The following is a 70431-nucleotide window of genomic DNA, read 5'->3' as shown; positions in this document are numbered from 1 at the left end:
GTAGTCACCCAGGAATAGATTTCACCTCTCTGAAGCAGGTACCGTTCAACTACAGAGATGAGTTTTTAATTTGCTTCTTAAGAACTTGGTTTGAGTTGTGCTTACAGAATTGCCAGGTGACTTTGAGATGGGCTGTAGCTTTCATTGTTTCCTCCCTTTCTCCCTTGGGAATTCCCGTGGGTATGGGCAGGTCGCTTTCTTTGGGAGTGGGCATTAACAGAAAATCCATTGTTGGTGTCATTGGCTTATAGCATGGTCTAGGGGCCCTTAACTGGGATACCAGGTTATGTCACAGATGGGATGCCCTGCTACTAGACCAAAGATCCTCCGTGAAGTGCCCATGGCATGATGGTGCCTGCTGATGGGTTGCTTGGTGCCCATTTGTTTTTTCAACAAAGCATGTCCTATACATAGCAAAAAGCCAACCTTGCTTTCCTCCACCACATCATAGCAAGAGATGCTTCAGAGAAGCCCAAGAAGCATCATCTTTGTGTCTGCAGGGAGCACCCATTCAGAAACCTCTGCCTCCACTGCAGGAAAGATGCTTGGCTTGCAGCCTCCCAACATTTTTTGGTTAGCCCTAACATCCCATAGCAGCCATTTTGTGATGGCGCACCACTCCCCGTTCTAAGAAATCCAGAAGTGCCTGCAAGCTCAACAAGGTTACTGTTGCACTGTGCTGAAAAGGCACTGCTTGCGTTGGGAGATGTTGTAGTGATACAGTCATCATGGCTTTTCTGGTGGAGTTGCTGACTGGAGCTCTGGCTTCATCTCAGATCATTTCTGTAAGTCATGGACTGTGGTTCATGATGACAGCGTGCAGTGCAGTGCCTTGCACTTGAGGCCCTGACTTCTCTCGGCTTCCCTTTTAGACACTGATACACGGCAGAGTTTTGCCCTTTTCAGAAGTTCTAAAAAAATAGTTACAGAGGGTTTAACAAGAAGCAAGTCCTGGTCTTCTATGTCTTCTATGGAATCCTTATGTTTCTTATTTGAAAAGGTTGTGCGTGACTTCAGCAGAGACCTTCAGTTTCATTTTCACTTGCTAGTGTGGCATTAATGGCCTGTGGCTGAGTCCTGAACCAGGAGATCCCCTCCCCTTGAAACCTCACTTTGGCAGTGAACTTGTTTCAGGGGAGAGGGAGATCAGACACTTAACCCTTTTCCTGTAACATCTCTGCTATTGGCTTGCAATGCCCCCACCCCCCTCTCCAAACCCAGAAGTGAGTTCAGCTGCAGAAGATTTGTGGCATGGAATTGCCGGGGACAATTAATGGCTGCAGGAGGTGGAAGAAATATTGACCTGCTCTACTGGGGGTGGGTGGAGATTGCTGAGATAATCATATGGAAGTATTCTGAACTCTCCCATGCTGGGCAAATGGAAAAGAAAGTTTTTATTGTCCAAGCCATTTAACATTTGATTTTTTTTAAACCCTTCTCTCAGTTTCCCAAATGGGGCCATTTTTGAACTATGCTTTTTTAAAGCAACCTTGAGGGGCAGCTGGATGAGCCCAGTGTTTGCCTTTGCTTGCATGTGAGAAGTGGCCATGAGCTGGCATTGTGATGCCTAAACTATGCATGCCCACCCACCCTGCCCCCAGGAAGGTGCCTTGCTTGCTAGCCAGATGGCTGCCTGGCTGTGAAAACCTCTGGGTTGTAATTCTCTGCCTGAGATTCCAAGCTGTCTTGAGCCTTAGGTGCAGATTCTCGAAAGCTTATGCTACAATAAAATTGGTTAGTCTTAAAGGTGCTACTGGACTCTTTTTGATTGAGCCTTAGGAAGTGGGATCCCCTACTTGCCGACTTTATCAGGTCATAAATGTTGCCCAACCCTGAATCTTTGAAGACAGTGCATTACCTATCTGACATTTTAAAATTGCCTGTTGCCAGCTTGTCTGTAACCATCTATCGAGAAAGAGCATTTTCTGCAATTAAAATCTTGACTTTCACAGCGGATACCCCATTTAAGTTCAAGACTTACTGGAGGCGGTGTAATTTGACTGGTTGAGTAGCGAATGTACCAGGGCCAGGCGGCAGCCAATTAGACTTGTACTACAGAGCTGCTGGACTAGGGCCCCTTCTCTCTATTTGGATCATGGGAGCTCAGGGACACGTGTAGTTAGCTGGGTTGACAGTAAAACTTGTCCCATCATTGTGGCCATTTCAGTCTGCTTGTAAACTCAGGCATGCTTTATTCTGCTGGGGTCCCAGATATAAAGGAAAGACCTTCTTCAGATGGTTGTGGGTGAGGACAAGGAGGGAGATGACTCTGGACCGCTTAGTCATTATCCCCTTTCGGAAGTCCCCTGGGTGCCTTTGGGCCCGTCAGTCTTCCTTCCTCTCTCTCGGTCTAACCTACTCCACAATGTTCTTGTGAGGATGAAAATGGAGGAGGGGAGAAAAGAAATGTTGTAAACCACAAAAACCCCGATCGTAAATATCTAAATAAATAAGTGAACTTTGTGGGACTGGTGTGAACCCAGGGTGTTGGATCCCAAGCAATTTGGCAAAGGGCCAGATTGGACTCGCGGTCAATTCATGCTGTGCCTGTAAAGATGCACCCATCCCAGAAAGAGGGGCCCAAGGGATCGGATTTTAAAGGCAAAAGGGGCCGGATGGCAATGAATTCAAGACCCTCCCCACATCCGCCACTTGCTTCTGGCCCTTTTGCCCCACTTGACCTTTTGACCCTAGAGGTGCTCCTGGCTGAGAGAAGTGCTGGGGAAGAGGAGGGTGCTGGGAGATTGATCTCAGGAAGGGAGAAGAGGGTTCACCTCTGCTCCCATTTGCTTTTAAAATGGGATGTCCAGTACCTTCTTTCTGTGGGACATTGGAGCAGTTCTACAGGTTAAGCCCTGAGGCTACTATTATCATAGCTACATCAGGTGAAAAATTTCTCTTCTGTGATGCAGGGGGTTCAGAGCTGCATCTTGTGTGTGCAGGAGACCACTGGGAGCTTGAATTCCTTCTTAAAGAGCAAGCTGCCAGTCCTCAGGGACGATGCTCTCCCATCTACACAACACTCAGAGGGGCCTGCCAATGCCTCCACTTGTTCTGGAGGAGCCACGGCTTTTGCAAGTGATTTCTGAACTTGGGGCCTCCAGACACATTTTGTTGTTCAACCGTATGCTTTCCCCTTCACTTACTTGGATCTTGTGCGGTTCTCTGTCCTGCCACCTCTCTGCTCCTTGCCAAAGAGGTCAGCTCTGAAAAAAAAAATTAGGGACACAAAGTTTGTTTAAACAAATGGTGCAAGCATCAAAACAGTCATGGATGCTCTAGAGCAGTGTGCAGGCATGAAGTTTTGAGTTGGGGTTTTTGTGTGTGTTGTGTGTAACAACATGTAAACGGGCTTGCTTTATGTGTTGCAGGCCTTAAAGATTGTTGGATCTTATCATGTCGGCTGGTTCCACCCCACAGAGCTTGTCCCTGCCCTGAGCAGCACTGTAATTATTTAGCAGCTTGGCTGGTTACTGTGTCCACAGAGAATTGGCCTTTTCTACCCGGAGGGAAGCCTACACTGTTACAGGGAAGGGTCTATTGTACATGCGAAGCTCTCTAAGGCCATGGTCTTTACAAGTATCTGGGACCTTCTGGAATGATTCCACAGGAATTGTTGGATACAATGCTCCCTGACATTGAGGACTTGCAGGGCTTTGTTGACATTCCTGGCATCCAGGCTGGGATCTCCCTGTTATTGCCTGGATTGTGGCTCTGTGTACCATTTCTTTCCTTCTGAAACAAAAGAAGGAATGAGTGTCCATTGCAGGGTCAGCTGTTCTGGGCCATTTCCAGATGGCTTACCTGAAGCCGCTCCATGCCGCAATGTTGTGGATCGTGCCGGGGAAAAGGCGAAATATTGCGTTTTCTCGCACGAGTTTTGCGCAACATCGTGCAAAACTCGCGCGAGAAAATGCAATATTTCGTGTTTTCCCCGGCACGATCCACAACATTGCGGCATGGAGCAGCTTCAGGTAAGCCATCTGGAAACGGCCCAGGTCTCTGCATTTGAGGGAAGAGAACTTCCAAATGGACACAGTTGGAGGCAAACACTTTAATATATTTTAAAGTATTTATATCCCTGCCTTTCCGCCAAGCATCCTGGGTCCCCATACAGATAGTTCTTATTATTTTTTCGGAAAAACTTCAAAACAAGTAGGCAGTATCTTTTGATGGCTAAGAAGTAAGAAGTCAAGGATGGAAGTAACCTATGACAGAGTTTCAGCATGTCTCAACCTTGGGGTGAGCCCAGTTTCCTTTCAGCTTCTTGAATGAAATTATAGACATGCATGGCAGAAAATGAGACACATGCTCAGTGATCTATTTTGCTCACCCTGTACAACTGTCTTTTTGGAACTCAACCCTAGAGAGAAAAAATGCATTTGGACTGAGCTCAGTGAGTGCACTTCCAGAGCAGAACCCCTGCTTGCTACGTGTTACACCTCCACCTTTACAGCTCTGCTCCACAGAGATGCCCAGGCCGTCTGCTGAGACCAAATCCTCTAAATCAGAAACTCTCTCTCTCTCTCTCTCTCTCTCTCTCTCTCTCTCTCTCTCTCTCTCTCTCTCTCTCTCTCTCTCTCTCTTGCAGTGTACTTATTCTGCACTTACACAAATGCATGTACTCCTCTGTATTGCCTGAGAGAGGTGGCACTGCACCTGTGGGAGGTTGGAGGTCCAAGCACAGAAATCCTACTTGCTGAGTATTAACAGCCCTACTCTTTCCTCTGCAGTTTCTGAGTCATCACCAGTTATTGTCTGCAATTTCTATAAATTATGCTTTTAATATATATATATATATATATATATATATATATATATATATATATATATATATATATATATATATATATTAAAAGCATAATTTATTAGGATCACTGATTGTATGCATATGTGGCTAACCTTTGGAGGGGCACAACATATATCCATCCCTATTGAATTGTTGTGGGACAATTGGTACCTTTCTTCATATTCTGAGTGCCAAAACTGGTTTTTCCTAGAGCTGAAGTCTGCACTGAACGTGGTATATGTTCAACTCCACAAACCTTCCCAAGGGAAGAATTTGGGGCAGGAGTGTGGAGGTAAAGGCTGCTTCTGCCCTGCTTTCTGCCTCTTGCTCATCTCCTGACCTCATTGCAAAAGAACAAATGGAAAAGAGGGCAAATTCCAAGTTGATCAAAAGAGAGACTTTGCACTTGGCCCGAGCTTTTGCTGTCACGGGATGTTGGAGGTGTTGAGAATTCACAGAGGGCTGAGGCTGGCCTAGTTAGAACGCAGCCTGGCCAGGTTTTCCCTTCTGGCCCCCACTAAGCTTCTTTCTGATGGGCAGGCCGTGGTGTGACCCAGCATGGCCTGCTGTGGGGGTTGAGCCAGCCTTTCCTCCAAGCAGTGCTATTGTAGTTCGTAGCTTCCTCTTGCCCTGTGCTCCCCTCCCCAAAGCTGCCTTTCAAGTCCAGATTTCCTCTTTTTGTGGCATGCAAATTTGCATATATCTCCCCACCTCCAAATCCAGCCCCCCAGCCTTGTTTCTATGTCGCTCTTCCATTGGGGACTTGGCCAGCTGCCTTTTTGGCTTGACAGAGGGGTACTGATGGTGCCTGGTAACCACAGTGGGTTCCAGCCAGACCAGGGTTGTGCAAAGCACCCTGTGCCCCTCCCAGCCTCGGGCAGGTCAGGGAGATCAGGACAAGCAAGCAAAATCCACTCCCTTGGCTTGGCTGCCCTCCAAGCTCAGTAGCCTCATTGAGCTGCAGCTGGCTCTTGCCCTGCCAGTCTCTGAGGCAGAGGAGAGAGGATTTTTGGGCTGACTCGGCTTCTTTCCCCCAACATCACCACTCACTGCTGGACTTGCTGAGAGCTGCAAGCCAGCCTTTTCCTTGGTTTGTATGCTGGTGCTCAACACTGCCAGCCTTACCCTTGGTTTGTATGCTGGTGCTCAAGACTGGCAGCCTTACCCTTGGTTTGTATGCTGGTGCTCAAGACTACTGTTGCAAGCAGCACGGAATTCACTTGAATCCTCAGCATTTTGCAGCTTTAACTTGAAATTACACTTTTTACCATTTTGTGAAGGCTTGTAGTAGCATCTACAAGCAACTAGCTTGTAGTAGCATCTACTGTGCTGTAGGCTCTGTGGGTCTACTGAATAGCAAGGACTAGGGAGGGCTGTCAACAGGGATGATAAAAACAAACCAATTACTTTAAAAAGTTCTCTATATGTGTGTGTTATGTGCACACATATGAGCAAGTTTCTAGCACTCCAGAACCTGTGTCCATGTAAGGTATCATATACAATCCTATTAGAGCTCTGCTTCTTTTCCATAGTCCAACAGCCCGATTGTGTGCACAGCCAGAGATTATGCCCTATCCTCTGATACTGTAAGTGGCTAATACTGGGACAGGTCCCTTAAACTGTACCCTGCATCACTGATATCCTTGATAGGTACTGCATTCTAAATGTCTGGTTGATCCTTCTGTGTTCCAAAGTTGGGTGCAGTCACTTCTGTTTCTCTAGAGCTCATCCATGTTGAGTCTGCTTTCTTTCCCCCCCTACATCTACAAAATTCTCAACAATTCCCCCCCACACACACACACATCCCTGCCTTCATCTTGGCCCCATTTTCTCTGCCAGTTAACTTCTCAAGCTTTCACATCTCCACTGAACTCCCTGTCCCACCAACAAGAGAATCTGACACCCCAGCTAACAGGTTGTACAGATAAGGATTTGAGGCTGGAAGGAGCACTGTCCTGTCCTGTTGCTGACCCTGTGGTGCAATCCTGTTTGGCGAGGGAGAGTGTCCTTGCTGTGGGTTTGTGGGGGGGGGGGGGCAAAAAACAGTGTCTCTGCTTAAAGGGCAAGGCAGGTTTTTCAGTGATCAAATCAGAATTCCAGTTTTTGAGGTGCAGCCTGGTTCTCGAGTCCTTGGCTGTACCCATTTAGGAATACAGGACTTGGGGCTTCATTACCCATATGGGGAGGATTGTGCCAGCCTCTGCTCAATGCTGAGGGTTTACTAGGAACAGTACGCTCCTTTCGCTGGCATAGGACTGATTGACATACTTGAGAACAGCACCTTGCAAGTGTGCTGAATTTCTGCAAACTGCCTCAGATTGCAGGAGAAGCAAGGTGTTGTGTGCTGGAAACCTTCTTTTATTCTCTGCTATAGGTGTCTCTCTTTCTTTGCCTCATCACTCCTTGCTCCTGGAATCTTAAAAATACCGAAGAATTGGGATGCTTGAAGCTTGTAACATTTGTAATATGGAGGAGCAGGGTGTATTGTAATGGTACAAATGTACAGATCTGTGACAGAAATGTGAAAGGGTAGAGATTTTGTGGCAGGGAAGGGAAAAGGAATCCCTATTTAAAGTTAAATGTTTTAACATTCGCTCCCCAACTGGGTACTACATCCATTTGTTTGGTGTTACCATTCGCTCCCTTTGGCATGACTAGAAATACTAGTCAGTGTGGCTTATAGTGTCCCTTAATGTGCATCTGGTTTGGGATTTGCAGGTGAGATCATACGTTACTGAGCTGCCCTCTTGTCATCTCATTCCTCCAGTGCAGGAAGATTAAGTAGCACTTTTGTGTGTGTGTGTGTGTGTGTGTGTGTGTGTGTTGGAGGGGGCCAATTTCATGATTCTTTGGCTGCAAATTGGCTACTTTTAATATGTCATTTCCCACTTGAGGAAACTCAAGCCAGGCTCCTCAGCAGGGCCAGTTCCTGCAAAGAAATGGGCCCCTGCTTCTTTAAGAGTAGGCTGGCTTCCCTGTGGAGCTAGGAGGCAAAGCGGGTGACATGCTTGGAAGGTCACAGCTGCGAGCTGGGAGGGTGTGAATGTGGGGGAGATTGTGGGAGGTTCTCGAGCACGGTGTCGCTGTGCTGTGCTGTACAGGAACTGACTTCGATGCAGGGATGCTCTGCTTGGCATGAAACATGAAGGGCCCTGCAGAGGGACCTTCTGTTCCCAGCAGTTTCCCCAGGTTTAAAATCTTTTAAGTAGTGTAGCTTAGAGACATTCTTATAAGGGGATGGCTCACTGGTGGGTGGGGGGATTCCACTTTCAGGTATGCCAGTCTGATAGAGGGAACGTGGAACACCTTCCCATACCCAGGATGATCCTGTATATATGGTTTGCTGGCAGTGTCAAGGCACAAAGGTGATTTGTTGTAGGGTGTGGCTTTGTGACTCATCTCCTCCCTTGCCCCCATGGTTGGCATGGTTCATTCATTTGTTACGTTGGCTACTGCCAGGGGGTGGGGAGTCGGGGGCAACACAAGCATCACGTAAAGACCAGCATCACATAGTGTGATGGGACTAGTTCTTATAGATGCCCTGGTTTCATGGTGGGAAAACTGATGAGTTAGTCCTAGAAACTTGCCTAGAGTGCTGTGCTGGCTACTGGCTCTAAAGATTCTCTCCAGCTGCTGCCTCTCCACAACTTAAATGACCTCTGCATGTGCAAAAAGGGGCCTGAAGGGTGCTGAGCGTGGGCTCAGCTCCAGAACTTACTCAGTGCCAGGGCTCAACTGCCCTGGAACATTTGTAACAAGATCTTTAATGTGTTTCTGTTTTGTCTGCTCTGAGTGGGCACCATCAGGTCCTTCCTAGCACCCTTTTCCAGACGTGGGTGCTTCTGACTTGCAGGACTGGTCCACGATTGGACCCCACCCCCCAAAACCTGGTCCTCCAGCTTTGTTCATTATCACCAGTGCAGCAGCAGCAGAAGGAAAACTGGATTGAATGCCTTCTTCCCACAAATACAAGTAATTCATTCTGCCTGCTAGTTTGTGGCCCAGGCCCAGCCATCTGCATTTTGTAATGGTTGTTAGAGCTGGGGAGGGGACTGTGATCTCTTGTTGGTTGGGGTTCTCTGAGCATATGCAGAACACCATTACCTTTCCCTTGTCACTGAACTGCCAGCGCTTCCTGGCTAGTTTCATCTGCCAACCACTGTCCTTCACGAGGTAACAAGTTAAAGCTTATGTTTCTTTGAATGCTTGCTCTTCTCTGGCTGCCCTGGACTACTGGCCCTTGCTCTGACCATGTAATTTTACCCTGTGCTCTTATTTTTCTAAGGCTGCCCTCTGTCACTGCCCACTGATGATAGTGATGCAAGGTTGGCTTCCTCCTCCCCTCTAGGTGTGCCCTCTGTGCCTTAGTTGTGCTGCATGCAGCTGCTGCCACAAAGCAAAACCTGCCTCCCCCCCAGGAACTCTGGCCTCACTAGCAGATCGCTTTCAGGCATGAATATTTCAGGCAGGAGGGCAATGCCAGAGCAGGCCGCATGGGTTATGCTGTATACCTGCCATAGGAATCAAAAGGAGGTGAATATACCTGCGACTCACCAGTTTCTACTTTTTGTTTGATCAGAGTATGTGAACGCTCTGCAGAAGAAGCTGAGTTTTCTCTGACAATGCCCACACAGTGTTTGTTTCAATCAGGCACTTGAAATGGTTATAACGAATGTTCAGCAATGAAGGTGCGCTTTTTGTGTGTGCATGAACATGACTCCCATCCATGTTTTGACCATCACCCCCAGCCCTTACTAGCTCTGTGGCTCCTCTTCATTGCAAAGTTTGCCTGTCTGTCTCTCTTGTCACACAACCTTCAGTTTTCCAATTCAACAGCACAATTGTAGCTGCATGAAGAGCTGAGAGCCTCATTCCTCTTCGTACCAGGTTTGTGCAATCCAAACAAGTCTATTTTTTCCCCAGCAAGTATAAAGGGATGGCCACTTGACCTCTTCAAAGAGGCACAGTGGAGGGTCAGGTTCTAAGCCTTTATGATTTGTCTGCAACACCATCAATTCTGCCCCTCTTCAGCTCCAGCTATTGTTTCTCTGCATTGCAGGAGGGTAGCTGGGTACCTGCTGGCTCCCCTGCTGAGCCCAGCATCAGTGTGGCTTACAGCAGGTCCTTGGCAGCTGGGTGCCCTGTTACATTGCAGCCTCTCAAGGCCTGTAATTTATTCTAATTGGTCATTGTGCAGTCTCTGCTAAGGACGATGTGCCAGGCGTGGTGATAGCTGCATTGCACTGGCACCTGGATATGTGGAGCCACCTGGGCAGCTTCTGAGCATTCTCTGCTGACTTGCTACTTTACATTCTGGTTGCCCCCTGACCCTGCAAATGCCTGGCATGAGCAAAGAATATCGCTTTAGTCATGGAATGCTGGTTGCTCTGTGCTTGTAACGGCCTTGCACAGTAGGGAACTGGGCATCTTCCTACAGCAGGGATCCCTAACTCCTTTTTGAGCCTGTGGGCAACTTTGGGATTTTGAGAGTGGGTGGTGAGCACCACCTGAAAATGGCTGCTACAGGAGTGGAGCCAGACCCCAAATGGCTGCTGCAGGAAGTAGAGCCAAAAAGAATGCTTCCCTTCTCGCACTTCCTGGAAAAAAGGAAAGCCTGAAGGGGGAATGGAACCACACACACTGACGAAGGAAAGCTCAGACACTTACCAGCTCAGACACTTATTGCATCCATGGAAAACCTGCTCATTTGAACAAGGGCAGCCAACAACAAGCTCTGCCTCACAATGACCCCACCCACATAGCAAGTGCCAGGGGAGGTACTGGCAGGTATCGTGGAACACACGGGTGCCATGTAGGGGAACCCTACAGTCCTAGATTTGCTTGCTTTGAGGACCAAAGGAGCCAGAGCATAAACCAAATGCATCAGTTGCAGAGTGCTACTTGGATGGTACAAACTTGTTTCATCACTGTTTATTTTAATTATTTATTTACTTTGTTTATATCCTGCCTTTCTCCCCAATGGGAACCCAAACTGACTTATGCAATTGCCTCTTCTCTATTTTATCCTCACCACAACCTTGTAATGTAGGTTAGGCTGTGCCACTATACCACACTGGCTCACTATACCACTAGCTGCTATACCACACTGGCTCACTATTGACCTGGGAGTAGGAGCACCTGTCACCTGATGACAAGCCAGGTACTTGTTACTGTCCCCCAATGCTGAGACAAGGGCCATTTCCACACGGCTTACCTTTTGCCGGAACACAGCATCTTCATGTGCGAAATCATGCCAGGAAGACACTGTTATCGCATGATTTCGCGCGAGAACACGCTGTGTTCCGGCAAAAGGGTAAGCCGTTTGGAAACTGCCAAGGTTGCTGCCAAGAGCACCCCTTTTGCTTTGCTGATCTGTTGTAGGGTGGAGAAGAAGAGACATTGGGATGGAAGAGACCTAAGCAGGGATTTATATATATTTCAAAGGCAGATGGGAGCCTCCTTTGTAGAGCATCAAGCTACAGTGCTCTTTCCTTGAAAGGGATGGAGGCTGCTGACTGTCCGGTGACCTGGCATGTGCCTCTTTAACGTCTTGTCTCTTTGGGGCTGAAACCAATTCATCTCCTCAGGTGCTTGCTTTGGAAAACAGAGTGGTTTCAGCTGTGAATTCATCTTATCTTTTCCTCATGTTGCTTTATTTATTAAAACATTTCACCATTTTACCTTGCTTTTTTGGCACTCCCACATAATGAATTACATTCCCATAAACATATGCTAAAGTGGATAGTTAAAAAGCAACTGAGAACAATCTTTCTTAAACATTGCATAAAAATGCACACCCGCCATTTCTAAATTTTGCTGCCTGAACAGCCTCGTGAATGCCTTTCTGAACAGAAAAGTCTCCACTGTCAGCCTAAAAACTGTGAAGGAAGGTGGCATAAAGTTTCTGAGAGGGCATTTTATGATCTTTGTGCCTGCACCAGAAAGGCCATATGATATAGACTGCCACCCAGGGCTTTTTTTCTGGGAAAAGAGGTGGTGGAACTCAGTGGGTTGCCCTCAGAGAAAGTGGTCACGTGGCTGGTGGCCCCGCCCCCTGATCTCCAGACAGAGGGGAGTTTAGATTGCTCCGCGCCGCTCAGTGGTGCGGAGGTCATTCTAAACTCTCCTCTGTCTGGAGATCAGGGGGCGGGGCCACCAGCCATGTGACCATTTTCAAGAGGTTCCAGAACTCTGTTCCCCTGCGTTCCCCCTGAAAAAAAGCCCTGCTGCCACCAGTTAGAGTCTAGTGGTGCATGTAGTTTGGTTTCACTAAAATGGCCTCAGTGTCTGGATAGGCTCAGGCGGAAGAAGCCAGTCCTTCAGACAGTGTGGGCCAAACTCTTTGGGGCTGTAGGGGTGAAAACAAGCCATTTGAATTGGGCCCTGAAGTGAATTAGTAACCCTTTAGGATCATTTTCTGGCCCTGTTTATCCCCACCTCTTTCTTCTTCTTTGTTGTTTGCCCTTAAAGTAGTTTATTCTGTGAAATCCTTGGTGCAGAGACCCTGTACTCCATAAAGTTTCATGCACATATAAATAATAGTGATAATGAAACTGGGTAAAGTCTGATGTAAGATGATCCCAGTGGTTAATCCATTACAATAACTGTGAAATCATGAATTTGGACTAATAGGAGTTTCTGAGAACTTTCTATGTTACCTACTTTTGCAGTATCATCTGCAACAGCGGACTTGGGGGAGTGGCTTATGTTTTCCCATTATGGCTGCCTTATTTAGGGACAACTTGGTGCCTAGCAACTGGCCCTGTCTGGCTGTCTGGGGGTGGGAGTGGGCGGTGGGGTTTACAACAGTCCAGTAGATGCTCAGCTGTGAGGGGAGGATGCTGGAGCATTTGGGCCACCCAGGAAGAGGCTAGGGAGTGAAAGGGAAGGGATTCCAGCCAGCCTGCTGGGAAAAGGCTGAGACTGAAGGATGCTCTTGTGAGGCGTCCAGGCTGTGCTTCTGCCTGAAGAAGGCCTGGTGCCCTTCCTTCTCCTCTGTTCTTGCCTGCCCTTATTATATACACACGCAGTGAGGATGGGAAGCTGATCACCTATAGTGGAAAAGTTGCTGGTATTTCTGTGAGAGAACTGGTATTCTCTCATCTAGCCGGTGTGCCTGGTGCAGATTTGTTACCTGTATCGTACATTTAACATACCTCTGCCCTACTGATTTCCCACTAAAGCCTTGCCTTAGAGCTCCCATCCCCTGCCTAGGGCTTGCTTGTAATGGAACCCCCATGTACAGAAGCACTATATCAGGGATGACCATTGCCTTCATACCCTACTTGTGAGTTTCTCAGAACCATCAGCTGGAAACAGAATGCTGGATTAGCTGGGCCAGGGTCTGATCCAGCAAAACAATGCCTATAGTTGAACAGTGGGATGACATAAATGAGCCTGCAAGCTGTATGTTGCAGTTTCCACATACAGTGCTCCCAGGTGGTCTTTATTGCTTATGGGCTAATACAAAGCTTGGAAGTTCTCATGAAGATGCCATATATTGAGTCAGCCCATTGGTCCACGAACACTTATATTTTCTACTCACGGTGGCATCGGCTCTCCAGGGTCTTAGGCGGAGGTCTTTTGTGTCCCTTACTACATGATCCTTTTAACTGAAGATACCAGGGATTGAACCTAGATGCAAAGCAGATGCTGTACCTTTGAGCCAGAGCCCCTCCCTGTTCTAGAAACTTTGTCTCTTATTAATCAGCCTTTTACTAATAGTGCTTCTGCATCCTCATTGTCCGTACTAGCTGCTGTATGTACGACCAGTGAAGATATCCTGGGAAAAGCTGGCAGCCCTACCCATAAATACGTAGAGAGCCATGGTGGACATAGCTCTTTTGCAGACCTATGCAAGGTCTTCCCTTTAAGGTCTCAGCCTTCAGGGGGGATGAACAGTTGAGATCAGCACCACTTAGTTGCTTACTGTGTCAACTAAATCCAGCAAAAGGATCAGTCTTTCTGATGTTGCCCTTTTCTTCCACCATCAGACTTGTGCAGTTTCCTCCCTCCCTTCTTCATAGATTGCATTGCCAGCTGGAAGGCTCTGCCCACACAGCCAGCCACGTGCCATGCACTGTTCCAGCCCTCTAGTGCAAGGCCTGGCATGCCTTGGCAGCCCTGGGTAGCACGCCCAACCTGGATCAGCAGCAGGCTGGGTGGAGTACATCTCCGTGATTTTCCACTCTTGGCAGGGACTGGGTACAGGGTTATGGAGAGGTTGCAGGGCGGTAGGTGGTGCCACGCTTCATGCTTTCCTCCTGCTTAAGTTGCCCTCTGGAGCTTGGGCTCACATCTTCTCACAACCTGTTGGGGAGTAGGTGTGGAAACAGAGCAGGGCTGTTGGCATGATAGGGAGCAGCATGAATTTTGAAGAACTGATAGCAAACTCCACTCTCCTACTACCTGATGGTGTGGGTTGGGGGCATGTCACTGGAAAGAAGTGTGGTTGGCATTGCAGCCTGATGTCTCCAGTGACAGGGGAAGTAGGTGATAGTTTTAAATAGCATTGGGTGGCCGAGGATTGCACTGAGTGGGACTCAAGAGCCTGTATACATGCCTGATTCATAAGCCCTATGCCATCTTCTGCTGGCACAGCAGCTTCCATTTAATGCTGCATGTGAAATCTTCTGTTGTTCAGTTGGCATTACCAATCTGCCTCTACAGTGTGCAAACCAGGAGTATTCTTCCTAAATTTCCTCTTGTTCCTGGACAGTAGCGGAAAAGAGAAGGGTAAGGCAGAGCTATTCCCCCTGAGAAGTTACATAGCAGGATCTAGTTTTACTTTAAAATTCATGACCTGCATTTTGGAACTATGCTGACCATATAGGCTCACAGTGACCACACTTTTCTTCTCTGGTATCGAAGTACTTAAATGGATGAATGGCATTATGAGGTTTGTGGGGTGCAGACTGGCTGTTGTGGCTTTTACCCTGTAAGGTTCTGGAAATGAGTTGCTCTTAGATTCAGTAACCCATCTCCATTGTCCTCTTATGTGCAGCTGTCTGTTTGAGGATGCCGTGCAAGTTTCTTCTGGATTCTCCCTCCCTATGTAGCTGTTTAAGACTTCTTTAAAGGGGAGCGCTTCTTGGACCAAGATGAGGAATGGGGTGGAAAATACGGGATGAGGCTAGAGTTTTGCCTATGCATTCCCTATATTCCACCATGGCAACTTTTCTTATCTGAACAGGGCCATCTGCAAGTACCACCCTTCACATGGGCAAAAGCAACAGCTATATATGGACATTCTCTGTGGTAGTTTCCACCTTATAAAACGACCTACCTGAAGAAGTTAGGAAAGCTCCCAGTCTCCTGGCCTTCTGTAAATGATGCAAAACTGAATTGTTCAAGCAGGATTTTTTCTCAGATGGGAGGGCTGTACTGTAAGAAAGTGGCCTCAAGAGAGCCATCAGTAAAGGGATAGGGAACCCATCAGTAAAGGAATATGGCAGAACCAAAGACTTCACTACTATTGCTGTAAACAATAAAGGACGATAGTCTACTACTATTGCTGTAAACAGTGAGAGACCATTGACTTCACTACTATTGCTATAAGTATGCTCTTACTGGGTAGATCCTATGTTGTTTACTATATTAGTCATGGAATTTGTCTATGCTCTGTTTCAGCACTGTTAAATCTTTCTGTTCTTTCATTCTTTCTTTTTAAATCTTGCAAATTGTATGAATATATCTATTACATGTATATTGAAATGTCGTGATAGTGATTGTACTGACTCACACTATGTAAGCCACCTTGAGTCTCAGTGAGAAAGGTGGACTATAATAACGTAAATAAAAATATATAATTAAAATTCTTATGAATGCTCCCTTATCTTCAATCACTGATCCATCTCCTCTGGCTGGCAGCAGCTGTCCAGGGTCTCAGAAAGATCTTCCCTGCCACCTGAGATGACAGGAACTAAAATCCAGGACCTTTAGTGTGCAAGACCTGTGTTCTCAGACGTAGCCACAGCCTTTCCTGCTTCATTACTCCTAGCTGGTGTGTGACAAACAGCAACAGCACCATTTTTTAGGTTGTTGGACAAAGCAACAGAAGTTTCAGGACACATCACCATCTCTGTTCTAATCTAGAGGGCGATGGTGAAGGTTGTGGCTGGAGGTGGGTGTGGGTGGATAGGGTTGGGCTGCGTGGAAGCGGCTGGTTACACTCAGCTGCTTTGCCACCCACACCCTCTCCTGTAACCTGGTTTACAAACCAAGGGGTGGGGGATTTTCCAGTCTATCCAGTGAGATTTTTTGGAGGCACAAGAGCCTGGGGGAGGGGTGGGGTAGAAGAGCATCACTGAGGTACCAGCATATACGAGGCAGACTATGCAAAGAATAAATATAACGCCCTTATCTGAAAACCTGTTCTAAAACTAAACTGTTTGGAAATTATCAAATGTAATCATTTGAAAATGTAATGTAAAAAACACCTGATGTTGGGTAGCTATGTACTTATAAAAGTCAAAGGAACAGCCAGGAGCTTCTCTAGCAACTCTGTGTCTTAGGTTTGTGGACTTCTGGTCCCACCCACCCCCCTTCAAGGCATGGCTGCTTACCATGTAGGGGTACCTTTTAGTTCCGATGATCCCCATTATTTCTGTGGAACATTCAGCCTCAAATTGCTACCCAGTTCTGGGGAAAAAGCAATTGCTGCACTGCTACACAAGTGTAGGATGCATTCTGCAGCTGCTTTGTTAGGAAACGTGTCCTGCAGTTGCCTAGCAACTGTGACTCCCTCCCTTTGCCCTGCCCCCACAGTGTTGGCAAAATGAGAGTCAAATGCAAAAGGGAGAGAGGAGGGCTGGGAAATGCCCCCCTCCAATATGGGGATTCCACCGAGGCAAGGGAGCAAGCACAGAACAAGAGGGCCAAGACCAAAACTGTGTTGTTGTGTGCTTTATTGCTCCCCCCCAACATGTTCTGTGAATTGCCTAATGATGACTCCCCACATATGCAAAAGCAACTGCATGGTCAGTTAGAAAGGAATTACAATGGTTATAGGGTGATGGGCAGCAACAGTGGGATGCAAAGCCCTCTCCCTTCAGGGGCTGGATTTGCATAGTGACCCTTCCTGCCTGCCTTACCCATAGTTCTCTAGAGCCCTCACTAACTCATGTTGCTCCCTTTCTCAAAACATCCTCATTCTGTAAGATGTCAAAACGCCTCCTCGGAGTCCATTTTAGAAGTCACAAATAGAGCTGAGCTCTGTGAAGCATTCGCACATGTGTGTTGCCCAAGGCTGACTCTACACTCAGTGCTTCCCACCCCCACCCTGATTCCTTATGCAGTTTGTATATTGCCTAGAAACCTTCATGCCTGTTTTTCCAGCTCACTTTCCATGAACCACCCCCCAAACCCTTTTTGCCAGCTTTGAATCTCATATGGCTTCATGCATTAGTGTGTCTTGCAGGGAGGAGGAGTTGGTGGCTTCTTTCCCATATGATCACCTTTCTTACCCCTTCTGCATCTCCTGCTGGGCCATGGGTCCCAGCTGGCTAAACAGAAGGGGCAGCCATGGCTGGGCTGGCTATCGGTTCCATGTTCCTGTGGGATGGGAACTTGGGCAGGCAGCCAAAGAGGCTGCTTAAGGCAGAGGGGAGGGAGGTTAGGGGAGGGAGAGATTGTGTGAGCATGTTGGGGGCGCTTCTTGAGCAGTGTGACTGGGCTGATGGCCTCTTTATGTGGGTCATATTGGCCTGTCCCTGGTGCCAACTCTTCTACTGTCTTTATCAAAGAGACTAGTTATTTCTGTCCTTTGGGTGACGCCTGGACCACATTGCAAGGGCATGCAATTGTGTGTACAGTCTCTCCCCCCCCCCTTCCCATGTGAAACCTTGAGAGGAAGAAGGGATATATGAGAAAGCTGTCTAGTAGAGTCATTCCCTGCTGAGGCCTTTCTGCCTGCTTCAAAGGCTTAGTTGCTTCCTAAGAGAGTGGCTGAGATCTCAATGCAAATTGCTATTGGCCTGAGATTTTCTGGGGCAGGTTGCCTCCAAACGTGTTGTCTGTCTGCCAGAAGGGCAAAGGCGCTTTCCTTCTGCTGGTGGAAACTAGCTTTGCTCGTGCTCCAGCAACTGACCCCAGCTCAGCTGGGATCCGGCCTAGTACCAGCTCAGTTGGGTGTATGCAGTTGCCAAGGCAACCGAGCAAGCAGTTGCCTTGCCCCTGGCCCCTCCCCTGCTCTCTGCCTTGAAATAGCATCTGTGCCTGACAGCATCTTCGCTTGCTGGCAGAGGAGGGCGAGGCTGAGTTGGGGCCGGGAGGAAATTCCTGCAGGAGGTGTGGACGTGAAAGAGCCTGGGTGTGCTCCCTCTCTGCAGCTCTCATTAAAACAGCAAAAAAGGCTCCGGGTATCTACTGCTCCCAGCTGTGCCGGAGAGCAGAGTTGAGGCCAGGAGGGGAGTCGCACAGCAGGCTTCCCAGGGTGGGAGGATGGCGTGTGGGCGCCGCCCTCTCTTCCATGAGTGCGGGATGGGGCTCTTGCCAAGGAGAGGGAAGGGACTTGCCGCAGGCCTTGGTGGGGCTCAGCGGCCCAGTCCCCTGGGTGGGGCGGTTCCTGCCCAACAGTCTGATTACCAGACTGTATCCAATTAATTCCTTGCCGTTTGCAAGCATTTCTAAAGAGTACACCCTCTCAAAACCAGTCACATTTCTCCCAGAGTTAAAGGTGAGCAGCCCTGACTGCGTGGGGGGCTCTTTGTCTCTGGGGCAAGAGCCGAGTCCTCAACTCTAACAGGATTGCCAGCTCTGTGAGGACAAAGTCACGAGTCACTCCACCAACTTCCTAAATTTGAGGCTAGCTTTAAAAAAATGGAACTTGAGAGAGGCATCCTTAACCTTCTTGACTTTCTTCAAACAAAGTCTTGTGGTTTTGGAATTTGTAAAGGTCACATTTCATGTCGGCAGGAGATAAGTAATGTACAGGGGAAGTAATCGATGGAAATGGGATTGTGTGGCTTTAGGGCTCTTGGTGGATCCTGGGAGGTTGAAACGCTGAGCTGTCATTCAGTGAGAAGAAAATAGCATTGGCAGAGGTTTGGAAGGCACTCACATGAAAAAGCCACTTTTTCTTCTAATATAATTGACCTTGGTTTAGTTTTAATTGTAACTTTTGAAATGTTGCCTCTTTGGGTTATTTCCTATAGATGGGTGACTGTTAAACCTCTATCCAATCTCCAGATATTTATTGATTGTTTCCAGAATTCTCTTGAATCCAGATACTTGGGTTTTAGGATAAGTCTCTGTTTCTACAACTGTGGGGTCTTCCATACAGTTCATGTGCCCCAAGTTCATTGCTTTTGGGAAGTGGGGTCTTCTCCTGCTTTCTCACGGCATCGTGGTTCATTCCTGCACCTCTGGGGACTCCCCTGGCTTTTCTCTGATCTTTCTCAAACCTGATTGCTCCAAACTTTTCGTAAAGATAGCAGTAAAGCCTCGATGGCTGCTGTGTGGGTGGGTAAATTTGGAATTTCTGGCCCACACATGTCAGCCATCTTCCCTGTCCCTGCAGCAGCCATTGTCTCCTCCCACCACGGGGGGAGGGGAGGCGCAGGGGGAGGCTTTTATTTTTTTTTTAAAGAGTTGGCACTAGAATATTGTTCATGATGTACCATTGTAACAATAGTTGTACAGGCTCTCTGAATTCTCAGCTTTCATTTTTTTTTAAAAAAAGCAAGTCTCCAGCCCCTTCCCTTTTGAAGAGCTAGGAGGAAAAAGGCACATCTTCACAAGGGAAGGGGCTAGAGACTTGCTTTTTTAAAAAGGTAGGAATTAAGAGATCCAGCTACATTGGTGCAACATACATTGATATACTTGTACTGATTTTTTTTTTAATTGCAAAAGCCCTGGTGTCTCAGGGTAGGATGTGTGACCCTTTCCAGGGGACTGGGGCAAGGATACCATGGGAAGCCTATCATATAGAGGCCCCGTTGCTGTTGTGCTTTATCTGCAGCTGCAACAGCAACAGGGAGAAACCACAAAAACTTGTCCCTGTATGGAAGACACCAGGGGGTGACATATTGGAGAGGCAATATGGGATTGAACTGCAGATTTCCCAGAGGCAGAGTAGAGGCTGCAGCTCCAACCATGTGCCAGGTAACTTTTCATTCCTATTGTTTCTGCTTTGTTTGCGAAGCTCAGCTAATGAATGTTGGCTCTTCTTCTGGTTACTCAGTTTCTCCTGTTCTTTTTTGATCTGCCCTTGCTAGAGCAGCTCTAATTATGAGGGAAAGATTTGGGGCTGGGACTGAGGGGCTATTATACAGTTAATGTGCAATGCCAGGAAAGGTAGCAATGGCTACCATTTTAGATTCCTGAAGGCCAATCTGTTTAGCTGTGGCTGACACAATTCCATACCAAGGCTCCCAAACAGTACTGGGCTAAAACATACTGTTTAAAAAATATTAAGAGAAGTCTGCAGTCTTGATGTGATGGACTTCATGAGCTACTCCCTGGTTTCCTAGCTGGGATGACTAATCATTTTCTTTGTGCTGGACTGTCTGCAGAAGACTTTAAGTATTTGGGGAGGGGGGGGGGGGAGATTTCAGTCCCTGCCTTGTCTCCTCAGTAATTTGGTATTTTATGTAAAATATTTATCTTGCTTTTTAACCCACACCGATCCACAGAGTTGCTTTACAGCAAAACCATAGAACTGTACAAAACACCAACTACTGCTAGGGTGGACCAGAACAAAATATAACAAATAGCAGTCAGCATTTTTTAAAAGAAAACCTCTAAAAATGCAAACCCATTTGTTGATGTCTGAGAAAAAGAAGGTATGGAGCCAAACAGGCATTCCAAGGGAGGAAATTCTACAGCATTGGTGCTGCCACTGAAAAGACTCTGCCCTATTCAGACACCTTACCTTCCTATCTTGTCCAGTACTATGTCAACCCTTGTCTTACTAATACAGTACTTGTCCTCAATAAGTGCACTAGGCATGTTCAGTACCTCTGCACTTTCTCCTGATTTTAACTGCTTTCTTTCTCCCCCCTCCCACCCTACCCCATGAGAGGAAAAGAGTGGCAGGTGAAGGGGTGGGGAGGAGCTGTAGCAGTGGAGGCTGAAAGTTGTTGCTGAGTGCTGACTTGCTTGACAGACAAAGAGGACCTCTTCTGCCTTGCGTCTCTTTCTCTCTGAAATACTGATCACTGTGGTTGCGATCTCAAAGATACCCTTCACTTGATTTTTTTTAAAGAGCTTTTTAAGGGGCAAGTTAGACCCAATGGTGGCAAACTTTGCATTGAAATCTGGAGCAGCCGCAATCATGCAGAAAGCAGGACCTTTAAGAGCAAAGGGGCTGTACAGGTGAATAGTGCAGGATCCTTTCTCTAGTTTACATCCCTGTGTTCTGTCCACCACTTCACTTTTTCCTCTCAGACAGGTAACTGAAAATGAGCCCAGCAGGGAAAAAGTGCCTGGAAAGAATGCCTGTGGGAGATTTGCAGCAAGCACAGGCCGGGTTTGGGGGTCTCCCCACCTGTGTTGCCCCATTTGCTTGGACCTCCACCCATCCTACACGGATGGATCGACTGCACCTAGCTTGGCCTGCATCCTTGCTGCTTCAGGGATTCTGCAGAAGTAGATTTCACTGGAAAGAGGAGGAAGCCCTGTCTTGGTGTAGTGGTTAAGAGCGGCAGAGAGAGCCAGGTTTGATTCTCCACTCCTCCACTTGAAGCCAGCTGGGTGACCTTGGGTCAGTCACAGCTCTCCCAGAGCTCTCTCAGCCCCACCCACCAAACAGGGTGATTGTTTTGGGGATGATAATAACACACTTTGGAAACCACTCTGAGTGGGTGTTAAATTGTCTTGAAGGGCGGTATATAAATCGAATGTTATTGTTGTTGTTATTATTTTACAAAACAAGAAACAGCAGCTCATTAAAACATATTAGCAAAACACTCCAGAGTAAGGGAACTGTAAATAGTTCTAAAGATAGAAGATGTTGTTTTCATATTTGGAGTTTGCAGTGTATCCTATAAAACAAACACAGACAACTGCATTTTAATATGTACCAATGGTTCTGACCCACTTTGCGGTCCAGAAAACAGCACCTTTTATTTGAATGCTTTGTGTTCACTGTATGGGCATGCTGCTTATTCAATGTCACAATGGGCATGTTTGATCTATAAAGAGTCATTTTGCATATTAAAGGGAAGGTCTGCATTACAGACCAAAACCAGTGTAATGGACATACTTTCTCTACAAAGGAAATTGCAATGGGGAGGGTAATTAATAATGCCTACATGTAAAAGCCAGGGTTGTTTGTCCAGTTTTACATTGGCTGAAAATCCTAGTATATAAATGCTCCAGTTGATCAGAAGAGAAACTTTGGTGTCAGTTGTAAAAATTATCTCTCTTTTTTCAAAGCAGGCTGCTGCTATTGACTTGAGAAAAGATTACCTTGATCAGGGCAATATCCTAGACATAGGAGCAGCTTTGGGGTCTGTCTATTATATATGCACAGAAGCTATGCTAATCTTCTGTGTATTGTTCGTATTTTAGTATATGTGCTCCCCAAATAAGATTTGCTATTAGAAATGCACACCTCAAGTGATGAGAAAATTGTGGGGCCTCAGAGAACCAGTGTGTATAGTAGAGCATCAAACTAGAATCTTGACCAAGGTTTGAATCCCCATTCTGCCTTGGAAGCTGGCTGGATGACCTTGGGCCAGTCACATCTTTGTTACCAACCCCACAAGGTTGTTGTGAGTATAAAATGGAGAAGAGGAGAATGATGTAATCTGTTTTGGTTCCCTACTGATGAGAAAGGGGGGGGATATAAGTGAAATAAATAAATACATTTTTATTTTTGTTCCTTAGTAACATTGGTGATCTATTCTCCATTGCCATCATTTTCAGGAGCAGTCAATTGTGTTCCAAATGTTTCAAAAGTTTTGGCAAAATCAGGAGTAATCTTGCTCTTAGTAAAGAGAATACTCTGATGTGAAAGTCCATGTTCAGAATTATCATCATACAAAGAAATCTCTTGCAGGCCAAAGTTGCCTGAATCATTAATCTAGTGTACAGTAATGCTCATAATTGCAAGTTTTTGTGGACAGATGTTAGCTGTTGGAAGAACCATGCTTAATTTTCTTGAAGAATTATTTTCAAGACTGTCAAGTTGGAGGGAGATGCATTTTGCCAATATGAACAGTGTACATCAAAATCTGGTGCAAAGTGTTTGCCTCAGCACCTGTCCACTGAATATTGTATTAGTGTCCAAATCTCCTTAAGTTACTTCTTTTGCGTCTGAACTATTCTTCTCTAAATTCTGGAAAAACTCACACAATGCCTTTGCAGGAATCCAGAATGTAAATGGTTTAAACTTATGTAAAAATGAGCAAACTTGCATACATTTTCTTGGTTTTCATAATTTATTTTGAACGCAATGTTTAGGTGCAGCATTGAGCTTGGATGGATCCAGAAATGTGCTTGATTGCAGGTCTCTCGTAAAGGGTTGTTGTGTCTTGTCTTGTGGAGGTTCTGTCTATAATGGAATGGGAGATAACATGGATGCTTAGGAACCTGCTATCTCTGCACTTTTGGCAGTGGGGAGCTGCTGGGATCTCCCTCTGAGTCTAGCATCAAGTGGGCTGTCCTGTGCAGAAGGCTTTAGTACAGCCAGGCCTGATATTCTCGCCTACCCTGCTGCTTCCTCCTTCTTATGTGGGATCTCCTGCTTCTTGAAAGCAAAGGCCATCAGCATTTTTCTTTCCTGTTCCCTCAGATGGAGTCGCAGAGGCTGTGGGAGAGGAAGTGACGTACCCAGCAGCTGCCCTCGGGTACAGGTCAGAGTCAGGAGGAGACATTCTGTGTTGACAGGTAGGTCTTCCACCTCCTACCTAGCCATGCAGGCAAGTGAGTAGCGTCCTTATTTCTTCTTACAAATGAGGAAACTGAGGCACAGTGAAACTGAAGAACAGCATTGGAAGTTGGGCTCTTATGCTGGTTCCATCCACAGTGTGGCCTCCTGTGAAGCCAGACTTGAGGCCAGCCACTACTCAGGCCCTTGAGGCATGGCTGGTTGGATCTATTCCTTATCTTGTAGGTACCTCCGAAAAAGGATCCTCTTGATCCTGCTGTGCTCCCAGACAATAGCGCAAAGAGGACTAGGAGAAACAACCCCTTCCGTCAATTAGGTCCCAGAAGGTGGGGAGAGGACTGAATGTAGGAATATTTGGTACGGTGGAAGGAGCTCAACTGAGCCTTTGGGGTAGAGAGTAGAACAATAAAAGGAAGCTTCTTTGGCATATGTGTTTCTTTGTCCCAAGATGTGGTTAGAGCCAGGTGTGCAGGATGACAAATGCACGAGCCATTTTCCCATGGCTGTTGGCTGCAACCCCCCCCCCCCAACCCCCAAGCCTGTTTGTTCAGAGCAATATAACTTGAGTTCCAAAGTGGAGCAAGGGTGGTGGTGGTGGCTGTCCTCCCGCCCTGCCGCTTGTTTCCTAGTTGTTGTTTATCAGAGCCAAGAATACTGGGCCCAAATAGAAGGCAGAGAGCTGGAAGCAGAGCATGGCTGCTGTGCCTTTTAGAAAGCAGTGGGGAGAGGGGAGAGAGGAAGGGAAAGCTGGAGGAATTCTGGCAAAAGTGGAATCCAGGCAGAACTCTGCCGTCTTGGTTAGTGCTAATTGGTCCAGAGCCTAACCAGCACTCCTTCCCTTTCTGCCCCCCTCTCAGGTTAGAAGAGCCATGTGGCATAACCTGAGACAACATTCAGAGGAAGTTCAATGGGGTTTTGTTCCCAACGGAAATGGAGCCCCTCCACTGTCACCGGGTTAAATTTTATATATCAGAAACCCTGCATTTCAGCAGGCAGGAAGTGGCTATTTTGTTGAAGGGTGGGGGAGCAACGGCTAACAATGTGTGCTTATAAACTAAAAAGAGCAGGAGAGAAACCCTCTTGCCTTCTGCCCTGTTCCTCCATCTTAAGTAGGGAAGAACTAGTTATGATTCCTCAGCAGTGCAAGAGGGACCTCCTGCACATGCTCAGGAGCACTCTTTACTGCACGCACACATTCCTGCCCCTATTGTTGACATAAGGTTCTGGGCTTGAGCTGTCCCATCAATGAAGCTTTGTAACACAACCCAGGCCATCTTGAGGCAGTGGGGAAGACTGAACAGGGTGGAATCTTAGCTTTGGAGAGAGAGCCATAGATTAGCAGGAGAGCACCTGCTTTACAAGCTGAAGGCTCTTGGTTCAGTCCTGGCATTTCCAGTTGAAGGAGACCTGGCTGTACCTGAGAAACTAGAGATCCACTGCCAGGCAGAACAGATAATACCAGTCGAAGGGGTCTGATTTGGTTATAAGGCAGTGTTTTGGGTTGGCATCTGAAAAGTGCCAGGGATTCTTTAGGAAAGCACCATAAAGGGGACCCGCCCCCTTGAATGAGAGGCTTGTGATCAGGCCTTTTTATTTGGGGGGAAAAACCCTGGGAACAATCTTGCATACGCTTTGCCCTTTGGGGAATAGGCATTTCTTTTCCTGGGAGAGAAACTGGCATCTTTGTCTGGTGCTCTCCTTGAAACGAGGGTCTCTCATCCAAATGTCTTCTAGTCCTGACTGTTGATGATGTTAAGAGGCCCTGTCTAAGACAGAGGAGCCATGGAGTCCTAGTTTTCCTTGGGCAACTGATACTGAAGATTGGCCTTTGCTATGTGTGACTTGTTAGCTACCTGGATTGTATGGACAAAGAGGGCTGTCCAGCCAACAGGACATGGTGGTCATCTCTAAAATTGCATATTTGGGTTTTCAGAGCTGCTGGCTGCATGGAGCGCATGTTTGCCTCTGATGCATCAGTTGTGGCACTAACTGCAGCTTTTCCCTCTTGCCACAGTTATCCACCCTTCAGGTTAGATTGCTGCAGTGTGTTCTACATGAGATTGCCTTGGAAGAATGTCTAGAAATTTCAACTGGTTCAGAATATACCAGATTGTTACTGGATGCTACTGTACTTGATCACATTTCACCCAGTGCTTAAATATTTTTATGGGCCACTGGTTTTATTTTGGGGCATGATTCAGAGTGCCAGTTCTTAGCATTTAAAGCAGTTTAGGCCCAGAGTAGCCAAAGGAGTGCCTACCAGCATATGAACCTGTCCTTCTGCTGGCACCCTTCTCCCAGTATCCTCCCCCCCACCCCTTCAGGAGTAAAGTGGGTGTTTGCCAGAGATGGGGCCTTCTCTGTGGTGGCACCCAGACTTTGGTAACCAACTCTCCCAGTATTTATCCAGCACCTACTCTGTTCTTCTTTGAGGTCCCTGTCTATCACATTTTTATCCTGCCCTTCCGCCCAGAATCTGAGGGTGGCATACACAGTTCTCTCCGTCTTCATTTAATCATCACAACAACCCTGTGAGGTAGGTTAGGCTGAGAGACAGTGACTGGCCCAAGGTCACCCAGCAACTTGCATGGCTGAAGTCAGACCTCTTGACTGCTACTCACCACTAGATTAAAACTTTTAAAAACTTCTTTAATTCAGCCATACCTTTCATAGTGTTCTATATTTTAAGGAGGGATTGCCTTCTAGATTTTGTTCTTTACTGTTCTTGAAATGAATTATTTTGATTTAGCCTAGATTAAATGAAAAGTGTTAGGGTTCAAATGTTTTAATAAAAATATTACATAAATCTGTTGTAATGTATATTATTTTGTTTCCAGTACCTACATATGAAAAATTGTTCTCTGTGACTCTCAAGGGCTTTGTGTCCAGCTTCCTAACGGTTGAGTGGCTCAATAAAAAGCCTTGCTTTGCTTGTTTGGTGGAACCAGCAGGCCCTTAAACCTGTGTATGGTTGGGGAACAAGCGTCTGTGGACACACGCTCCTCTGTTGGGAAATGTCCTGCAACTGCAGGACCTGTGAGGCAAGTTTCTGAGCAGGGAAGCACACCCTTCATCTACACCAGTGCCAGCCCTGCATGCTGGAGGTGCACCTCTGCAAGAAACTTCGGTTAATAGTGGAGATGCATCACTCCAAGGGCTTAAAGGCTAAGCAGGGGGGAGAAAGAATATTACGTGGACTTTCCCCCACCCTCTTCTATCTGCTTAGAATGTTGGGGAGTGTTCTTTTTTAAGTACTACAAAAATGAATTTGTTTTCTGAATGCCAGTCCGCTCTGCCTGTACTGAACTGGCAAGAATGACCAACATTGAACTTGTGTGGTTTGGAGGTGAAAAGACTGAGCTCGTTTCCCCCCTCTCCCACTGTAGACAGACTGTACAAATCTAGCCTTCCTTCTCCAGTGATAGCAAGGAAGTGTTTCTGGATGCTGGTTGGTTTGCATACCTACTACATGTAGGTTTCCGAAAGTCTTTGTTCTTGGGAGATTGCCATTTTTTCTCAGGCTCAGGACATTGCTACGGATGAGCAAATGGCAATAAATAAATAAACAAATAAATAAAGCCCTGACCAGGTGAGCCTGATCTCATCAGATCTCAGAAGCTAAGCACGGTCAGCCTTGGTTAGTAATTGAATGGGAGACCTCCAAAGAAGACCAAGGTTGCAGAGGCGGGCAATGGCAAACCACCTCTGTCAGTCTCTTGCCATGAAAACCCCACCAGGGGTTGCCATAAGTCAGCCACCACCAAAAACATAAAAAACTTGGTACAGGGCTGGGGGAATGCCTGGTGAAGTCTCCCTCTTCCACTGTATTCCCACTCGCCACCCTTTAATTCCCATTAGCCATTTGCAGTATCCATCAAGCACCTTTGTCCAACAGTGGAGCGGAGTTTAGGAGCAGGATCTTTTCAGAGTGGCAGAGGGTATGTACGTGCCATAATTCTGATGGAAGCATTGCAGTTCCCAGCTATTGGGGGGGAGGGAAGCAGGGGGGGGGGGAGCAGGGGAGCAGTGCTTAAGAGGAGTAGAAACCTTTGGTTAGTGGGCAGTTTTTCTGGCGTAGAATTTGACTCTTCCTGTGGAGCAAAGCGTTGTGTGTTGCATGTGAACACCAAAGTCCATGAGATCCTCTCTGTGTGCTGAGCAGTGCCCACAGACCTGGGAGGGGTGCCCGATGAACATACTTATGCCCTGTAAACTCAATTAGGTTAAAGAAACAGGGTATACTGAACTCCATTTGTGTAGTAAAGGAGATGGTTGTGGTAAAACCCAGCTGCCTGGGAAAGCAAAAGATTATTGGTGAACCTCAAAACTGGGGCCATGGAGCAGGTGTCTTTGAAGAAGACATGGTATGTTGCCAGATGTTAGAAGGAGTAATCTAGCCAATTTCCCACTGAAATTGGGAACCTTTGACAAATGATAACAAACTTCTAGCTTTAGAGCAGGCTGGATGTTACGAAGGGGAACATGATCCAAAGATTGTCAATATCTAATGCCCACACCCACACATCTTTTAAAAAATCTGTGTCAAGCCTTTACAGTTCATATACATTTGAGATCTATTTGGATATTCCTCAGAGGTGGAGGCCCATGGCCAGAGTGGTAAGCTGCAGTACTGCAGCCCAAGCTCTGCTCAGTCATGACCTGAGTTCGATCCTGGCGGAAGTCAGGTTCAGGTAGCCAGATCAAGGTTGACTCAGCGTTCCATCCTTCCGAGGTCCGTAAAATGAGTACCCAGTTTCCTGGGGGTAAAGTGTAGATGACTGGGGAAGGCAATGGCAAACCACCCCGTAAAAAGTCTGCCAAGAAAACATCGTGGTGCGACGTCCCCCCATGGGTCGGTAATGACTCGGTGCTTGCACAGGGGACTACCTTTACCTTTACAGAGGTGGAGGAAACTTCTACTTTTGTGCATCTTGTTGATTTAAATAATAGACAATTTTTGACTTGTTATAAAAACTCAAAGGTTGCAAAATATTTTAAGTGACTGACAAAGAGTTAAACTTGAGAGGCAACCCTGGAGGGCCTGGGTTGAATGTCTCTTGGGGTGGAGGGAGGAGCAGATTTTCTCTGTGGTGCCAGGTTCCCGGACAGAGAATGGAGCAGAAGGAGCAACATTAGGTTGCAGATGCCGTGGGCCCTGGCTCAGCTTCGTGGCCCAGAATTGGAACCTCTCCACATAGAGACGAATAAAACAAGAGTCCAATGGGACCTTCAAGGCTAACAGAATTTATAACAGCATGAGCATTTGTGAGTCAGAATTCACTTCACCAGATGCATAGAGAGGGATACTATTTTGCCTGAGACTCAGTCTGAGGGTGTGGTTTCCTCTGATAGAGACAGGAAGGATCTGTGGTCCACGTTTGTTTATTTATTTATTCACTTAACCAATGGGAACCCAAGGCAGCTTACATCATTCTTCTCTCCTCCATTTTTATTTTCAGAACCACCCTGAAGTAGGTTAGGCTGAGAGGGTGTGATTGGCCCAAGGTCACCCAGCAAGTTTCCATGGCAGAGCAGGGATTAGAATCTGGGTCTCTCAGGTCATAATCCGGCACTCTAACCAGTATACCACACTGGCTGTTACAAGAATAGCCCCTCGGCAAAGAGAGCAGAATGCATAGTGTTAGCTCAGTGCGGCATTAACCAGCCACCTCCTGTTCAAACAGGCAGGATATTCCGGTGGAATAGTCTAGGGATATACGTGTGCATGTGAGCGAGAACATTTTTGCTGCTCATTCCTTCTGAGGTAACTGTGAGACCTGCCCATTTTCTGAATGGGGTCTATGAGCTTTCCCCACAGCACTGTCCCAAACTAGCATGGAGCTGCTTTGTTTTGCCCTGTACACTGTCTGGATCTGTTAGCTTTCTCTTTTGGATGCACATTTTCTTTTCCCCTATGTCCACTTGTATTGGATGATTTCTGCTGCCCTTTACGAATGTATGACTAGGACTTGCACTCTTAGTTTGCATCTTACCCTTTTTAATTTCACAGCCCTTGTGCAAGATGGGAAGAGGGAACATCAAATCAAATGCAGTGTATAAATCTCAGTGCAGCAGACAACTCTACACACTCATGCACACTTATGTAATTAATAGTTGTATTTTCCTGAAAAGGGCCAGCATGGATTGTGTGGCTCAAATAGATCTTGACTTGGGCAGATGGAGGAACAACTCTCTAATACCATGAAAGTCTTTTGTCTCCAAAATAGATGGAATGACTTGTCTATTGTATTGCCAGTTAACTTTCAGCTCAAACTTGCTGGGTCTCTGGCACATCTTGCAGGGCGGGTTCTTTGACATGTCAAGGGAGCTGCTGCATGGGGTGGGGCTACACAGCTGTCTGAACATTCCTGCAACCCTGGTCAGTCTTTTGAGCAGACTGTCCTGTTGTTGTTGCTCCAGCCCCAGAGCAACCCACTGGTATGGACAACAAAGGGCATTTTCTTGCCAGAGATACAACTGTGTCAGGGCTTCCATGTCTGTATGCATCTGAACAACTTTGAATTGATTTTGCAAATGGAAAAGACCCTGGAAGATGAAAGGGGGAAGAGAAGTGCATTTATAACAGACCTGAACCTAGAACTTGGGGCTTCACAGTGCCAAGTCAGGTCATGCTGCTTAGCTTAGCCATCTTGCTGTTTTCCATCATAGTGTTGTGTTGGAGTGGGGAGGGGCGGTAGGAGGGTCGCATACTTCTTCCTTTTTTTAAAAATCAATTTTTATTGAATGGGTTAACATACATTCCCACAATACATAATACAACTACATTTACCCTTTAAATCAGTATATATGCCCCCCTCCCTTCCCCCTCCCTTTTCCCTTTTTGACTCCCAACAGCACTATAACCCCTTTATTTCTTATTATTATCTCTATTCAAATACTTGTCCCTATTATAAAAGGTAAAGCTTTTACTTATTCTCTATACATCTTAATAATTGTCCAGAGACCACAACTGTCCTTTCACATCCCACTTGCTTTCAAGATACTCCTTAAGTTTCCCCCAGTCATTTAAAAATTCACTTGGATTTTGTTCTTTCAGTTTTCTTGTCATTTTGTCCATCTCCGCCATGTACAACAGTTTTTGGATCCAATCTTCAACTTCTGGTATTTCTTCTTGCTTCCAGTACTGTGCGTATAGTAATCTTGCTGCCACCGTCATGTAAAATAACAATGTCCTGTCCTTCACATTTACTTTTTGCATATTCAATCCTAACAACAACATTTCAGGGCTCTTCAACAAATTACATTTCATAATTAATAACATTTCTGTATATATCTTTGACCAAAAAAGCTTGGCCTTGTCACACGTCCACCACATATGATAAAAAGAGCCCTCATGTTTTTTACATTTCCAGCATTTGTTTGACATATTACTGTTAGCATTTGCTAATTTTTTCGGTGTTAAATACCACCTATACATCATTTTGTATCCATTCTCTTTTAGATTATTACATGTAGATATCTTCAATATATTCTTCCACAGAAATTCCCATGTTTCCATGAGGGGTCGCATACTTGTGTGTGGTGTTGATCCTGAGCTGCATTAGTGGTGATGCTGGTGATGCTTCAGTTTACTGAGCATGGGCTTTGGCTCCTTGGTCAGTGCCCTTGCGGCTTGGCTTTCCTATGCCCCAATAGTCACACAGATCCTGAACTATGTTTTTTGCTAAGCAAATCTCCACTGGACTTTTTTCTCCCACCAAGAGGAAGGGAGGGATCTTGCTCAAATAGACGCCCAGAAAGTCAGAAGGAAGATTTCCATGTGGGTGTCTGTCTATAGGCTGCCACTGATGGATAGCTAGATTTTCCTTTCCGTTGAAGAATATTTCCTTCCATTTAAACTTCTCTGAAGAACACTCTTCCTGAGGCTTGTTTGGGGCGGGGGTGAACGGCTGTTCCAGACTTGGGATATGATGCACCAAACCAGTGGATGGGCTGTACAGATGCTTTGGAATGAGAAGCAGGTGGTGCCCTCCCCCCATATTTGAGGATCTCTGTTTGGAAGGGGAGGGGAGGAATTGGAGACATCTTCAGTGATTGGGCTAATGATTATGTCCTTAGGAGTGGGCATTTAGCCTTGTTTACCTCCATCCTCAAATGGGGTTAAGAGATTTACTATTCAGATACATAGATCCAGAGGAGTTAGCCGTGTAAGTTTGTAGTAGCAAAATAGTAGATTCCAGTAGCACCTTTAAGACTAACCAACTTTATCGTAGCATAAGCTTTCAATAGCCACAGCTCTCTTCGTCAGATGCATAGAGGGTTTGAAGAAACTGGCCAGAGATATATAGGTCATGACTTCTTGTAACTTATTTACATTTACATGACCCTTACTCCCTGCACCCTCTCCCCCCTCCCCTCACCACCTATATATCTCTGGCCAGTTTCTTCATACCCTCCATGCATCTGACAAAGAGAGCTGTGGCTCTCGGAAGCTTATGCTATAATATAGTCGGTTAGTCTTAAAGGTTTCACTGGACTCTTGGCTATTCCGATACAGTGTCTGTTTGGGACCCTTGCTGTTTCTTTGCAACTGGATACTATCTTTTGGGATGGCAGGGAAGCCTGCTGAACAAGTCTCTGTTGGTTTGTTGATGACTGTTGACCCTAGCACAGTTGCAGCATTTAGAGAACTATTCATATGGATCTATGTAACCAAGGTTGCAGGACTGGACCCAGGGCACAAGCAATCACAAAAACAGCTGAATGGCCAATTACAGGGTGGGTGGGGTGGGTGTGTTTGTGTGCATGTAGTTGATTGCCCATTTTTAGGGAGTGGCACCCCATCTTTGGATTTGCACAATGACTCCTTTGATAGTACTGAAGATGGACACTCCACTTCAGTCGAGTGACCAGTAACAGGCTTACTCCAGACTAGAAAACTGGCTGAAGTTTTTAGGGCTGATGTTAAGCAAACTTAAAGCTGATAATTGCCTTTGGAACAAATTCTGTTAAATCCTCCATTCCTGCCAGTGATGTGAATGCCAGAGTATCCTCCTTGTCTCCAGGATTTATTCTTTTTGCTTTCCCCAGACTTTTGGGAGGAAGGGGTAGCTCCCAGAGGAGGTTGAGTAACCAGGGATTCCCAGATTGTGCCTGGGTAGGGATTTCCTGCCCTGATGTGGATAGCCCAGGCTAGCCTGATCTCATCAGATCTTGGAAACTAACAAGGTCATCCTTGGTTAGTAATTAGATGGGAGACCGCAAGGGATGACCAGGGCTGGTATACAGAGGCAGGAAACGGCAAACTACCTCTGTCAGTCTCTTGCCTTGAAAACCCCAGCAGGAGTTGCCATAAGTCGACGGCACTTTCCACTACCACCAGGGATGTTCTAGATCAGGGGTCCCCAGCGTGGTGCCCGTGGGCAGAGTTGTGCCTGCTGACATTTTTCCTTGTGCCCACCAAGTGTTTTTAGAAAGTGGGTGGGGCCAGGTGGGGCTTTTATCCAGCAGGGCTGATTAGCTATTGGAGATTTGATCTGCTTTACAGATTTTTAAAAACATGGCTTTGGCAGAAGCTGCTTCCACAGCACAAGCATCTTCCCTGTGTTACTGAAGGTAAGCTGTAGCAAACATTTTCTGGCTGGCTGTGTCACCTGCAGCAGCCATTTTATGGCAGCCATTTTGTTGCTGCACACAGGCTCAAAAAGGTTGGAGACCTCTATCCTAGATCATGAGGCTGTATTTCTAATGGCAGTTAGAAATACAGTATTTTTAAAATGAAATTTTCTGTGGGGGCCCCAAAACCTGAAGATTGCTTCTCAGGGAAAACAGAACTGTCTGGAACGCTCCTGTTACTCAGTATGTTACCCTGGAGTGTGCTGGAAATGAGACAGAGAGCGAAAGATCACTGAGGTGGCCATATTTATCAGTTTGTGCCTGAGGGTGAAATCTAGCTTGTTAAACTCATGCTATCTTGGGAAGAACTACACGAAGGCCTCATGGTATACCCTTCTTTTTCCAGTAAATTTGGGCCCTTAGCCCTCTGTTTCTTCCTGGTAGTGGCAAATGTCCTATTTGAAGATCTACACACACCCCATTCCTCCCTCTGTGCCTCAGCCTGTACCTGCCATCTCTGGTGCACACATGACCGACTCTGGCAGTCTTCCAGAGGTGGCAGAGGGCTATTTACATGATGTTTGCAGTCCAGCCCTTCTGGCTGGTTGATCAGTGGACACAAGAGTCCCCCTCTCTCCCGCCTCTGCACCTCCACATGCAGCAAAGATGTGATTCTCCTTCAAACTTACATAAGCCACTGAAACTGGATTGGGCTGGGCCTAGTTGCTAAATGGGGGAATTGAGATACTTCTTGTGCCAGTCCTGGCGCAATGATCTCTTCTTCATTGGGGAGCCTGGCCTAGTTGCCTGTGCCCAGTTCAGTAGCTCCTTTCTGAATGGGCAAGCTGTCATACAACTCAAGGGTGACCCCTCTCAGTTTGTGCTGCCCATAAATAGCAGCGCCCAAACACAGGCATCTCTCTCTTCCCCCACCTTTCCTTGCCCCCCTCCCCAAGCTGGGCCTCTGCAAAGTTTTGTTTGTTCAGGCTAGGAACAGGGAGGGTGGAGCCTTGTCAGTGAGGCTTTTCATTCCCCTGTCCCTCCCACTACCCAAGCCCCAGCCTGCAGGAAAAACAGCCCCAGCAGCTGCCCCAGAGGGTGGGGCTGGTCCTCTGCACATCTTGTGTGTTGCTTTAGCCCAAGCTTATTGCAAACTGCTACATGTATGCATGGCACATGGGGCTGTGCTTCAGTCGTGGAATGATGCTGATTGAATTGGGTGTGTGTGAAAGTTCTCTTCCTGTGTGCACAGACAGTGGGAATAGGAGATGGTTGGTCCCTTATACAATGGGATGTGTGAGGCTTGGAGGCATGGTGGATGATGGAAGGCCAACAACAGGTTGTGAGCTGCTTCTTGCCAAGAGATGGATGTGTGTGTCCTCTTCATTTCAGTTTACTGCATCCTGCTAAAAAAGAAAGGCTGGTTCCACTCTGCATAGCTTATACCCCCCCCATCTCCTTTTTCCTAAGTTTGCTTTACTTTGAACTTCTCTGTCCAGCCACACTGCCTTGTCATTTTCCTTCCAGGTACATCACCCACAAGTTTGGCCAGGCCAAACTTTTGGAGGATTGAGAATGTGCCAAAAGGCAACACGTTTTCTCCTGCCTCTCACTTGTAGGTAGCCATGATTACACTGTGGTAGCCATAAGCAGGGGTGTGTCTTTGTCCAACTGCTGTGCTAAAGATCCAGACTTTCCAAAGTAGGTCAAATTAAAATGGTGGCCACAGGCCCAGTCTTTCAGGTCAGGGCTGAATTCCAACAGTCCCCATAGTTGGTATGGCTTCGGCAGAATCCCTGGAAGGTAATGCAAAGGCTTGGAGGAGGGGTGTTGTTGCAGCCAGAGTTCTGCCTAGTATCATCCTGTTAGACAGATTTGGTGCCAGTTCAAATTATAATTTGCCCAGCCTTGAAGCCTCAGTGGAAGGGGTGTGTGCACGTGTGCATGCAACAGGATTGCTATTTCATATTGCAGTGGGTGTGGGAGCTGGAAAGAAGCTTTAGAACCAGCTTCTGAGGCTGCTGCTTGAACATATTCAAGCAGTTAGAGGGGTGGACTAGGATCTGTTTGATCCAGATTTGATTCCCTGTTCTGCCATGGAAGCTCACTGAATGACCTTGGGCCAGTTGCACATACTCAGCTTAACCTACCTAACAGGGTTGCTGTGAGGATAATGTGGAGAACAATGCAAGCTTTTTTGGGGAGAAATGTGGGGTATAAATGAAGTATAAATAAGCATAGGGCTTGTACTGTTGTGGCTGTTATCTTTTTATTATGTCCAATACCAACCAGCATTTTTATCCCACGCATCCTTTAAGAAGATGAGCGCAGTATACTTAGTTCTTCCACCCCATTTTATCCACACCCAATGAAAACATAAGGTTGCCAACTTCCAGGTGGGGCCAGGAGATCCCCTGAAATTACAGTTGATCTCCAGACAACAGAGATCAAGTTCCCTAAAGTAAATGGAGGATGGATTCTGGCGTCACACCTGCTGAGCAACCCCCCCCCCACACACACAATTCCCAAACTCCACCTCAAAATCTCCAGGAATTTCCCATCCCAGAGTTGGCAACCCTAAGATCACCCACAAAACACCACGTCAGAGTGATACAGTGGTGACATTATCCTTGCAAGTAAATATAAACTTGTGGCTTTGTGCCCCTGGCCGGCGTACAGGGCGCGCCGCAGAGAACCACGGAATAGATTCTAGGGCGGGAGCTACTCGCCCCGTCGAGCTGGAGCTGGGGCGGGGGCTTGGCAGCTGAGTGCAACGCGCTGTGTGCAGGCGGGGGCCACCCGCGCCGTCTCCTCCCTTCCTGGCGGCCAGGTGCGCGGTCGGGGCTCTTTTGGAAGGCAACGACGCTGGAAGTGGCGCCACCGTTGCTATGGCGAGCCTTTCGTAGCCGGCTGGCCAGCCAGAGACGAACGCCTCTCCTCGTCCCCCGCTCCCCGCCCCGCTTCTGGAGCAAGCGAGTGACCCATTTTCGCGGCTGCGCCGCCGCCTGCGCCCAGCAAGTGAGCGAGGGCGCGGTCCCGGGCGACGCCCGCCTCCTTGGCTGGGCCTGGCCAAGCCCTCCCAGGGTGGGGCTGCCAATTGAGCACACCCAGCCGGGCATCGGCGACACTGGAGCGCAGCGCACAGGCTGAAGAGACAGAGACGGCGCTTGCTAGGCTCACTCGATCCGCTCCTGGCTCTGAAGTCCTCCCGGCCCCCGCCGCTGCCCGCCTGCTCGTGTCCGCCGCGTCCTTCCAGCAGCTCGGCTCGGGATGATTCTCCCCGCGGAAGGGACGAGCGCCGCGCACGGGGCCTGGGCGGTGAGTTGAACCGCTGCCTTCGCTTGGTCGGGCCAGGAGGCGAAGGTCCTTGCGTTGGCGCCTAGAGGGGAGGCAGCTTGGGAGAGGCCGCCTTGAGCATGTGCAGAGTGCCGCGGGGAAGATGCAGCGCGCTAGTGCCGCAGCGCTGCGCTGTGCCTTTTAGGATTGGGGGAGGGGCAGGTCATGCTCGGAGGCAGCCCCGAAAGTCCACCCGCTGCTTTTGGTACCGCCGATACCAGCAGGCGCCAGGAGCTTGAAGGTTCCTCAACCCGTTCTGACGGTGCTAACACGATTCCTCATGTGGAATCACCGCCTCCGGTGCGGGTCAGCCCGAATGCAGCCGCTTCTCCTAAAATCTGGACAAATCATCCTTTGTTGCTGAGCAGTGGGAGGCAGTTTAGACTTAAGTAGGCACTGGCACCAGCAGTCGAAATCTGGCCTTCGGGGCCTGGTCTCTCCCCCCCCCCCCCACACACACACACCATGTTGGCAATGAAGGATTGTCTGTTAATGCCAACTAACCTGTGATGTTCAAAGGCAGCAGGCCTCTGACTATTATTTGCTGCCAGTCTAGGGGTGGGTTGGAGCCTTGGAGCTGTGCTTTTTACAGTTCTTGAAGTTACTATTGAAAGCTGCGATGCTGAGGACTTGCTCAGAGCTAGCATTGGCAGAGCTCAACTGAGATACTTGCCAGGCAGCCAGTGGTGCCTCCTCTGCTTCTCTTTCTCTTGCTCCCAGTGCCTTTCTGTGACCTTTTAGCTGCTGCAAAACTTCATTGTAGAGGCGTGGCAAGGAGTGCCCCGGAGCTGGGATGAAAGTCGACTCTCCTTGCAAAGTGGAGCTACCTGCCAGTAAATGACTTTGGAATCAACTAAATGCTGGGTTTCTCGCTAATTGGTTTGATTACATTTCCCTCCAGTTTGTGCCTTAGGTTTTTGGACTTGCAGGGGACCATGGTATTCTGTAAACACCTGCCTCTGGTTATTTTTCTCTATGAGAGCTGAAGTCACACAGGTATACATGGGGCCTACTATGACGCCATGCTAATACTTGGTGCCAAAAGTGTGAGAGGTCCATGCTGTCGTCCAGGAGGGTCTGAGTGAGTTTTGCCCCTTTATCCAAGGTAGTCCTGTGGATAAAAGCAAGACTTGCCTACAGTGTACATAGGCAAGCTGTGTTTTGAAATTAGTCCAGTGATGTTTCAAAGACTTGACAACATTTATTCCATTTTGAGTTTGCATGAGGCTGCTCACTTCTTCAAATGCTCATCATGTTTTGATCAGCAAAGAAACAGTTAAACAACTGAAGGCATTTAAACAGTTGGCGTCATGGCTGGGGCGTCTGGAGTTAACGCCCCGCCAAGGCGAGGTGTGTGGACAGGCCCCTCCCTTCTGCAGGCTTCTGCCTGCTGTATCAGTTCACTAGGAGCTAGTTTAGGTTTCTTGGGTTTGAATAACATGATACTTGCTCGTTGGGCCGTGCTAACAGGAGGATAGGCCCAGTTTCCCATGGCCAGTAAGGGGTCTTGCAGCGGTTCCCATGTGCAGTGAGACCCAGTCTTTCTGGGAGGGATAACGGGCAATCTTGGTTGTAAGACCCAGCAGCTCTGCCAAGGAGACGCTGCTGGTTCATGCAGCCAGCAGCTAAAACTTTGGTTCAGAGTTGGCATCAGTGCCCGCACAAGATGTTTGGAGCTCCAGGTGACTGTTGGCTTTGCTTAGCCCTCCTCTCCCCTCCCCTGCAAAGCGCACAGATGGAGGAGGAGGAGCTGCATTTTGGAGCAGTGCCCCTTTCTCTGCCTCCCACACAACTCTGCTGCAAAGCTGCCTCTTCTCTATTTTTTGGCGTTGTGCCTCATGTGAGTAGAGGCTGTTCAAGGCATTTCCTGTGTCGGAGGGGCTCTGGAGCTCAGCCCTTTGCTGGGTTTCCATGACCTTTGGCCCTTGGGTGCTGGGAGGCGGTAGGAACTAGGGAAGCAGACCGCTCTGCAAGGCAGCTGTGACCTTTGGTCCTAGCGAGAGGCCGGACTGAGTGAGTGTCTTGGGAGAATAGCGTTGAGCCCCCTTATTCCTTGGCTAAGCTTGGGCACTGTGCAGTTGAGTGGCAGAGGGCAGGAGAAAGACTTAAGGCTTGGGATAGACCAGCCCTTTCCCTTATGCTAAGAATCCAACAAATAGGAGGCCCTATAGCAGCGGTGGCAGGCATGGGCCCATGGGGAGGTCAGCCACTGTGTTATGCCAGTTTGGGGATGGCTCAGTGAATTCATTGTTAACTGAGGTTGGTCCAGTGTTCTCGTTCTGAAGGCTGGACTGTCTGCTGAAGAGCGGATGGCTTTGACTGGCACCTTGCCAGGAATGGAAAGGTAGATTGGCACAGATGCTTAGTCCTGGGCAATGCTGCTTGCCTCAGGTCTCTCCCCCACAGGATCTTTCTTAAAATATTTTGCTTACTAGTCCTCTCCCTGTATTTAGTTTGGAGATATGGTACATGTTGGTGTCACAAATGAATCAAGATTTGTTTGTTTCATTTATACCCTCAAATTTATACCCCAACGGGGACCCATAGTGGCTTACATCATTTTGTCTCCTCCATTTCATTTTCACAACAACCCCGTGAGGTACGTTAGGCTAAGAGTGTATGACTGGCCCAAGGTTACCCTATCCAGCAAGCTTTCATAGCAGGGATGGGATTTGAATCCGGGTCTCCCAGATCCTAGTCTGACACTCCAACTACTACACCACTAATGACCCTTCTATGTAGTCTCTGTGGTGGTCTCTTGGCAATTCAGGGAGGAGAGAGTTCAATTCTGGGCCTTTCCCCTTTTTTCTTACTTCTCTTTCTCAGCAAAAGCCCGGGAGGATGCAGAGGAGGGCGGGGAGGGCGTTGGTGTTGGCAGCGGCAGCAGCAACAGCAGCCTTCTAACCAACAGAGCTTGAAGACAGGGTGTGTTTGAGGAACTCTGAGACCTAGTTGGAGAGGAGGGAGCAGCAGGCTGGCTGGAACTCAGAGTGGGAGGAAGCAGCAGGTGCTGTGGAGGGGGCTGCAGAAGGGGGAAGAAGGGGGATTGCAGAGAAACATGGAGGTGCCCTGCGAAAGGGCTGAGTTTTTAAATGGGGCTCTGCACAATGCCTCAGAGATGAAAGTGATGCCGGACAGCTCAGGAAGGCTGTGGCATTAAAAACAACTCCAGTGGCTTAAGAGGGGTGCATGTATGTGTCTGTCCATCCATCTCTGTGACTTTGCACATTGATCAATTGTTAACTTGTGAAAAGAAGGTACCTGACATAAGGAAGGTTTAGTGGGGGGGGGGAGGGCTCCGTAAGCCAGCATCGGTCATTTGCCTAGTGCTTAGCCCTGTTTTGCCCATGCCGTTGAAAGTTCTAACAATAATGATAACTGGCATTTTGAGTTGGGCCTTGAGGGAATTGGTAACCCCGGTGCGACTGGGCCAGAATGGAACCATGTGTTGTCTTCTAGGATGGGAGGGACCCAGGCTTGAATCGCAGCTCTGCCATGGAAGCTCTCTAGGTGACCTTGGGCCAATCACACACTCTCGACCAAACCTACTTCACAGGGTTGTTGTGAGATTAAAACAGAGGTGTGAATGATGTAAGTCACTTTGAGTCCACAGTGGAGAGGGAGTTGTGTATAAATGAAGTCAATAAATAAATAAAATTTTTAAAAGCACTTCTGCTGCCTCCTCCTCCCAGAGCGTGCAGGAACAAAGTGGTCCCAGAGAGTCGTAACCAACAGTAAACCTGTCTTCTCCCCCAAGGACTGTGTGACAGCAGAGCAGGTTACATACCCACCCCACTGCCTACAGCTCTCAACCTTGGGAGCTTTGGATGACAGAGAGAAAGAGCTCATGGCGGAAAGAGTTGAGGGTCCACGTGCCCCAAGAATGGCTGTGTGCCAGGCCTGAGCTTCTTCTCTTGACTAGGAGTTATCTAAAGAGCATTTCCCTACTACTTTTTTCAGTAGTACCTTGGAGGCTGAAACTGATGTGACTTTAAAAAAAACCATACCAGCTTCTTGGAGCTTTGATTTTTAATGGGGCAGCAGCTCTGAGAAGGGAACGTTTAACTACTGTCTTGATTGAAATCCTGTCCCAAAGCTGTTGTTAGCCCTATGGTGGAAAAATCATAGGCGCAATCGAAGTTACGGGTAGTAAGCATGGTGTAGTGGTTAGGGTGATGGACTAGGATCTGGGAAACCCAGGTTTGAATCCCCACTCTGCCATGGAAACTCACAGGATGCTTCGAGCAGATCGCTTTCTTTCAGCCTACCTTCCTCACAGGTTGGGGGGTTGTGAAGAAAAACGGAGGAGGGAGAAAAAATTTATAAGCCACTTTGGCTACCCATCAGGGAGAAAAGCGGGGTATAAATAAATTAACATTAAGAAAATTACCCCCCTTGCCCCTCCTCCAGAAAGTAGGGAGATGTTCTCATAAATCTTTTGCATTATATCTTTCAACTCTCTTGCTGCTAGGGATTGTGGCAATTGGCAGAATTTTTGAGAAGTGACCTGTCTATTGTTTGCTTTCAGACAAGTTGCCAGAAAAGCAAGGATGAAGGCGTTCTCTCCTTGCCCTGCAATCTATGGGGTTTTGTTTTTGAGCTCCTTAGGTGAATAGGAAGCTTTTGCGCTAAGCTCCACCTCCAGCCCCGCTCTACCCCAACCCTGTCCAAGTGTCAGACTTTTTCCATTTCCAGATTTGGTCACTCAGAGAGGCAAACTGCCCCCTGGCTAGAAGGAAGGCACTGTCTGGTCAGGCAACCTGCCTCCCTTGGCACAGTTTCTGGGGAGTAGAAGGGGGGTGTTGGTGCCCTGGAGGAAAGGAAGGGCAAAGCCCCCCAGATGGAGCAGGGGATCAAAGGCAGTTTGCATCCCTTGAGGCTGAGGCTGGGCAGGGGGTGTGAAGCAGATGGAAGGGAGGGGCCCGGCTGGCAGAGGCTAGAAAGGAGGCAGGGGAGGGGTGGCTGGTGTGGGCCCGGAAGGGAGTACCCAGTTCCTGGAGCCGCGGTTGCTTTAATTCTCACCCTCTGGTCAGAGGACAGGCTCAGGCAGGGTGGTGGGAACTGGAGCTCTATTGTCCCAGCTCCTGACAGGGAGGGAGGAGGCCAGGCAGGCAACCAGCCAGGGCTCAGGGGAGGGGAAGGGGTGGCTAGACGTGAGTGAAGCCGGCCCAGCTGGGGGAAGGGAGCCTCCTTGGCTTGCCAAAGGACAGAGGGGTGTGTTTTGTGCTGGGTCCTGGGAGTGTCTTGGAACCGCCCATCCAGGGCATGTAGAGGAGACTCTGTTAGGGAAGGCGAGCGGGTGGGGAGTTGCTGGGGAGCTCTTGGTCCCAGGGGCTGTGTGTGTGGGGGGGGGGGTGCCTACTTTTTGCTGCTCCCCTCTATCCTGGAATCTTGAACTTTGCAGACGTTGAAAGGGTGCACTTTCACAATACACCATGTGGCTGTAGACTTCTGTCCCCGCAGCGTAGCTTGGCACTGATCTTCTGGGCACTGTGCCAGGTCCAGACAGGCCAGCTGGTGCTGCCACTGATCCCAGGCATCTGCGTACCAGGGCAGGGGATCAACATGCACGTGCATGGGCGCGCGCACACCGGTCCTGATACTGGGCCTGGACACCTCTTGGGCAGTCTCTGAACAAGAGGTTTGATCCATTCAGGCCAATCTTATCCTGGCTCAAAGGAGGCTGTTTGATGGGGGTGAGGCAGCCCCCTTTCTTAGCGAGCCCTTCTGCTTGAATTCTTGTTGGCGTCCTGGAGGGAGGCCACTTCTCTTGCAAAACACCTGGGCAGGACTGGGCCTTTGAGGTTGCCACTCCCCAGGTAGCCTTTTTGCTACCTGCAAACTTGCAGGCTCCAGCCACTGCCCGTATTCTTGTGAGCAGCAGCCTCTGAGCCCACTTCCTGTGGCTTCTGCCTGCCTCACAGCCTGGAGCCTCCCTGTCTGCCTGCCTCTCCCTGCAGTGCAGTGGACCGGGAGGGGCGTCTGCAGCTCTTCTTGCAAGTATCTCTTTTTGCACACACCCTCAGAACTAACCTTCTGGTTCAAACCCAGCACTCCTGTCTGTGTCAGCAGCTGCCAAGTACAGGCTAAGATCTGAGATGACAAAACTGTTGCCCCATGCAGAAGATCTGCTTTTATGTGGTACACAGAATAATGATCTCCCCTAGGTGGCAAGGTTTCTTTTGGAATCACTTGCACCAATCAGAATGGATGGATTGACAGAATAGGAAGATGCACCTTTTACCTCTCCTGCCTCCACTCTACCCATCCTCCTTTGCTCACAGGATATCGTAGCCATAGCAAATGTACCAGTCCTCCTTTCTCTTTTCCTGGAGCAGGAGGTCTTTGTTGCTTCTCAGAGTATGTTGAATATGAGAGCCAGTGTGGAGTAGTAGCTAGAATGATGGACTAGGATCTCGACAAGCCAGGTTCGATCCCCCGTTCTGTCGTGGAAGCTTGCTGGATGACCTTGGGCCAGTCACACTCTTTCAGCCTAACCTACCTCAAAAGGTGAGAAGAAATGAAGGCGAGGAGAATGATGTAAGCAGCTTTTCATCCTCTTTGGGTGAAGTAAAAATTTTAAAAGGTGTTTGCCTTCCAGACGAGCTTGCGTTCTCTGTCTTTAGTCTTGCCTGCAGCCTCCTTGTGTGGCAGTGAGTGTCTCAGGTTGGTTACTTGCTTACTGTATGGTGAAGTTGTGCCTTGTGAAACTGGGCGCCCCTACTGGAGAACAGGAATTCCCGCTTCGCTTCCCCATTCTGTCTTGCCTTCTTCCTGCAGGGCTTCTCTGGTTGCCAGGTTGTTCCCAGCACATCCCAGAGTGCTGGTTTTGACCTGTGAAGCCCTCGATGGCCTGGGACTGGAGTTTCTGCAGGATTAACTTCTCCCATGTGAATGCCTGGAATTGAGATCTCTTTTGGAGGGTCTTTTTTGGGTGCACCCACCTTCTGATCTTAGGTGTCAGTGAAAGGGCTTCTGTGGTGGCAGTGTTCTGGCTCTGCAGTTGTCTTCCGAAGAAGATCCACTCTGGTGCCACCTTTATCATTTAGGTGGTAGTTTGTCCTTTTTATCTGACCACTCAATCAAGTTTTTCCGCTGCTGCAATTGGATTTATCGGTTTGTTTTTACTTTTCCATCCTTTGCTAATGTTGTTTTATTTGGGTTTTCTGATCATACGTGTAAGTCGCCTTGAAGACATTTTTAAATTTGAAAGATGTGATACAAATGACCCACATCATCATCTCTCCCCTCTTGTGGCTATTTTGGCTGGCCTGTGCCCTGTGATGGCAAATGAGAGACCCAAGCTACGGTTTCATGTTGCAGCTTTGGAGCACACTGTAGGAAGTTGCTCCTGAGCTGAGATCTGGCTTTGCAATCCCTTGGAGGTGGAGTTGGGCGAAGCGGGGAAAGGAAGCTAGTCCTCATGGCTTCCCCTCACCCATTCCTGTTAACCATTTGTCAGGCTGCAAAGCGGTGTCTCTTAGACCTGTTCCGGGAAGGGCTCAGAATGAAGCAACAAAGAAGACCCAGGTCTGATCTGCAGTGAAGGTGCGAGCAGGCCACGTGGGTTGCATGAGCCAGCAATGGGCTGGGGAGGGAGGCAGTGAAGTGCAATCAGGGGAATGTCTCAGAAATCCTGGGATGCCCCTTGCAGTGCAGTGCTTGGCCAGGGGGAAGAGATGTGCCATCTCTCTTCTTCTCCCTACCCCACTGTAATCTCTAAGGGAAAGGAGTAGTGAAGGAGGGGGTGGTCCATCCGGATGACCTTTGGCCTTCCAGAAATAGCACCCCCTCCCCACAGTTGGGGAGTGGATGTGAGCTCCTCCACCCCCTTCTGTGCTGGGTGGAGCCCCTGTGCTGGCTCCCTCCTGTTTCCATAGCAACACACACTGAGTGCCTCCATGCACCTTGGGGGAGAAGGGGGGGTCCTTTGTTCAGCCTTTCCCTAATGCCTTTTTTGCCTGGGAGGGACATCCTTCAGTTTCCTGCCTCCCCGTATGTATCTGGCTGTTCCAATGTGTGGAAATGCCTCTGCTTCAGGATTAGCTGTGGGTTCTTTTATAATCCTCATCTCCAACTGTGTGTATCTGTGGGGGAGGGCTGCAGTGGGTGGCCCCTTACTGACACAGCCAGGGAGATGAAGGCATGCATGGGCTGTAGAGGGGCCCAGAGAGCAGTGGCCTAGGATGTGGCTGGCCAGAGACTTTGCAGGGATTTTGGTCCTGGTATTTGCTGGGGAGGTGGTGGTGGGGTCATCCAAGAGTCTGGAGATGGGGAGAGGCTCTGTGTGCATCCTTTTCACTTGTACCTTGTTGGCAGCTGGCAGCACCTGGCCTGGCGATGGGCAAATACTTCAGCATGATGCCACCTCTCCCATCTTTCTCCTCGTTACCCTTTCAGTGGGGCAATCATGTCTGTTTGGGATCTGCAAGCATCTTCCTCATCTCACTCCTGACTTGCTCATTTCTGAAATCGGGAGCCTTCCAGAAAACATTGGCAAGAAAGGCACAAGCTCCCTGCCCTGAGGATCTTGCAGTCTGTTGGATCTCTTGGGCTCTGAGCTTGACCCTAAGAGTGAGGCTTGGGCGGAAAGAGTGGAAGAGCCGGCAGCTCTCTCTCCCCCCCTCCCTCCCTCCCTCCCTTGGTGTCATTCCTACTGCTGCTCAGGATGCACACCATACACAGAGGGGAGGTGCTTATTCACTGCCCACCGCTAGAGAGGCACATTTTCTAGCGGAGAGAATGAGGGGTCTGTGAAGATTGGCAGCAGCCTGGAGCGCTCGAGGGGGAGTCTGTGTGATGCTAAGTCGGCCATTCTTTTTTAGCTGTCCGTTAACCTCTTGCATCCTGTGGGCAGAACTCTGCTTCTACTAGTCTGACCAGCTGAGTCTCTCCAAGGGACTGCTGCCCCAAATGCTCTGCAGGAGATCTCCGGGGCTGGAACAAGCTCTATCCTAGTGGGTAGATAGGGGTGGTACGAAAAGACAAATGCATCGTGGGGCCTGGGTGGCAGACAAAAGCTGATTGATGGTTCAGACTCTTCCCCCACCCCTACTCTTTCCCTCTTCTCATGGGAGTCGCTGCAGAGCGTGCTGCAGTGTGCCATGGCTTGATTTCTGGTTTGTGCCAGCACAGCCGGAGACTTTTGCTGCCAGGAGAATGGGCCGTTCGTCCTTCAGGCTCCACCTGTTCTGGGGTGTGTGTGAATGTGTGTGGAGGCTCAGTGCCAGCTTTCTTCCCTCTGCAGCTGGAAATGCCAAGCCTGCCTCCCAGCGACGCCCCCATCCCTCCTGTCTCCCAGGCCTGGCTCCTGCTGTTTCCTGTGGGATGCCCTCTGTGTGGCCTTCTCCAAGACTCAGTGAAGCTGTGTGTGAAGTACCATCAAGTCACAGCTGGCTTATGGTGACTCCCCACCCCATAGGGTTTTCAAGACGAAACTGACAGAGGTGGTTTGCCATTGCCTGCCTCTGCATAACAAACCCTTGAATTCCTTGGTGTCTCTTGTCCAAATACTAACCTGGGCTGATTCCACTTCCGAGCTCTGACGAGATCAGGCTAAGGTTTGGCCATAAAATGCCATTGCTGGGAAAAAAGTGAAGTGAGACAGATTGATAGCAAGCACCCCTCTTCTGTCTTCTGGGGAGGGCTGCATCCTTGCTTTTTTCTGAATTGGCTGAGCCAACCTGCATCCTTTGCATGAGACGCTGGTATCTTAAATCCAGGTTGTGGTATATGGCTAAGAGGAACAGCAGCTTGGGTGCAGGGAAGCTTCCCCCAGATGCTGAGAGTTTGCACATTTACTGTCTTCCTCTGCAAAAGATGTTTGTTGTGTGTGTGTATGTGCGTGCGTGTTTCTGTGTCTGTGTCATTCTTGACAGTAGTGAGAATTCTTGGCCAGAGATTGCTACATCCTTGCAGAAGGACTATTTTAGTCCTGTCTGGGAAGTAGTCGTGACAGCTTTAAATTTATAGTTTGGATCCATTACCACCATGATTCTTTCTTGACCCTCCCCAGATTTTCAAGGATTAACCCACATCTGTGGTTCATTTAAGGATGTGACAATGAGCTCTGTGCTGATGACCAGTCAGGATGAGCTGCTGTGGTCAGATCTCCCACCTCCTTCAAATTCTCTTAAGTAACAAACCTGGTGGGGAGCAATTTGGATCTGGACCCTGGTGCTGGGTGAGGGTTCACCCCCTCCCCATCCTCTGTTCCTCTTGTACATTGACAGCACTGTTTGTCCTGGTAGGGGGAGAAGGCAGCTTCATATTTGCCACCAAACCTTCCTCTCTGTGCCTAGGCTTCCCTGGCTGCTTATCAACATCCGTGTTTTGCTTGCTCCCCCAAGTGGAGGTCATGGGAACTGCCTGACGAGTTGCTCTTTCCTTCCTTCCAGGCTGCAGGCTTGGCCCACACCAAGGCGCTACTCAAGATGAGCTCCTCATCGCTGTTGGAGGAGAGCTCCATTGAGCCACCAGTGCTGCTGAGTGACATCAAGACGGAGCCTCCGGAGGAGCTGCTGGCTAGTGACTGCAGCCAGCCCCAGGCTGAGCCGGTTGACCTGTCCCTCAACAAGCCCAAGGCCTCACTGCAGCCCTCCCTGTCGCTGCCCTCCTCCGTCCGCTCCTCGCCCATGCTGGCAACACCCCCCGTCCAGGCCCCCGTGGTCTCCATGTCACCCACAGGGCTGGGCTCGTCATCGGCCATCCCTGCCGTGCTTTCCCCGGGCTCCATCCTGGCTTCCACCCAGGGCAGCGGTGGGCAGCAGATCCTGCACGTCATCCACACTATCCCTTCCGTCAACCTTCCCAGCAAGATGGGCAACCTGCAGACCATCCCTGTAGTGGTGCAGTCCCTGCCGGTGGTGTACACGACGATGCCCAGCGACGGTGTCACTGCTGCCATCACCGTGCCGCTTATTGGCGGTGATGGCAAGAACGCCGGCTCTGGTGAGTCTTTCCTCCCTTCTCCTTCTGCGGAGGGAAGCCACTTTCCCTCTGATTTGCTGTGCCCAGTGGGGCCGCCCTCCTTGTCTCTCTGTCCCACTGACATCTCTTGGGCTCTGCTAGCGTAGCTCCTTGTCTCCTGGCTCACAGCCGTTCTGTTCAGCCAAACAAATCCTAGCAGGATCATCAAGGCCCAACTTAGCGGAATGTGCTCCCGAGTTTGCCGGGACCCTTGCTTCTCCAGTGCCCCGCTCTTTCTGGGCTTGTATTCCTGATGTGGGGATGCAGCCGGGGAAGACAGGAGCCTTTAAACATGTGCTCTCCTTTCTTTTTTTAACCAGAGGATTTGCGTATGGGCATGAGCAGAATGAAACCATATCCTGGAGATCCTGACTTTCAGGATTGTGTAGCTGGCACAGCTTGGTGTGCAGCACTGGAGTATTCTTGGGAGGGAATAGACTTGCCTGTGGTCATCTTGATGCAGGCAGAGGTTTTGAAGGATTCAGACATATAAGAGCCATTTGACTCTGGAGCCTCTCTCATGCCATTCCCCCCTGTATGCCATTTGACAGTGCCTGTTACAACTGTCCGTCAGCTGATATGAGCTGCCAGTGTGCGCGTGCCTGACCCTTATCTGAGTGGCTTCCCATTTTTATCTACAGTGAAAGTTGACCCGAGCTCCATGTGCCCCGTGGAAATGAACAGCGACAGTGAAGACAGCACCGTGGAGAGTGGCCCGGCATTCTTCTCGGACCTGCAGAGAGAGTAAGTATTGTCCCTTAGAGGAGAGGTCCTCTAAGGAGCATCTTTGGAGGAAGGACAGCTAATCAGTGTTTAAATAAAATCTTAGAGGGGCAGCCGTGGGAGCCAAAATGTGGAAACTGTGGCATTTTGATTTACATGCATCTGCCTTTTTTGTTTTAGAAATAAAACAGGGTTTCTCCCTAATTCATGTATCTCCTCACCCAAAGCACCCCTAAGAATCCCTTTTGCTGCGATCTTGGGGAGGGGGTGGCAGGGGCCATGGATGTGTTTTAATTGAGTTGTCCTGTTTCTGAGTTAAACTATTTAATATGTTTATATTTTATATTCTTATTGTTTTATATTTGTATGTTTTATTTTTGCTGTACACCGCCCTGAGTCCTTCGGGAGATGGGCGGTATAAAAATTCAATTAAAGTTAAAGTTATACATGGAGTTGCCTCTGTGAACTAGGCGAGCCAGTGCCCGGGGCCCAATATGTGGGGCCCATGAAGGCCTGCAACTTGGGTCCCTCTTGGCAGGGGTGAGGTTGAGGTGCCGTACTGGCTTGGCTCGAATGGGGATGGGACTTGGTGCTAGAGCAGTGTGCTGATTGCTGCCCCCCTTCCAATCTCTGGCTAGGCCCTCGGTGGGACGAATGCAGCTGGCAGAGTCTCCTGACCTGAAGAAGAGGCGGATCCACCAGTGTGACTTCGAAGGTTGCAACAAAGTTTACACAAAGAGTTCACACTTAAAAGCACACAGGAGGATACATACAGGTAAGTGCTTTTGGAGAAGGGGGCTTGGGAAACAGAGCCAGTCTCTCGTAGTCCCAAAGTTGTTCTCTGGTTGCCCCATGTTCTTTTAGATAGCAGGTACCCCGGGGTATACTTGACTTGTGCTGAGTCCATCCAGCCCAGAACTGGGTCATTGGATTGGCTGTGGCTCTTGCCAAACGCTGGGCATTGAGATTTTTCTCCTTTTTAACTGGAGATGCCTGGGATTGAACCCAGAACTATTTGTGTGGAAATGCTGTGCTGTGCTGTGCAACTGAAGCCCTTTATTCCCCCGTTGGTTCATTGGTCTGGGAACTCATCTGTTTTCAGTTCCACTTGCTTCCTCCTGCTTTTCTGCCTGGAACAGCCCCCCCTCCCCCCCCCTGCTAACCAGCTTGTTCTTCTCCTTTAGATCCCTTCAAATCTGCTCCTTCCTATACAGCCTTTCCAGGGCATGATCTTTTCCCATCTTGCTTCTGTTAGTTAGCCCAGACAGTGAAAGCAAAAGGTTCCTCTACACACTTGCCTGTTTCAGTTCTGGGTCCGAAAAGAGAGCAGGGGAGCAAGGGAGGAGAGGTGATATATTTTCAGGGGGGGGACCCTTAAAAATTAACTTTATTTTCTAAGCCCCCTCTTTATTTCCTGCTTTAAAAAAAAGTCTGGTTGGGGCATCTTTTGTCATTCTGGAGGGATCCCAGTCAGTCCAGGACGACATTGTAAAAGTAAAGGCACCACAGCCACTGTGAGTGTTGGGGCAGTCCTGTTTGGTCCCATAAGTAATCCTAGCTAATCACATCACCAGTTACTCTCCTCTGTATGGGTGATCCTTTTGCCCCATTTTTTTATGTAGTCTCTCCTGCAACAACAGCAGCAGCAACAAATCATTGAGGAGTATACGCACGTTTTATTACCAGTGAATTTTTTTTCAAATAGCGACTCAGCCCTAAAAGTTACTAGTGGTAATAATAAATTATTGCCAGCCATGGCAGGTTGTCAAGTTTGCCAGCTTGCACATGGCTTTGTTTTGTTTTGGTTAGTCCTAATAACAAGCCTGGTCTCATCAGACCTCAGAAGCTAAGCAGGGCCAGCCTTGGTTAGGAATTTGATGGGAGACCTCCAGAGAAGACCTGGTGTGCTATGCAGAGGCATGCAATGGCAAACCACCTCTGTCAGTCTCTTGCCTTGAAAACCCCAGCAAGGGTTGCTGCAGTTTGGCTATGACTTGACAGCACTCTCCACCACCAATAAAAGGCGTAGATTGTGTTCTTTTGAGCAGTATTAGTGAGGTATTGTAATGACACCAACTGTCCACTAGATGGCCCTCATATGACATTCACGGATAGCTGGATTTCCAGAGCTCCTTCAGGTAAGATTACGATGACAACAGAATGACAGATCTCTGGAGGAGACTGTGGCTATTACTGCAGGTGTCCACTGTGCTTCAGGCCGGGTGTTTTCATTGTAGCTTGAAATTTATAGCAATCTTGCCCTGATTCTATCAGAGCCCCATGTGAGGCTTCTTTCAGGCCATCTACAGCTGTCCTCCGTAGAGACCTCTGTAGGATGCCTGTGCCAAGCAAGCCAGGAGTTCCGTCTTCTGGATTCTCAAGAGCTTACTTCTGTTTATTCTATACGCATCCTCTGGGGGAGAAATAGAGCCAGCCATTTCTCAACAACAACTTGGGCTCTCTTCCAATCAGATGTCACGCTCCTGCATGGCTCAGATTTGCAGCTGCCACTGATGCTCAGGCTGCCCGTGCTGGAGCAGCCATCCTTGGAACCCCTTCCATCCTCCAGATCCTCCTACACAGGTTTCCTAGCAACATGTCCCATCCTCCAGGTTGGAATCCTCTCAGCCCTCCGGTATCTTAGCAACTCCTCTCCCCTCTGCTGGCCCATTTTGCTTCTCATCACTGGCTCCTTTCTTCCTCTACCCTCACAAAAATATCCACTGGAGAGCCAAGGCACTCCTCCTGTCTGGCCCCGGGATGCAGCCAGGCACTCCCAGCCACGCCGGCTGCCTTAGCTGCACCTGGGAGGGCTCTCCACCCTGAGAGGGTCCTGGCCACCCATTGTTTCACAGAGGGCTGCCGGGCCAAGTGGAAGAGCCTGGCTGGCTCCTCTGCTGCTCGTGTTTGTCTTGATCTCTGATAGAGCAAGCTTCAGAAGGGAGGAAGTTTCTCTGAGCTCAAGCAGCAGCTGTAGTTTGTGGACCCCATGTTCCCCTCCTTTTTCTTATCTCAAAGTAGGAGAGGCACAAGGAAGAGTGGGTTTTGATTGTTTTTTTTAAAGATGGGTTTTAAAATAGTATTTATTCATGTCCAAGTTTCAAGTGTGTGTTCAGGAATATTAGCTTATTTCAAGACTTCCTGAAAGGGAGGGGTGAAGGACTGGGGCTGATTGGCAGAGGACTTGCTTTACATTCAGAAGGCTGCTAAACAGATGAACGGTGGTGTGAAGGAGCTTTCTTTGCTTGGGTGCACAGACAGCCACTGCTAGTCAGAGGAGACAGCATTATGATGGCTGGGACAAGGGCCCAACTTGGTATTTAAGGAGCTTCATATATTCAGTCCTGTGCTCAAAGGTAGCCAAAGATCATCCAGTTCAGCCCCATGTTCCGGGGCATCCCTTCATGCTCAGTTGCCTCTACATTAGCTAAGTTGAATTCTTCTGACGAGTACAGAGATGCATTGAGTCATGACAAAACAAACAGAGCAACTTACGTGCTTAATGATGTTAACAAATCCATCCAGTGCAGTTAACAATGCATGTTCTCACTTGAGGATCTGTAGAGGTTGTCCCACGAAGGAGCAGGCATCACATGCTAAGTTAGGCCCACTTGGCAGATTGCAAAATAGGGCACCAGATAAAGGGGGGGCAGTGGGAGATCAAAGGAAGTAGTCCCTCCCAACGTTTCTCATCCAATCCCGCTCACTTTGCCTCTGCACCACAAGACTTTTCCTGTTGAAGTGAATGCTGTGGTGTCCTCTGACGATCCCCCCTCTTTCCCCTGCAGGAGAGAAGCCGTACAAATGCACCTGGGAGGGTTGCACCTGGAAGTTTGCTCGCTCCGATGAGTTGACCCGGCACTTCCGAAAGCACACGGGCATCAAGCCTTTCCGTTGCTCGGACTGCGACCGCAGCTTTTCTCGCTCTGACCACTTGGCTCTGCACCGCCGGAGGCACATCATGATGTGAGGGGGCTCATTCCTGCCCCCATTGGCCAGGGAAGGAGGAGAACCAGTCCCCGCAGCAGGCTGAATTCCTGCCTGACAGTTGTGACTGCTGTGGACAGAGCCTGTTTTCGGAGGGACCGCCCTTCCCCTCCCAGCCCTTGCCATCCACAGAACTCCATGGAAGGAGCTACAGCCTGACTGGGGAAGTGCCGGGGACTGCAGGCGTATGAACAGGCAGGCCTGATGGATGCCGTGTTGGTTGGCTGTGGGGCAGTTGCTGCAGCGCGATCCCGATGAGGGCTGCTTCTGGCTCCTCCTTTCTTGGTGACGGCTCTTGAGGATTTCCCTGAGCTTCGGCCCCATCTCTCCAGGAAGCAGTTTGGATTTTCATTCATTGCAGTTTTGAGTTTTCAATCCAGGGTTTCTAGTAGTGTACAAACACACCAAACAAACAAACCCTGAAATCCTAGAAACCAGAATATGGGGAGGAGGGGAACTTGGAATTAATTGGTTTTTTAAAATGTTCTAAAGAGCACAGAAGCAATGTCCGTATTCGAAACCTGGTTTGAAATCCAGCTTTCAGTCTTCAAGACAGGATTTGTTTGGTACAATTCAGTTAAGGTTTGCGTGGTTTCCATTTTTGACCCCTTGAAGTTTGCAATTAGTTGTTTGCATTCCCCTGGCCTCAAAATTGGTGACCTCAACTATGCCACGAAAAGACTGCCTTCAGTAAATGTTGCTGAATATTCCACAATGAAATTTCTGAATTCAAAAATCTGAACATTTTGTTCTCTCTCTCTCTCTCTCTCTTTTGGAGGGGTGGGCTGTGGCAGAGCCTCTCTCTTCAGCACCTGCTGCATTATTTCTTCACTTTGGCCATGTGAGTGATTGGCAGAGAGGGCTCCATTGCTTTGGGGCAGATGATGGGGCGGGGCAGGGCGGGGCTGAAAACCAGAAAAAGGGAAAACTTTTGCGGAACGTAGAACTGTGATGACTCAACAGGATGGGGGGGGGGGGTTGAATTCTGCCTACATCGATGTGCCGGGCAGAGGAGGAACCCCGGGAGCTTTCCCCAACCTGGTCCTCTGCCCATGGATGGACTTGTGTCTTACTCTTTCTACAGAAGGCTGGACTAGCAGCAGCTTTGAACTGAACTTGAACTTGGGGGTGGGGAGTTGAAGGTCTAACGGCGCCTTTTGATTGACGGACTCATGTTGGGATTTTTAGAACTTGCTTTCTCTTTCCCTGCTGTTGAGGGAGTCAAATATGAACATGGTTTTCCAGAAGCTCCTCTATGTGTCTGTCTCATCTTTCCCAAACCCAGCACATTGGCCAGATTCATACGGGGGGGGGGGTGTTACTGCCCCTATTGGTCCACTTTTGTAAGGTGTTCTCTGCTCTGCGGCTTTACAGTGGAAAAGAGGGGGAGAGTCCCTCTCATCCGCCTCTGTGGGACTGGACCAAAGCCACAAAGTGATCTCAGGAGGTGGGGTAGGGAGAAAATGCGGTAGTCCAGGTTGCCAGGATTCCTGGAGCTTCCTTATGCCCAAGGCTGTGTCTGCCCTGCACAGGAAAAGGGGATTTCTGTGGCAGTTATTCACCAGACTAAGTCATGCCATTTACTTAGGAGATGAATATGGAAGGTCTCCAGAGAATGAAATCCTAACCCCTTGCCTCCGGCAACACTGCTCAGCCTTGCTTTTGGCCACCAGGCATTGCTTACCTTCTCCCCTACTATTCTGTGAAGGTGACACTAAACGGTGTTTTTGCATTGTGTGAACTTGGAAGCACAGTGTGTGTGTGCAAGTTCTGTTTTTACCAAGTCGCGTCAGTTCTGTGTAGCCTGGTGCCATCCTTGGGTTTCAGATCCAGGTTCTCTGGTAATGATGGTGTTTATCATTTGTTAAACTCTTTGAAGCACTGGTTGTCACTTGCCTTCACAACACTTGTGAATCAGAAACAAAATGGAACCTTGTGGCTCCTTAAAAACTATCAAATGTGGCAGAAGCTTTTGCAGACTGGAGCTCTCTTTGATGGAGGCATAAAGTGCACCTGCAGTTAGCAGAGGGGTGTGAGCATGCCTTTGTACACGTGCATATTCTCAGAAAACTAAGCAGTGGGGCCATATTTTCCAGTTTAATCCACTTAAGGATGCCCCAAGACAGGCTTTTGCAATTTTTTGCTGGAATAGACTTGCAGGGGCTTCATCTTCGGAATTTGTCACCTGTGAAGTAGACCTTTTTCACAGCTGCGGGAACTTGGCGGGGGGGGGGGGCTTTCTCAAGGAGCCCATAGCAGAACCAAGACTTGCAGACGTGCTGGACCTCTGTTATTTTATCTCGAGGGAGGCAACCCTTTTGGCACAAGCCCCTGCCCCCCAAAAGCACCATATACCTGTGAAGATGCTGGTGTGTCAGCAAACAAAGTGGAGTGCAGAAGGATTGTACTTAACCAGATAAGCTTGGAGTGAGTTAAGCCCCAGCAAGGCTTCCAGCATTTCGGGGATTTGCTTTGGACTTAGCTGGTGGTTGTGCAGGTCTGGCAGGCAGTGACAGCCATAAGCAGCGCCACTTGCCTCCTCCTGCACCTCCTGCACTAGAAGTATTGCCAGTGCTTTCGTTACCTGGGTGGAAATCAGCCTGGGTGCCAAGCAAAAAGGTCATTACCCTGCATGCCACGTTGTGTGTGTGTGTGTGCTTGCCTACCTACCCTGCTTTATCTAATTAAATATTAAGAGCATTTCAGCGCAGGATATTTTGAGGCTGCTGAATGAATAGCATGTTTCTCCTTCTGAAAAACAGATAAGATGGTTGCTGTTATTTTAACACATGCTCTGTGAGATTCTTCCGGTTTGGTATTTGTACCGCTGACTTCTGTGGGACCTGGATATTTTCACCGGAAGATGGATGGAGTGCTTTGATAGATGAGCGTTAAACAAGTTATCTCCTTTAGACACTTCTCTAGATTGCTGATTTTATGCCCATTTTTTAATCTCCTGTTAAAAACCGAATTAGTGACTCCTCGTGTGTCAAAAGCTTCCAGTCCTTGTCCCCTGCAATGAAAGAAGTCCTTCCTTGCAAGTGTATGTGCTCTTTTCTGCCAGAAGAGTGTGCTGCTAGATTCTGTAGAATTGCTGGAGGGAGCCAAAGCTCTATCAAACCTCTTGGAAAGCTAAATAGATGTATTGCTAGAATGGGCTACTGGGATCAAACATAAGCTTTACAAGGGGGGCGGAGGGGCAGCTTTGGAAGAGGCAGAACAAAACTAGCTGGCCCTAACTGAGGTCTTGCATGTTAATACTTGCAAGGCTTGAGTTTAAAAACAAACCTAAGAAAGTGCTCAGAATAAAAGCAAACTTGAGTCAACAAAAGTGAACAGGTAATTTCACAGTTAGTCTGGTACAGCAAAAATAAACTGTTCTTGTGCCCCTGAAAGACTAGTTAGTTTCGATTCTAGCATAAACTCCTATGGATCGGAGGCCACTTTGTCAAGTGTATGCGGTGGGTCCTCCAGGCAGACGTGATCCACATTTATGAAGGGGGAAATTAAACCTGTACAGGGCAACATCCAAGGGCCATGGCATGCAGGGTGAGATTTAATTATATAACATTTTAAATGTAATCAAGAAAAAGAAGCAAAGTGCCCCCAAAGTGGAGTTGGTCTTTTATCTTTTGGCCAGGAATGCAACTGGCTGCGGGGGGGTGGGGGGTAAAGCCTCTGCCTTGTTCTTCCCAACTTCCAAATTGACAGATATGCCAGCTGGGGGCCCTGCTAGATTGAGCTGTCTGATAAATGACCTGCTCTGACTTTTCTATTTAATTACAGCCTTGACATGATTAAATGCAAGCTTAGAGGGTAATTGAGTGCTGCTGGATCATAAACCTCATCAGACTTTGTGGTTCCACCTACAGGAGCCAGGTTGTCGGCTGGGCAGGAAATGCTGTGTGCTCTGAGTTCAGTTCCCCTGGGGTTCATTTTGCTGCCACATCCATGGATGATGGTTGCCACTGAGTCCTTACTGAAGAAGCTAATCCTGCCAAATGTTTTTACCTCTTCCTCTGTGCTCAAAACCTGGGAACTGTTGCTGCAGCTGACTTTGCCGTGTGGGATTGAGGCTGGCCAGGGAAGAATGGAACATGGGCTGTAAAGAGCCTTGGCTGCGTTTTGATTAAATTTAAGCAAAGCATCACATGCTACACTCTGGCAGGAAGGGAGCGGACAGGCAGAGGTGAGACCAAGCTGGTCTCGCTTTGGGTCAGAAGGCGCACAAAATTGCAGAGGAGATGGAGTGAATTGCAGAGCTGATGAAGGAGCTGGATCAAGTGTGGTGCTGAATAAGGGGCCTGAGGTTCAGAAAAAAAAATTACAGGCAGGGTGGGGGGGAGCTGCTCTGCTGGTTTCAGTTTGGCACTATGAACTGGCATCAACTCTTTGACCGTGTTCTGGTGCATCTAGCAGGCCACAAACCAGACCAGTCTCAGTGGCTTATATGGCTGTTTCCACACGGCTTACCTTCTTCTGGAAAACAGCATCGTCACGCATGATTTCGCGTGTAAAGACGCTGTTATCACGGAAGACAGCGTCTTCTCGCGCGATTTTGTGCGATGACAGCATCTTCCTAGCGCAATTTTGCGTGTGAAGACGCTGTTTTCCAGAAGAAGGTAAGCTGCGTGGAAACGGCCATGGTCTTGGCTGTGAGCACATAGGAGCAGCTAGCCGCCAAATCAGCATCCGGGACTGGCAGGCTGCAGGCCCCAAACCAGATCAGTCTTCCGGTGGCAGGTGCAACGTGGTACTGGGAAGTGAATACTTTGATCAAGCAGCTACGGATTTTCCAAACTTGCCAGCTCCAGCCTTTGGCTTGCACTGCCTGCATGCTTCCAGCCCCCACTTTTTGGTTTCTTGAAATCAAAGGAGATAATTAGCCACACATCAAACGCTGTGTACCTGGGTTGTTGAGGTAACAAACAAACACAGTGATGCTAAAGCAGCCTGAGAGTCTCTGCTTCTGGGGAAAAAGCCATACGGTGATAATGGGCAGAACCTGAATTGCCAAGCCCAAGAGTGTCTTGCTGTTACGTGCATGGGGGTGAAGGGGAGGCAGATCCCTTGGGGCAAAGGTCCTATTGGGGCCCTTTTAAAATAAGCACTCCCAGTTTTTATTTTGGTGGTTCTTGTTAGGAGTACAGATTTAAGGAATAAAAACAGAACAGTCAGAAGAAAACAAAAGACTGGAGTGTAAGTTGAGGCCAGGCCAGGCAGATTTTTAGCTCACAAAAAACATGAGCAAGGGTTGATGCTTATGTAAAAGTGATGTTTAGGGTGGATGTTTATGTAAAAATGAATTGTTCAGTTTTTTAAGGAGGTCATTTGCTGAAATGGAAGCCCATTACCACAATCATGAGGCTAAGACTAAATGGACAGAATGCAATTAATTATCTGAGGATTTGGGGGTCGGATCAGATAAGTCGTCATCTGTCATGATGCTGATATGCATTGCAGGTATCATCAGGCCTTGGCAACACCAGTGAACAGCACTGTTTCCTCTTTAGCTTAGCCACAAGTAAGGAGCCCCACGATCCTACTGGATTCCTCAACCTCTGGGTGCTCAAGTTAACTCCTACTACTGCATTCAGGCTGGTCTACCTTCCCGATTAGCTTGGAAAATGGGCTCTCTGACGAATAATATTAATAAAAATTTGCAGAGTACATTTCACACCTCTAATTTTACCTGATGGGATAGGGAGAGGAAGCTAAGGCAGAAAGAATGGCAGCCTGAAGCAACATGGAAAATCGAGCTTTGGGGGTTGGGGCTGTGGCTGTAGCTGTGGCTCAGAGCGGGACCACAAGTGACACCTGACACAGGTTGGACACTTGTCAGCTTCCCTCAAGTTTTGATGGGAAATGTAGGCAGCTTGGTGGAATGTTGGACAAGTGACAGTTGAAAAGTCCATTGGACAGCAGTCAGAGAGCCAAGCTGCAAGACCAGGATGCCTACATTTCCCATCAAAACTTGAGGGAAGCTGACTAGTGTCCAACCTGTGTCAGGCGTCACTTGTGGTCCCGCTCTCAGGCTCAGCGACAGAGCATCTCCTTTGCACACAGAAGGTCCCAGGTTCAACCCCTGGAGACTCCAGTTCAAAGGATCAGGTAGTAGATGATGGGAAGGCTCTTTGCCTGGTGCCCTGCTGACCTAAGGTCTGAGGGCCAAGCTAGAAGTGACCAATTACAATTGCACTTCAGTGGAGTGCAAGTGGAGTGCAAGTGAACAGGGAGGAATACATGTGAGGGCCAAGCTCGAAGTGATGAGTTACACTTGAGTAGCAAGTGAACAGACTCACATGTATTCCTTCTCCCTGTTCACTTGCGCTCCACTCGCGCTCCACTCGACCACTATGTACAAGGCAGCTTCATGTGGTCTTGCAGCCTCTGTCCCAAGGGACATCCACTCTGTGATACTGTGTTTTATTTCTATTTATGGCTGTTGTATTTGCATCTTCACAAATCAGGCTCACGTTTCATATGGGCTGGCAAGCTCCACAGGTGAAAGTTCACTGAAGTAGCCAGGGCTGTACATAGCCCCCACCTCCCATCTCCTTCAACAACTGGCCAGGTCCTCTTTGATGTTTCTGGTTTTTCTGCCTTCCAGCACAGAATCAGGAGTCAGGCATTCATTTGAAACCTGTGTGTGTGACCTTCCGGAAACTCCCTGGCAGGCCCCTCCATGACTTCAACCCAGGCACAAGGAACAAGATTTGCTGCTGCAAACTTTACAGAAATGATGCCACAGGAGACTGAAGCTTGGCTTGCCATGCTAAAGAAAATCACCAAATGGGTTTCAGCTCATTGCTGGCTCTAGGGCACACGCTTTGTTTCCAAGTGTAATTTCAGAGGGATTCTGCATGCTTCCTTGGGAAAAGGGAGCTGCAAGAATGCAACGGGATATTTAGCACTTAAGTTATGTGTGGGGAGAGGATCAAGGAATAGGCTGCAAGACGGCTGCTCCCTGTACCTTGAGTTAGCTGTAACTGCTCCTGATTTATTGCTTGCATCTGGCCCTTAATTTACATGCCTGCAAATTTAAACCGGTCAATTGACAAGTGATGAGGTTAGACTGCAGCCTTTGGCAACGTGCTCCTTTTTAAAGGCTTCCTTAAATGCTGGGAATGAGGAGAATAGTGTGCTTTAAATCCCTGAAAGAGACCTCAAGGAAGCCGGACTGCCTTCAAAAGAGCTCAGAACTGCCTCATGGCTCCCAGTCTTACCAGGCTTGTGTTCAGGCTTTGGCTTCCTTTAGTAGAATATATTTCTCTGAATCTCTTCCCTACATGCCTGATTGCACAGGTGCTGTATAGTTGCTTTAAGATATTGTCTCCAGTTTCCACTTCTTTATTGCCCTAGTACTGCGCTGGAAGGGCACCTCCTCAGTGGGTCAGTCTAGATGTTCTCAGGTGATTCCAGGGGGTTTTCCAGCAAGGAAAGGCACCTTCCCTCACTTCCTACCAAAACCCCTGGGGAAGTTTTAGCCCTATGGCATTTGTGGCAGTTTACCTTCCTCTGGGCTGAGGGGTGCTCTGCACTAGGAGCGCCTGCTCCTCGACAGCCAGTGGCCCCAGCCACTGCCCTGAAGTCCCTGCTGCTGCGAGTCGCTGCTGATTCCTGTGCTGCTGGAGACTCCGCGGTGGTGTGGTGGAGAGTGATCAGCTGTAGGAGAGACTGGACTCCCACCATCAGTACTACAGCTGATCCTCTGGCTACCTGTAAGCAGGATCTTCACTGGTTGTCATAGGGTTGACCACCCTACAGCTGATTCCCCCCCACACATAGACTGACTGGGGCCCCAGAACCACTAAGCTCCCCTGCCTGCTTGTCTGTATGTATGTGGTCATGGTGGTGGAAAGTGCCTTCAAGTCATAGCTGACTTATAGCGACCCCTGGTGGGTTTCTCATGGCAAGAGACTAACAGAGGGGGTTTGCCATTGCCTGCCTCTGCAACTCTGGTCTTCGTTGGAGGTCTCCCATCCAATTACTAACCAAGGTCAACCCTGCTTAGCTTCTGAGATCTAATGATATCAGGCTTGCCTGGGCTATCCAGGTCAGAGCACATATATGTGCTTGTATTTTAAAAAGTGTTTTCATGGTATATCTCAGCCTTTTTGACTCCCATTACAAAGTCTAGATTGTCAACACTGCAAGAGAAGCTGGCAGATCCTGTGGGGAGGGGATGGAGTGGGGTCCTCTCCGCCTCTTGCTTGCCATTCCTGCACCCTCCTTCCCACGTATCAGAAGAGAGACACACTGAATCCTGGGCCGTTTGGTAATACATGGCTGTTTATTCTCTTATGTACATGTGGAGTTGGACTCCTGCATGGCCCATATGCCCAGGACATTAGCGATGCTGGGATGACTTTTTATCCTTTTTTTTTTAGATAAGGGAGAGATATTCATTCTTCCAAACTTTCCTACCCCAAAGGGTGGGAAATTGATATATTTTCTTCCTTGGCCTAAGTGCCAGGAAGGTCTTGCAGTTGGGTTTAGCAAGGAGATGTGCGTGGTAGGCTGAAGAGGAAGCAGAACTGGAATCCGCTTCTGAGTTTCACAGAACTTCCTGTTAGGCAGAGGGAGAGAATGCCACTTCCTGTTCTGATAAGTTCTGTGAAACCTGCACATTGGCTGACTGAGTGCCATTTTGCCCACTTCTAGTCATGTTGACCAGGACAAATTTCAGAAATATTCAAAGATCCCAAATATACAGTGTAATAAGTCATGTATCCCTTGATCCACTTAAGGAGAAAGTGGATTTTGAAGCTTCTGGCTGGGTCAAATTGCTGTGTAGTTTTTCAGGGGAGGGGACTACTTCAGGAATGGGACAAGTCTATTGAAGGATGAATATCATTCCCTTTCACCACCATCATTTTATTACAAAACATCACGTAAATTAACATATATATTAAAAGAAGCAAACAAAAACTCCCAGAAGACAACCATCCACCACAGTATTCCAGGTTCTGTTTTTGTTCATATTACATATATATATATATAAAAGAGATGAAAAACATAATCCTGTGATGTTCGAGCATACAGAATTCTGTACAATTATTCCTTGTATATACAAAGATGCCCCTATGTTTGGGGACATACAAAGAAATTGCAGAAGACATTGGAGCCCTCCATTTTGTTCTACATGAAACTGGGTGGTGCAGAGAAGATGAGTGCTGCTCAGCCATCTCCCCAGATCATCTTGCTGATGATCTGACTGTCCCTTGGCAGAACCTCCTAGCCTCCTTGAAAAGGGCTTTAGAACAATGAGTGCCTGTATTATGAGCTTCCTACAGCTTTTAGCTTGTGTTGCCCTGCTCATGCTTTGCATGCAGGAGCCTTGCCCCTCCCACCGCAAGGGGAAGAAGGGGGTACAGCTTTCATTAAAACACCAGAAGAATCTTGCTGGATCAGGCCAAGAATCTATCTAGTCCATCCTGTTTCCCGTAGTGACCAGCAGGTACCTGTGGGAAGACTCCAATGGGGGTATAAGGGAAACGGCCTTCAAGCACGGTATCCCACCCCCAGCATTTAGCATTCAGAGGCAAATGCTTCTGACATTCTCTTCACTTCTGCATCAAAGAATTTTGAATTTGAATTTCAGAATGTTACTATTTTGAGGGTAGCAAAAAGGGGCACAATTCAGCCAAAGTCAAGCCATTTTAAGAAAGTACTATTTCACACAATGAGTAGTCTTGTGGAACTCACTGCCTCAATATGTGAGAATGACCATTGACTTTTGAAGAGTTTTGGACAGATTTATGGAGCTCTATCATTAGCTATTAGCCATGATAGCTGAATGAGACGACCTCCAGATTTAGAGGCTGGATTAGATGAACCGTTGCTCCAGCATGCCAATTCCTATGTTAAACAGCAGGACTTCAGTCCTGTGGCGCCTTAGAGACCAACAAGATTTTCAGAGTGTAAGCTTTCAAGAACCCGATCTAAGGTGCCTTGAACTCAAATCCTACTGTTTTACTGCAGAACGATATGACTACCCACCTAAAGTACTCTTACATTAAATCTCATTGACTTCAACTGGAAATTTAAACACATGTATAACTCTCTGCCTTTGACAGCAGGGAGACTTAAAAATGAATCAAGAAGACTTCATCTGGATTGGATTGGCACTCAAATCTTAAGTATCTTAAGGCACTAGGTATGAACATGTCATAAATAGGTCTTGCTTTTTGTTTCCTTGCAAAACGCCTTTGTGGCACTCCAGGGCTTGGAGGGCGACATGCGAATACTGGGCAGATGAGAACAGTCAGGACCTAGAGTCTCATTTCATTGCTCTGGCCTTAAACCAGCATTCAAAGAAAATCATGGACTCAGAAGTGAATGCGATTTATTGTCAGCAGTAAAGTATGTTTGTACCCACCTGATCAAGCAAAGTGGCACCAAGGAGGAGAGATGGAAGAGGACTTGGCACTAGACCTATCCACCCACATGCCTCCATACTGAAATGCACATGCAATCCTTCCTTGCTCTACAGTAAACTAATTGCAGCAAAAGTCTGTGCTTGTGCCAAAGCTCCCCAAATCCATGGAGTCAGCGTGAGGGCAGTGCAGGCTGCATGGGCACATTGTGCCCTCATGAGACAACAGAGACCAAAGGGCATGTTCCACCTATGTGCTCCCACCCACATATGTTTTGGTTACAGGGATGATCATTCCTGTTGGCTGATTTATGGGCATAGCTGGAATGGCTGTCATTGGTCAGGATTAGAACAAAAGCTTCTCAAGGGGGGGAAGGGTGTGTGCGCCTGTAGAGGTGTCCAACTAGTCCTTCTTGACAGATAGTCCGGGGTAAACTAAGCTTCCACAAACTAAGATGGGAGGGGCTACTCCATATCCAGCATCCCTAGATCCAGAGGGCACTGAAATGGGATCTGAACTTGGAGTGGTTGTACTTTATTGCATTTAAAGTCATCCTGGCCAGCACTTCATGTGCCATTTCAGTCTTTCTGTCTAATTGATTTCTTGGACATCTTGGGGACATCCTGTGATCTTTTCAAGCAAGAACAGCAGCAGTTCCTCCAAGGCCATGAACTCTTTTTGAGGGGAGCAACACAATCCAACTAGGGATGAAGAATGACCAGAACTTGTTTCCAAAGTTGCTTTTAAAATTTGGCAAAATCCATATCTGTCCACAGCAAAAAAAAAAGAAGAAGAAAAGAGCAAACTATAAAAACAGAATCAATTTCTTGTGGTCACGTCAAAAGGCAGATTAGCTGTGCATTTTGGGAGAGAAGTGGCACTGAGCATTATGGGAATCAATGTGGAACTTTCCACAGTGTTTGCCGGTCTTCCTCCACTTTTCAAGCTGGTAAAGAACAGGTTAGAATCCAAGGCTGTGATGGAAACAGGCACAGTGTGTCGACTCTACTTCAGCAGTGTCCAGCAACAGAAATAAGGCAGACCCATCCACTCCCACAACTTGAATGGAGCAAATGAAGCAAAGGTGCATCTCAGTCAGCCACGGGCCTGTGCTAGTAACATGTACTAACATCATGGCCATGATGTTATCTGCACAAACTTGATGTTTCAAACAGGTTACAGTCACTGAAGTTCTGAGTGATTCTTGAAACTAGTGAGCAGCTGCAGAAATAACTTTTATCCAAGAGTCCAAACATCCTAGGATTGCAAATTCCCCAGGAGGCAAAAAGCCCTAGCAGAAAAGCTGGAGAAAAGGTCTCCTGAAGGGCAAAAGAAGTTGCATGTTTTCTGGAGACGGAGCTCTGGAATTCCCAGATCTACCCTCCTGTCTGTGGCTTAATTTTCTTTTAAAGCACTCAGAGTGTCAAGAAGCAAAGCCAGATATGTAGCCATTTGATCACAGTGCGGTTTGGTTCTTATGTACAAAATGAGAGGGGGATCTCTGTGAGGGGACGAGGATGCTCCTGTCTTTAGTTCTGGTGCCTCTTCATGTGCAAAGCCAGATGGTCAGAGCGGGAGAAGCAACGGCCACAGGCAACGCACTTGAAAGGCTTGGCCCCAGTGTGCTTGCGGTAGTGTCGGGTGAGCTCATCTGAGCGGGCAAAGCGCCAGTCACAGCCGTCCCATGTACACTTGTACGGCTTCTCACCTAGAAAAGAGGACCAAAAGAAACTTGTTATAGCATCTGCATGCCTGTTGGCTGCCATCCATCCTTCTCCCAGAGTGGATTCAGGCCAGGATGATCAGCTGTAGAGAAAGAAAACCTCTGCAGTTAGGATAGGTGCTAATTCTGCTAGGTATTCAGGAGAATGATAACAAAATGCATGGACACAGCAGCTTGGATTGCAGGACCAAGAAAATAGACAACAGTTAGTGCAGCAGAGACACTTGGGAGTGACAGGCAGGCACTAGAGAAAAGGTGGGATGTGTGTGACCAAACTCTCAATTTACTCTGTGTCTCCTTGGAAAAGGGCTTAGCTATACAAGCAGCAAACTTTTATCAGATTTCATCAAAAGTTGCCCATGCATTTTCAATCCTCTCTGCCATGAGGATTAGAAACATTTTTGACAATAGAACAATGCTCGTATTCAAAATGTCCTGGTCCAAGGAGAACAGTAGGTGGGGGACGGGAGAGTGAGCTGACAGCTATCCCCAAAAGGATATGAGGGAGACCCCAACTTTGATCAAGGCCCCCGTGCACAGGTGTTGATGGTGGGCTAATCCCCATCCTTGCACCAAATCCCTGATAGAAATCACCTCCCTATGCTGTACTAAATAGCAGCAGGAAAAGTGTTAGTGCTTCCTGCTCCAGTATTGCCCTGATCCAACTCTTTAACCATAAAGTAAATACTGGGAAGTCCTATCACAGATTCCAAACATAAGCTGGCTGCCTACAGAAGCCCCAGCTTCGGTGACTGGAGTCGGTGTGCTCGTGTGTGTGGCCCTCTCCAGTCTCAGCCCTGGCTCCCTGAAATCTTGAACAAGCAGGCAGCATTCAAAATAGCCCCAGTTTTCCTGACCTCAAAGATTTATATATTGCCCACATTACTGTGTGAACCAGAGGGATTGCTTGCTGTAGGTCGAAAGAAACTCCAAGAATTCAGTTTCATTCACATGTTCAAAAACTTGGCAGCAGGCTTCTAGTCCGTAACAATTTCTTTCGCGTTTTGAAATCTCTTTTGTCATTGCCACAGGGACATCATTCAGTGAGCTTCATATGTGTGTCCAACCTTGTACACAGCTAACCTATTCATTTATTAATTCATATATTTACTACATGTGTTTTTCTATTCTACCCCTCCTCTAAGGAGTTCAAGCTACCCATATCACCAGTCAACCTGCAAGGAAGGGTAGGCTAAGAGGTAACAACTGACACAAGGCCAATGAGCTTAATGGTTGAGGGAGGATTTGAACTCAGGTCTCCCCCAGGCCACTGCCTTGCACTGGCTCTCGCATGATAGCCTGAGGATGGCTATCGTGCACACACCCTCTTCAGATGCTCATTGGCACATGGTGCAAATAATATGCCCACCTCCTGGCAGGACACATGCAGAAATGCACGTTCACATACACACAAAGACAGAAACACACACACACACACACGTGCGGCCAGGCAGGTGGGCAGCCAGCCTCAGTCTGGATCAGACTAGCACAAGGAAGAGAACTTTGGCCTTGGGAGGGGAGATGCAGTTTTATAGCTCCATTACAGAAGAATTCAACTCAGTTTATGAGCACCCTGTTGAGAATTTTACAGCCCTCTCCAGAACACGTTGTTTTGAGAAAATCTATATTCACAGGTTATTTTCAACCCTGAGACAAAGGCGAGGTTTGCCTCACTCAGCTGGAGCCATTGTCCCCAGGAGGGTCACTGGGTTCCAAACAATAGCCAAGCTGGATTCCAGGCTGGAAACAAAATGCTCTCCATTGTCCCCCGTGCAGGCTCCTTCTCCCGGGGCAGCACGGCAGGGCAGACATAAACAATAGCCTAACTGCCATTTCAGTCCCCATCAGCGGCTGAGTTTTATATTTAATCTCCCAAGGTTGCTGGTGCAAGGAGGTGGACCCCCCACAGATGAACAGTTGCAGCCTTCTGGAAAAGGGAGCAGAAGACCACCTGCCCCGTCCTCTTGCTGTGAAACATCCTGGCAGGCCTTGGCAAAGATGCATGAATTCAAAACTGAACAGCAGCTGACTGCCCTGTTGCAATATTCTGGTGGCTCTTCCAGACTGGTGCATGCAGACCCTCAGGAGCTGCCTGATGCAACAGAGTCCTTCTCCAAGGGGAAGTCCTTCTCCCTGGGGAAGTCTCCAGGGGGGAGTACGCATCATACTTCAAAACGCACTGGTCAGCCCTTTGAGGCCTTTCCCCAAGGAAACTCACCAACTAAACTCACCAATGGGAAGTGCTTTGGAAGTGTAGCCTGGAGATCTCCTGAAATCAGAATTGATCGCCTGACTACAGCCATCCGTTCCTGTGGAGAAAATAGCTGTTTGGGGGGCAGGAGGTGAGGGAATCTGTGGCATTATACCCTGCTGAGGTGCCTCCTTCCCCTCTCCACCCACCCACCACAAATTTCCAGGAAGTTTCTTATCTGGAGTTGGCAACCCTAAAAACAGGGGAAAGTTTTTTCAGAGGAATAGCCTTGGCTATTGAGACACGACTCACAGGCCATTGGCTGCCTTGTCCTGTTTCAGGATATGCACTTTGCTGCATTTGCTGGAGGACTAATATTGCTCTCTGCATGGGAAGGAAAGAGCTCCCAGGCCCTGAGAGTAACAGTAAGTGAGAAGAGCCATTCTGGGGCCAGTCTGCATTGGCTGTTTTGTTGTTCATTGTTTAAAAAAAGAAAAGCCAAGCCAAGGCCTTTTCTTAATTGGGCACTGTGAAGTGCAGAGCTTCTATAAACCAGCTTTATGAGGGAACAAGGAGATTGGACCTTGGCCAGCATCTGATAAAGCCCCAGCATGAAACCAGATAAGCAAGGGATGCTTCTGCCCCCACTGCATGAAGCAAATACCCTGTGGTGCTTTGGGGAGAGAAATCAGTTGCCAGGCTGCCCCTGGCAACTGACAGGAGGTGTGGTGGTAGGGTTCGGGCCTGGAGATCTCCTGAAATTACAACTGATCTCCAGGCAAATGGAGATCCATTCCCCTGGAGGAAATGGCTGCTTTGGAGGGTGGAGGCTTTGGCACTATACCCCATTCAGGTCCCTCCCCTCATCAAACCCCTCAGTCCCTAGGCTCCACCCACCAAATCTTCCAGAATTTCCCAGCACAGAGCTGGCATTCCTAGTGGGTGGGTGGGAGAGACTTACCAGAGCCACTCCAGAACCGTTCTGGTATTTGGGCAAAAACTCTATGGTTTTGCCCAAACACCAGGGCTTCACCAGGCAATGTGATGATGTCACTTCCAGTAGTGACATTTTCATGTCATGGGTAACGTTGTGAAGGACTTGCAGTGACTGGATCACCTAGAAGGACCTGCAATGACTGGATAAGTCTCCCATTTCTTCCCTTGCCAGTCAGTTGAGTGGGGGCAGGGACTCATGCTGGGGCGAGGGGGGGAGGCAGTGGGGGAGGCGGGCAGGCGGGCTGACAGCCATAAAAGAGATGCTTCTGTTCTGGGGCCAAAGCTGAAAATAAAACGGCTCTCTGGATGGTTCAGGTACTGCACCCAAGCCTGAAACTCCTTGCAGAATCCAAACATATTTCTTACTTTAATCTGTGGAATCTTGCTTCATGTTCACAACTGAACAAAAGTGTGGTGAGAAGCTGCAGAGAGCTCAGCTGGTATGATAGGACTAGAATAGACCAACTTGCAATTTGGAAATTCCTGAAGATTTGTGGAAGGTGCCTGGCAGGGAAGACTTTAGAGAAGGGAGAGCGCTCAGTGGAAAATGCTGTGTTTTGGAGCAATGGCTAAAGAATAGTTCCTAGCACGATGCTGTTGTTTTCAGGTCGTGCTAGAAGTGATGTCATTGGCTGGGAATGCAGGTGCATGTGCACCAGGGAGACCAAAAGACCATAGAGTCCAAACCAAAGCTGTCATTTTCTCCAGGGGAACTGATTTCTGTAGTCTGGAGATCAGCTGTAATTCTGGAATTACTTCAAGCTCCACTTGGAGGTCAGCAGCCCTAATGTGACATCACTTCCAGGTTTCACCCAGAAATGACATCATAGTGTTGGCCAGCACAGCCTGGAAAATAGCAATAGTTTAGGTCGTGTGCAGAATGTTTTTCCCCTAGGTGCACCATTACTCACAATTCTGATCCCTGAGAATCTCACTGAGGATTTATACTGCACTTCAGAGAACTCCAAGCAGTTCAGGCATGCTCCTTCAGTGATCTCTACAACACCCTGGTAAAGTAGGCCACTGTTACCCTCCCCATATTGCCACTGTGGGGCTCAGAGAAAAAGTGGCCTCCTTAAGTTCTGATTGACAAGGGAGGATATGACCCAAGACTTTTCTGTCTCAGTTTGGCTTTCTGCAGGTTACGGCCACATGCTGTAAAAAATTAACCACAGAACTGCTAAAAGGAGATGCTTTTGATACTAATAGAATTTTGGAAATAGAAGATGAGGGTGGTATTTTGAGGAGCCGAGTAAATCCCTCCCCAAAGATTTTCCTTATGAAGACTGAGTTGGAAAAAAGTATAGTTATATTTTTGAGAAAGCATGGCATAAAAAACAGATATTGGCCTGAAAATTCACTTACCAGTATGTGTTCTCTGATGTGCCTTCAAGTGTGAACTTTTGGTGTAGACCTTTGTGCAACCTGTAAAAAAACAGAAGGGTGAGAAGCATTAATACCCATGTAAATAAAGTCACTGAGGTGGAGACACGTGGCAGTCAAGAGGTTTTCCTTGGGGAGAAAACTATGTCCAAAGAAGTGCCCAATTTTACCTGTTTTCCTTTTCCTTCTTTTACTTTCTTTCCTTCCCTAGTCATAGTTTCCCCCCTAGCTTAGCTTGGTTTGCTCTGCCCCACTCCCATCTTAACTGGAGCTAGCTTCACCTTAATAACCCATCTTCTGCTTTCCCTAGGTAAGCTGTCTGGATGGCTAGGAAAAGTAGCCGAATTGGCAAATGTGTCTTTTCAGGAGCAACCAGTTCCTTATCTAGCAGAAGAAATGATTTAGGATTCGTTGAGCTGCGTTGCATATGTGGGGAAGGGATTGTCTGTCTGCATCATCATATTATGCTCAGCTGACTAAGCTGCACACATTCAAGGAGGAGCTGGCACCACCACCTGAGAGGCAGCTCAAGGCAAGACTGCAGGCAATTACTCAAGTACTTTGGAGAGGCATGGACTCAGTATAGTGGTGGCTGGGAGATTCACACATGTGCCATCCTTAAAACAGTGCCAGTCATTAGACAGCCAGGTGCTCCTTATGTAGACTGCATGTGCTTGCATTCATAGGACCCCTATTTGAGGCCTTATTGCACATGCATGCTAACAGAGAGCAAAAATAGCTCAGCCAGAATTTCTCTAGACTTACACACACACACCCTTTGGAAACCTCTCAGCTTTAGAGAAGAGCATGAAAGCCCTGATATAAGGCATTAAATACTTTTCTGGCTTTTTCAATGCAATCCTAAACAGTGTTACACTTTCCTAAGTCCACTGAAGTCAATGAGCTTAGAAAGGTGTAAGGGGCAGTCTTTGCAAGTGTTTCTTGAATGGGGGTATAGACAAAAATAGGTCATGAAAATAGGAGCACAGAGCTGTGTGGGCCCAAGGAAATGCCAGGGTGTAGCTCATGAGTCGAAGTGTCATGTGGGCTCACTTTTAAATCTCTCCTGTGATTTGTTTAGAGGTGTGATCTAACTCATAGTTGCTGGTTAGACTGAAAGAGGCTTTGCTCAGAGCCAAGATAGTTTGACAGAAATGATCTCTGGAGCCCTACCAGGGTAATCACAGTGGTGGATCCTCCTCTTTTCCAGCTCTGGGTTGTTCCGCCGATTGTATTTTGGCGTCTGCATGATGACGTGCCCCTGGGAGAGGTTCCCCAGGCCATTTGAGAGTGGTGGGATCTGGCCTGGCTGAGCCAGTTTCAGTCCAAAAGTGGCTTCATAAGGAGGTGGAGGAGAGATGGTGTTAATGAGCTCTGGCTGGTTCTCGGGGCTGCCGGGCTGTGAGTTGGGAGGCGAAGGGGGCAGGCTCACTCCGGGCACCGGATAGAACTGTCCTGCTAACTGGAAACCACCTTGCCCTTGGGAGGTGGGTTGGAAGGGCTTGACCTGCCCTCCTGGCCTAATGGGCCTGGGAAGGGGTCTGGAGT

At 48.2% G+C, this 70431-nt stretch overlaps 2 protein-coding genes across 2 annotated transcripts in view; one reads left to right on the top strand and one right to left on the bottom strand.

Moving 5' to 3' along the window:
• The first annotated feature begins 36315 nt into the window (after nt 1–36315).
• LOC129341635 (Krueppel-like factor 8) lies at nt 36316–53462 on the top strand. The gene is made up of 5 exons (XM_054996915.1): nt 36316–36515; nt 46931–47483; nt 48143–48245; nt 48863–48999; nt 52013–53462. Exons 1-5 carry the CDS (start codon nt 36468–36470, stop codon nt 52192–52194), a joined length of 1023 nt encoding a protein of 340 aa, XP_054852890.1. The 5' UTR covers nt 36316–36467; the 3' UTR covers nt 52195–53462.
• A 7023-nt stretch (nt 53463–60485) lies between these two features.
• The window catches only part of LOC129341277 (Krueppel-like factor 5), a 23868-nt gene continuing 13922 nt past the window's right edge, over nt 60486–70431 (bottom strand). Inside the window, exons 2-4 of the mRNA XM_054996396.1 lie at nt 70057–70431; nt 68866–68925; nt 60486–64298 (exon numbers count right to left, since the gene is read on the bottom strand). The exon at nt 70057–70431 is cut by the window's right edge and continues 523 nt beyond it. Coding sequence (XP_054852371.1) covers nt 64120–64298; nt 68866–68925; nt 70057–70431 — 614 coding nt within the window. The 3' untranslated portion in view covers nt 60486–64119. The remainder of the gene's footprint in view (nt 64299–68865; nt 68926–70056) is intronic.

The sequence above is a fragment of the Eublepharis macularius genome, chromosome 13 (genome assembly GCF_028583425.1).
Source record: "Eublepharis macularius isolate TG4126 chromosome 13, MPM_Emac_v1.0, whole genome shotgun sequence".
Taxonomy (NCBI): Eukaryota; Metazoa; Chordata; class Lepidosauria; order Squamata; family Eublepharidae; genus Eublepharis; species Eublepharis macularius.
This window is presented reverse-complemented; position numbering and strand designations above follow the sequence as displayed.

What these genes read in the sequence shown, in the direction of transcription:
- LOC129341635 (XM_054996915.1), top strand. Translation starts at nt 36,468, where the DNA reads ATGATTCTCCCCGCGGAAGGGACGAGCGCCGCGCACGGGGCCTGGGCG. An exon ending in TGGCAAGAACGCCGGCTCTG is followed by an intron (nt 47,484 to 48,142) that starts GTGAGTCTTTCC and finishes TTTTATCTACAG; the next exon opens with TGAAAGTTGACCCGAGCTCC. An exon ending in ACACAGGAGGATACATACAG is followed by an intron (nt 49,000 to 52,012) that starts GTAAGTGCTTTT and finishes TTTCCCCTGCAG; the next exon opens with GAGAGAAGCCGTACAAATGC.